Genomic DNA, 71,421 nt, shown 5'->3' with positions numbered 1-71,421 from the left:
TTTTAGTGGAAAATGTCTTGGCAATCCATCAATTAGTTGTTGAGAGACTTTGGTCTTAACTAAAAGGGTGGACCCAATGTCTGACATTGCCAGGCCGCTAGCATAGCTAAAAAATGTAGTAATATTTGTGTTACAAAACATGTCATTTTATAAGTGGGACAAGATCTTGTGAGGCTGTATTCTGTCTATTGAGCATGTTTCCATTGTCCAGTGTACTCACAGTCTATGTACCATATACCATATATAAATGTGAGATTCAATTAATGATAAAAATACAACTATAGTTAATGAGTGTGTACATAATAGATCATGTAGACGGAAAACATTAACCTGTCAGTTTACATCAAACACACAAATGTACTTTCTCTTGTCCCCTAGCATCTTCCAATGTCCATCCAGAGAACATTAAAAACATTGATTTTTGGTTTACCGCAAAGGTCTTCAACAAACTCAAACATGTACTGTATCAGACATATTCACTGCTTTATTTTCAGGTTATTTTTTGCTGGTGAAGCAACAGGCATCCAAGTTCCTCCGGGAAGTGTCAGTGATGCACTGTGAAAAACAAACTCTGTCCTTGAGTTCTTCACACCGTCCCTTCACCATCTGACAAGCGGTCAAGTCCATGTCAGCCTCATTTCCTTTCTTTCAACCTCCCCTGTGGATTGGTGATGTGTGATGGTGCTCAAAAGCAGTCCATTGACAAAAAAGAAGAAAAAAAAACTGCAGCAGTGGATGGCTTGGACGATGCCCTGTTCATGAGTGAGGCTATACACCAAGCAGCATACCCATAAAATCGGAACCGTTCTGTATTGTGATGGAAGCGCCTGCTGCATTATCCACAAAGATGGAGGTGTACTGCCCGACCTGCAGAAGAAAATACACAACATTGATGCAGGAAAGATTTGCACAAAAATATTTAAATGTTTGTGTGTTTCTTGGTGTCCTGCTCACCTGTAGCTCCAGCAGCCCCTGCACGCTGACAGTGAATATCTTGCTGTTACTTTCTAATCCAACAATCATCTCCAGTGAGCTGCAATCATATTTGAAAAGGACATTTCTGAATAAATACTGTGTTTTCAACAATTTGTGTTGAATATGCAAATCTGAAATCCTTGTGCAAAATGTCTGTTAGATATTGTTCGATGTTTTGAGAAATACGCTTATGTGCTATCTTACTAAGCGTTATATGAGAAGAATATTGATACCACTGTCATGTCTTCACGAAACAAGGGAAAACAGCTATCCTGGCTCAGTCTAAATCTGCGTACCAACACCTAACCTCACTAATTAACATGTTATAGCTCTAAACCAAAATGTAAAAACAACACTTTATCATATAGCCCTATGGGATCTTGTTACCACCCTAGCTGCTTCCTCCTGTTTCCAGTCTTTATGCTAAGCTAACCATCTCCTGGCTACTGTACCGGTTAGAAAGTTGTTTGTTTAAAAACAACAATTTGCCTTTTGTTACCTTTGGAGAGAGCCATGCTAGCTGTTTACTCCTGTTTCAAGTCTTTATGCTAAGCTAAGCTAACCAGGTACAGTTGGTAGCTTCATTCAAAGCATAAAAGCATGAAAGTGGTATCCATATTTTTTTATTTTCCTCTTAGCTAGAAAGAGAATAAGCTTATTTCCCATAATGTCAAGAGTTTTCTTTAACAACTCAGTGCGATCAGAGTCTGTACAGATGGTTGTAACATCACCGCAGGCTTTAACCACACTGAGAGCACTGGTTCCTGTTAAGTGGAAAATGCTGCATTTGTATGGCAAATCAATCATGTTTGTCTTCACTCCAACTGCCATCACAATGAACCTCATTTCACATTCTCTGCATTTTCATGTGTGGGAGGGCGAGACTGGCTGGGGCTTTGGCTAAAAAAGCCAAGGACTCTTTTGGGTTCGGTAACCCATCATAATAATATTATTTATACGTTCCCCTCATTGTACCAAGCTATGAGGGAGGCTGTGGAGCTCTGCGCAGGCCAGGGGAGACTTTAGGGAGCAATTCATTTCTGCAGTTTGCACTGACTTTATGTAAATAGAAATTTTGAAATATTGGCAAGAACTCAGAACCTTCCCCAACTGGATTTGTAATGTTTCACCATGTAGAAACACTATCAGATACTTCATTATCGGTCTCCCGCATCCCAAACAAGGGCATTTCACTGCTATGCTGCTGAATATAACAGTCTGTCTGAAGAGTCAAAGGTGAGTCTATAAAGATTAGTTAGGCGACAGGAACGAGGGCTCTAAGTGAGAGGACATTTCCTTTAGAAGACCTGCTCTGCTTTTATACAGGAAATGCCAAACCGGTTCCACACAGACTGAAACAGACAACACCTTTAACAGCTCATAAATTCTGTTGACAGTTTTAAAAGTTGGCAGCATTAAAATATCACTATTACACAGGGAGAGTAAACAATTTGTCAAAACAACAACGTACATTTGATTCAGGGGATGAGCTCTACAGCATATTTAGCAATGAGGGTGTGTACATGCGCACTAGTATGTTATGATCAGGTTTTTGGATTTTCCCGGTTTTCAGAGACGTGGTTAAGGCCTTTTCCCAGATTTGAGAGCCTGGATATGCAACCTGGAGTACTCTACTAGAGACCAGCATACTGTGGCATGTCAACACCGTATCCAGGTTTCTGAACATGCTTTGTTAGTAAACAGATGACATGTTGAGGAGACATAAATGCGCACAGATGATCAGAAACCTGATACAATTATATTCATGAATTACCAGGTTTACCATGTTCAATGTAAACATCAAATCTGGAATAAGATCGAAACCAGGGTAAGATTCAAAAGCTAGTGTGCATGTGAGTACTCAATCGTAATAACAACAACAAGAAAGAATACAGAGGAATAAAGAATACCTACGTGTATCTGTGGCAGAGTGATTCGATGCAGATCAGCACCCGGACATTGTCCCTGGCCTTGAGCTGGCTCTTGCTCCTCTTCACCTCATTGTGGTCTGTAAGGAGCCAAAATGTTCACAATCATATGAAGATATTGACTCACGCTTTGCTCACAAAAAATATATCCCCCTTGAAATGACCGCTGACTAAAATCCTACCCCTGAACAGGGATTGTCCAATCCCTGTGAATAGACAAAACAAGTTTGCCTAGCTTTGGATTTCTCCACATCCTGAAGCTATGAACATGAGGCTGAAATAAGACTTTATAAAGAGTTTAGATGGTGGTGTATTTTATTAACCTTTTGAAAGGCAAAAAACTCAAGAGCAAAAGTGTAAGGAATGGATTAAACTCTGCGTTTATCTGCTCTAACGTAAACTGCAAGTGCAAATCCAGCTAACTAGCTTGCTTTCTGCAGTAATAACCTCACTACTGCATTACTCAGTCAGGACTTTTCTGGGACTGTTTTAGAGTCTTAATTTCTTGCCATATGTAGTGCAATATTACATATAAGATAGTGACTGATTTACCAATGTGGACATTAGCAGAGAACTGGTAGATCCCAGTGATGGGAGCTGTGAATCTCCCCGTGGACTGGTCCATTCCTGACCCTCTGAGGAAGGCTCCTTTAGCTGGTGGCTGAAAGCACAGAAATTAATTCACATATTAGCGCAATAATGCTTTGGTCCCCTTTTTAACACCCCTCAGCTACAGAACAGTAGGCAGGTATTCAGTGTATTGCTCAAGGGCACTTCAGCTCCGACAATCCTAAAGGCCTGGTTCCACCGGCATTCAAAACTAAGACGTCAATTCATGTGAATTGATTCATTTCAATCAGTGATTTTTGTTTCTAGCCCTGCAAGATGTCACTATGTCACCAAGCTTATAACCACACATTTTTGTCAAGACGTGCAGAACATTTTTACTGTTCAACTATCTGGTGTGACCAGGGCCCAAAACACATTTTCACTTTAATCCTCTGCCTCCTTCAATATCTTTCTCTTTACTTCTGACTCCGCAAAAACATGTAAAATATCCTTTCTAAAGCTGTAGTTAACGCAGCTATTCAAACATAGTGCTGTGTTAGCATGTTAAATAGTTCGGCAAAGCTTAATCCTCCCTCTTCCAGCCTAGTCAGCCCATCCCAACAGGGCATAGTTCTTCCACTACAGCATGCTGTTTCAAACAGTGTCTATTTTTGTCCTCTCCACACTTTATTCCAAGTCAGAGACAGAGTGCCTTTTGTACGCGGCACAGAGAGTGATGTGTAGAATTGAAAAAGTAGATATTTTTGACCAAAGAGCCAGTCTGAGTTTCAGAGTGGCAGTGCATGCCTTGCCAGTTACCAGTGAGGGGATCATCCTCTCATAATTCCCCCACATGCAAACTAGGCGATGATTACCAAACACTCGCTCTTTCAAACACAGTTAAGACAGAGAAGCAAATGGGTCAGAAACAAAGCCTGTAACCATGCAGGGGAGGATTAGCCAAAACTTTTCTTTTTCAGCCATGCAGAGGGAGCGAGGCTGAACCAGTTCATAAACATTTACTTGGTTTCAAATAAACATACTGTCTGAAAGTTCTGGAGCTCCACCAGAGTCTTCTTGTCGACCACCACAGGTCCCTTGAGCTTGCAGTGGAAAGCCTCCTCTATTCGCCGGTAGGAGGTCATCCCCTCCAGGGTGAGGAGAGCCGTAGGTAGCTGGCTGGGGCTGGTTTGTCGGTCCAATGCTGCAGCTCTCCTCTCTGTAGCCTCTGACAGAATGAGTCAACATTGATTTTTAAACTATACATTCATGATAATGTGATGAAAAATACAATTGTGCAAATCCAAATGTTTACTGTAGCTGTAGGTCCTCTCTGCAAAATTAAGGAAAGAGGAGCTGAAATGTTTCTACCTTTAATCATGTCTTTGAAGTCCTGGAGAAGAACTTCCTGGGTCACTTCAGCTCCAGGAGAGCCAGGAGGTCCCTGGGGGCCAGGAGGACCTGGGGGACCAGGTGGGCCCGGCTAGTGGAGGACAGATGAACAAAACATTATCATGCATCAAACTTGATCTGAAAATCATTATGCAATTTTGTCTTATTTACCTATTACTGAAGTGCAAAAGAAGATACCAGTATAATTTATAATCAATCAAGTATTTCTAAAAACTGCAAGACACAGTCTAACTATTGGGTTTACCAGGGGTCGTTTGCGTTTGCGACACTTTCCAGGGAAGTTGCCAACCGGTCTTTTGACAAAGTCCATCCATGATCCCAATGGATCCACTCGCTGGTTGTCAGAAATCTGCAGCAGAAACAAGACAAAGACAAAAAAAAATTATGAAGAAATAGGCCAATATGAGTATTAACAGATACGGAATACAAAATATCAAGGAAAGCACATTCCATTCACAGTGGCAGTTCAAGCCACAGTTCAAGCCACCACACAGTTCTTGTTCAATAATTACAGCCTTTAAAAATGTGCCATTTACCAGATTTATTATATATTTTAATTCTAAATAATGTTGCCCAAATTAGGCCTGATGTAAAGGTTGGTACCTTCAAAACTAAATCCAACGAGTTATTATTTCTTCCTTTAAAACCACCATTGGAAAATCTTGCCCTTAGATACAATAAAGTGGTGCCAGACACCTAGGAAGGTCACACAGGGAAACCCTTCTTTCTGTCACTCTTTTTATTTAATTGCCCTCTAAGTTAAGCCACTATTCTTCTCCGAAAGCTCCACCTTATGCTTATTATTTTTACTCCAGATAATTCACTCAGGTGCCACGTCAGTTCTCGTTTGCCCAATGTGCTTGGACAAATGTAAACAAACCTTGATTTTTTTCAGCACATGAAAATTTCCATGAGCACTCCGGTGAAAAATGAGTCTGCCCTGTGTACATGTGATGTAGATTCTGTGGATTGCAGACCTCAATTACTGTATTTATAACATGTCAAAATGGCCAACGCTTTCTCCATCACCAACAGACATACTAGTATTTTCTTTTATTAATACTGCTTGTTTGAGTAATGTAATGATGGAAAATTGAATAAACGAGATAACAAATGTATATACAATGTATACAGCGGCGAGTAATGATTTAAGATTGTTAGTCTGTTTCCTAACGCTCGATCTTATCTGCAATAACTCATTTATAACAAATGACTGTATAGGAGACTGGGATATGTTACGGAGATAAGAAACACAGTCCAAGAAGACCTGTGGAAGCAGCATTTTTATGCACAGTGCTACAACTGGCGTGTTTTCTTTTCAGTAAAATGTGATGCTGAAAGAATTCCAGCTTGAATTTTACCCTAACCCTTCAACAAATGTCAAGTGTCTTGAGTTGAGATAGAAGAGGAGATAAAGACGCGCCATGGAGGTGAGCTGCCTGAAATGGAATTTGTTTAGGGTTGGCAGCGGGACACGGATCACTTATCTACAAAACCAACATGACCCTTTCTTCACTGTTAAAGACTTGCCTCTAGCTCAACCACAACAAAGTTACTCCTTGTTTGTCTTTTCAATATACTCTACCGTAGATTTTTTTGATATTTTGGATTTTCAGCAGCCTCTCCCTCCTTTTCTTTCTGTCTGTGACTTTTTCTTTCTGACAGCAGTCAAAATAAACAACCTAACAGGCGTTGCGCCGGCTGCATATTGGATCGTTCTGTGTTTTTGTTGTGATTTTGAGGTTTGGAAACAGATAAAAGCAAGACTGATTTTGTCAAGACAAGATCACTTTTACACTACTCAACACTGTTTCCATAAAACTGGGGGCCTGTAGGATAAACTGCTTTTTCCTCTGACATGTCAATTTTTCATATTCATTAAAATACCAGTTCTGAAAGCTTTATAGGAATAGTTTGATATTTTGAGAAATACCTAAACACGCACTAACTGATTTTTTTGGCAACTTGGACACAGCAGAAACAAGTCCGTATGGAAAACCTGTTATCAAGCAGTTACAGAGCACTATTATAATTCATTGAAGTCGTGTTTGTGTCCACCTGATGAATATTAGTCCAATATTTACTCTCTTTGGGCAGTTTTTGGTCTCCAACAGATCCTGATGGAAATATCTAGCTCTTTTGCTACCGTTTTAGATGAGAAGATCAATACCACCCTCATATTTGTCTGTTCAATATATAGCTAGCAGCTATTAGCTCAGAATAAAGACCGAAAACAGGGAGACGCAGCTGGAGACACAGCTAGGCTGGCTCTATCAAGAGGTAAGAAAATCTGCCTGTCAGCACCTCTATGTTATTTGACAAATCTGTACGAAAAATTAAGTGTAGTGTGGTTTAACAGGGGTAATGATTGGGACTATTTCTTGGCTAGGCGCAGTTACTTCCTGGAGTTCATGTCAACATCCAAGCCATAAATATGACTCGGAAAGCTTGGATATATCCGGTTTAGCACTTAATAACATGGAGGTGCCTCAAAGTCCATTGTTCACTGTAAACTCAAATATGACAGAGTTAAATTGTTAATGCACTTCATGTTTATTGCTCACACAACCAGCTCTGTAATCAAACAACCGTGTTGAGATGTCAGATGACATGAAAGCGGGCAATAACCTCCAGTAAAACGTTGTTTTTACACTTTGGTTTTTTTATGGATTAAACAAACAAGACAGAACATGTTAATTAGTGAGCTTTAGATGCACTTGTAGGTCTTTACCTTTGGACAGAGTCTGGTTAGCTGCTTCCCCCTGTTTCCAGTCTTTGTACTAAGCTAAGCTAACCTGCTGCTGGCTGTTTGTATCTTCTGAACAAACATGACATTTTTCAAAATGTTGACATATTCCTTTAACATACCAGTCCTGTAAGCTTGAACAAATATTAACATGTTGACAACTGGGGGCAGCAGTGGTGCTGTGGTTGTACTAGTATATTTCCACTGGGATTGATTGTAAAACTGTGAATCATCACCTCAGACAGCTCAGTATGATATAAAAGACACCCACCCAATTATGAGAGCCAATGGGCACCAATTCCAAGAGAAGTCAAAGCTCTAGTTCTTGTGTTTATATCAATGTCATAGATCATTGTCTTGCTTTTCCAGGGATATGAAACAGTGCAAGTATGCCCACACATGTGACTTATAATTACACATCTTAGATATCCCCAACATCATAATAAAAAAGACAGCATATCATTGCCAGGAAATCAGCCATACTCTGAGCTTGTTATCCTCTTTAACACACGCCATTGTAATTAGACCATTAAAACCTTGCCCTCAAGGATTGTCTGTGCTCAAGGAAGAAAGGCTATGACCAAGTTAATTATTACCTTCATTTCTGAGCTAAGAAAATAACAGCAAATCACTGTTTAAATAATCTTATCATCAGCTTAAGGTATGCTCAACTCTTTCCATTAAACAGATTGTGTATTTATTTTAAGCATGTGAACTGCCAGAGCGTAACATACACCATATATAGTGACAGCTGGGATGGCTCACAACTTGCCAAAAGAAAATCTGATTCATTGTATGCAGGTGAGTCTCTGTTGCAACTGAGAACATCAAAGATTCCAAACATGCAGACTTGAAAACCGTATCGCTTGATGACACAGAACAATCTGTCAGAAACGTTCAATCTCTCACTCGCTTGTATTGACTGTGGCGTAAAGTAAACTACGGATTCCCTCGCACAGCTCTGTATCAGCACGTACAACTGGTGAACAAAGTGGGGAGGGAGCAGATCCAGGTACAAGTCTGAGAGCTGATGAAGAACACCAGGGCTCTGGCTTTGATCACCGCTGATGTGTGAGTGCCTCAAAGTGGCCTCGTCTGTCAGCGGGTGTGAGCGCACGCCTTTCCAGCACAGACTGAGGGAATGTGTCAGGTATTCTGTCGAAAGGTGAGAAACTTTAAATCTTCTCGACAGTGTTTATCCTCGTTGATGGGGCTCCAAATCATGACACATTACTGAGGCTTCAGATCTTTAGAATGGGACGCAATGTGTCCAGGGTTTAGAAGAAGTACCAACATAACAATGTAAAGGTACTCCATTACAAGTAAAAGCCAGGAATTTATCCTTTGACATGAATTACAGAGACGTATTATCAGCAAAATGTACTTGAAGTGGCAACAGACAAGATTTTTGCTTTACCTTATTATGAAGTCAATGTTGAAGCCACAATGTAATGGCTATAAAATAATGACACCATTAGCATTCAGATTGGTTCCCTATTTGCCTCGTTTTGTAATGTAATTCTGTCTGCCACTGGGTACAAAATGAAGGCTTGATTTACGGCGAGTGCGTCAACCATTGTGCAACCACAATGAAGAGACGATAGCGCTTTTGTTTTAGCTATCAGTAGCTATCAGTAGCTATCCGCAGTTACCAAAGACTATCAATGTAAGTTGAAATGGCTGACACATAAAAGAGTGGTATCTATGTCCCCGCTATTCCTTTAACTTCTGTGTATACCGTTCGGTAGTTTAGTCCAGTGGCTCCCAACCTGGGAGTCTCGTCCCTTCAAAGGGTCACAAGATAAATCTGAGGCGTCATGAGATGATTAACGGGGTAGGGGGAAAGAAAAAACAAAGTTCTGCAACACAAATGTGGATGCATTTTTGTACTTCCTTCTAATTTTTGCATTGTTGTGAAATGTTGTATGATTTTAACTCTTTGGGTCAAGAACACTTTGATATAACAATAGTTTAGAGGAGAAATACCTCTTTGGTATGACTGCTAACAGCTCATAGACATTTGAAACATGATAAGGGACCCAACTACGCATTTTTTAACTTTTACAATGCATATTATTTTATAGGCTTATTATGTATTTTATGTTAAATTAAAAGTGGCTAACTGTCAAATTAACATAGGTGAGTAAGAAGTACTATATTATAGCAGTAAATAGAAATTCAAAAACCTCAAAATTGGACTAAACTACAGTCTTTGAGTTATTTATTTATTTTCTACCCATGGCACACATTAAAAGTGAGCAGAGGGTTTTTTTTGTTAACACCCATCACAGCAAGTTTGGAGTTTCTTGGATCAATTAGTGAATCAGTTGTACTCGTTGATCATTCACGGAGGCCCTGTGAGATTTTATTACCATGGAAAGAATATTTTAGCTTTTCTTTTTATGTGCACAGCTCTAAGTGTGTTTGTCATGTCGTTTGGGGAAAATTAGGTTGAATTTATTTGAAGCAATAAAATGGAAAATATTTCCCTGGGGCAGCATGCCACCAAAAACACAAACACAACTGTTAAAACATGTCTCTGGAGCTGCAACCAGATCCTGAAACTCTACTCCATCACAGGCAGCTCCTGAATTCTTCCACATAAACAGTTGAACTTATTTTCTTTTACGTGTTATCTGTTTTTCTACCTGTTAGCAAACTCTAGACGACATGAAACTTTTTGCTGATAAAAACTGTTGCACAGGCAGCTTTCAAAGTTGGACAGGATGATGGAGAGCCTTCTTTAATCCCTTGTTTTCACATCACTGTACTGCTCCCTGTGCAGTCATCCATGCATGGGTGGACGGGCCCAACGCTGGGCCGATCCCGCCTCAGGAGGCAGGGATCCCCAGGCTGTGTGGGACGAGGGGATCCTGGTTACCTGCGTGCATCCCAGTCGTCATGCATCCACCCCCGTGTTCTCCACCGCTGCACTTCACAGAAACAGATTGCCTTGAGGATTTATCGCCGAAGAGCTAAATACAGTTAGGCATGCAATGTTGACTCTGTTCTATTCTCACCGTGTTATTACTCAATTGGCAAGCACCGTGTGCAAAACACAATTACTCTATCACACTATGAGCATGCTGTTATTAGTTCAACAAATGCTGAAGGAACACTATTTGGAAGTGTAGATAAAATATAGTTACTATACAAAAATATAGTTTAACATGCTTCTTATAAGACGGCCTGATTTTTACGTCACTGTTGTCCCAACAGAGGTGTGTATACATTTATGATGTGTGAGCGAAAGTGAATAAATTTGTGTTTATACTGAAGAGATCACCCTGAGACAATCTTTGCTTCCTCTTGATATAAAAAACAAAAAAACAATATAAGCTGAAAGACTTTGAACGCTGTGTGACATCTGTTTTGTGTACGAATTATAGCTTTGAAACTGGAGTGAGTGCTCATTTTCCCTGTGGTAGGTAAAATGAGCTGATTAAAAGCACTAGTGATCCAGATCCATCTCAGGTACACAGGTTTGCCCCGTGGCTTGACTGGGTGGGCAGAACATTTCAGGTGAGAAGTCATTAGATCCTCCTCCTTTTATACGATTCCTTTGTGGCTCTGCATTATGTTACATAAGTGCACACTGTAAATGGTGCATTTTTTTCTTTTATTACTTTTATTATGCAACCAATTTGCCCTCTGTAGTGTTACGTTACATCTTACAAGTAGTTGGAGAAACATAATAGGTGGTGACACAAGCAGGTTAACTGAAACACTGTTGTACATGCGCATTTTAACAAGAACATATGACAGATGCCAAACGACTAGGACATTTATGTAGGGAGGAATAGTTCAACATTTTGGGAAATTTAATTATTCGCCTTCTTGACAATTTCATTGTCAGAAGATCAGTACGAAGATCAGTACCACACTCATGTTTGTATGGTAGATATGAAGCTAGCTAGCAGCAGACATTTAGCTCAGCATAGCATCAAAACTGAAAACAAACAGCTAGCCTGGTGTCAGAAGGTCACAAAATGTGTCTACCAGAACCACTTAATTAAGCTCCGTACAAAAACAAAGTGTAAAAATAACACAACACTCTGTTACCCTTTGACAGAGATAGGTTAGCAGTTTCCCATTTTCCAGTGTTTATGCTAAGCCAAGCATCTCCCAAATAGCTTCATATCATGCACAGATAAGAAAGTTGTATCACTTGTTCTCTGCAAGAAACCAGGTAAGTGTATTTCCCAAAATGTCAAACTACTTGTTTAATAGTACAGGGAAATGGTTAAAGCTAAATATTTGACATTTAATCTCTCTTATGCAGCATAATTGTGATTTTCTTTACACAACTGCCCATTGTAATGTCCATCTTATGCATTTGCAGGGTAATCTGAAACACCAACCTCCTTTGTAGCTCTGATGTAGTTGGCTCTATTAGTTGTTGTTTTTTTTACTTGAAGCCATAGTTGACCAATGTACTGTTAAGGGTCGCAATAGTTCTGAAATCATGTTTCAGAAACACGACCAGCACGTGATAACAATCAGGCAAGATTAGAAGGATTTCTATGAATCTGACTTCAATCTGAAGCTATTATAAATGAAACAAAATCCAAATAAAAGTCGCTCTATGTCAGTGTGGTGAGAATATAACACTGTGGCTTATTTCAGATGACAAAAAGTTGATCATTTGTTTATTTTTCCCTCTCTCTCTCAGGTGACTTCACTAGGTAATTTGAATGTTGAATGACCTTTTTAGTCCAACATGTTAAAGGAGAGTTCACGATCTTACAGCAAAGGCTATAGGTAGCGTATGAGAGGTGTGAGTTTCCTGTGGGACCTGGTCTTGTCTCGTATGCGTAGGTTGATCCAAAAGGTCCCACACACTGCTGCATTAATCATCACTGGGGATGAGAGAGAGGAAACAAAAACCCTCGCCTCGGGCTAAACCCAGCCATTACTCAACACGCCAGGCGTGATGTTTGACTTGACTCCCTCAATTACAGCCATCACAGATCCCTCACTGTTCTCAACAAAGACAGATTCCTCTCATCTTTGGAGAGGAGAGCAACGGGGCTTACATACATGCACCTTTGACATATTGCTCTAAAACTGTACAAGCGTGATGGTTCACAGAGATCACGGTTGTTTGAAATGTACTTCACTTATCATCTCATTAAAAAAATTCCACTCACAGCACAACTCCACACCTCACTATTGTGATCACTTTCAAATGGAAAATCTCCTGAGGAATGCAGTGTACGACCGCACGCTGCCAGCAGCCCACACACGGGAATGGTCAGATAGAAAGCAAATGCCATCATAAGAACTATTTGCAATGTTTCCACAGGGCACAAGGGAAAACATGTAAATGTGGAGTGTAAATGTTTGGCTTGTTTGAGAACACAGATTCCTTGCCAAGACAGCTCCAATGGACGTGTTGTTTTCTCTGGGAGCTAACAGATGTGTAATAGGATAAACTTACAAACTACGCAAGGAAAGTAAGTTTACCGCTTTTCATGGTGTGTGGTACCCTTTTTCTTCTTCTTCTTTTTCTTGAACAGAAACCTGGTTTGGGTGGCAACAACAAATGTGACTTTGAATACAACCACTTCCACAGATGTCAAGCCTGACGCTCAGGTTCTCATCAGAGGTGACAATGTTTGGCAAAGACACTATCTGGCATAACACTGCGTCTTAAGAGTGATTATGTCATTACCCTCTGATTGTGGGAGATGAGATGAAAAGAATGTTAGAGAGGGAGGCACAGAGGGCTAATCCTCACCGAGGTGTTCTCTTTCAGGACCCTTTCGATGGGGCTTTGTGAGGGGCTTACACGGCATGCTGCCCCAGATTTTGGGGCCGCACCGCCCCTATCGGATGTCCCAGACACAGCGGAGTCAGACTCGACCTGTGAATGACAGAATCAATGGGCTGGGAACAACACGCCAAAAAGGTCTTTAAATATCTGTCCACCTAACTTTCCCAGGAGTTACATCATGGCAGCGGGCCTGTTAGGGACCTCAGGGGAAATAGTGTTTGTAAAGACACCCGTCTCCCTGTGGGACGGGACAGAGGAGTGAAACCCCAGTGGGGTGCAATCTTCAGCAGGCTTGTGGGTTGACACAAGGTCATCCTTCATAGCCTCTGCTTTTACAGGGCAAACCAAGTCAAATAAACATCACCAGGCCACAACCACCTACAATGTGTTCTTAAAGATACAAAGGAGACCTCACTGCTTGGTTTCAAGGGGGGAGGCGGCGAAGGTTACGGTTAGGATTCCAGAGACTTGCGGCTGGTAGGAGCTGAAGACTGGTATATGGGGCAGTGAGAGTTAAACGAGAATGCCAACGTAATGGGTGGGCTGAAAGCAAAACAAATAGCCTGTTGGAAACTCTCGCAAATATGCAACACCAGCAATAAACCAATAAATAACAAGAGTCAAGGGCCAACGGTTGCTCCTGAAAATTGAATTGTACCACTGTTACGCAGTTTTGCTGTATATACGGTTCTGATGTAAACAACATTGGTCTTCAGTTACAGATGATTTTTTTCCTTGTGTAAAATTCTCTTTGGCTAACAGCAATTCCAAAGCAATTTCCTGCTGCAGCAACGGCATTTAAATGATCTTATCTCACCTTATTGCATCTTATCTTGTCTCGTTCTGCCTGATACATGAAAACTTAACACATCCTGATTAGTTCACAAAGGCTGGGAAATTGGTGGCAGACACCCGCAGCGTGCACTAATTGATGCATTGATCAGCCTTCGGATGTCCACATTCCTGGCATACCTCCGGAAGTCATCCATTTAGTGTTTCACACATTTTGGTCCGTCTCACTGTCTGAAGCTTGACCTACAGGGCACACCTGTCTCGCCCTAGCTTTTACCTTTGCCACAATTTATTTGCCTTGCATATTGCCTGTACTGACAAGAAATCTGCACATATCTGCAGATTGATTTCAAACTTTGATGCATTATCATAAGGAAATAGCTCATGTATAACAAGTTAAAATATCAAAAAAGTCACTTTGACATTTCATTTTTACATTTAGAGAGTTTTACCTTGACGCTTTCGCCGACCTCTTCACTGTTGGAAAAAGTAGCATTGTAGGTCTCTGTGTGTTGTGGGTTGGCCTCCTTTGGCTTCTTTCTCTCCTTCTTGGCGTCCACCCCATCCAGGAGGACACATTGAGTCCAAAACACTGCAGCCACCACGGCCAGAGGCCCAGCCCCACACCACATCTTCACACTAGTTTTCAATTCAGCACCAGAGTCCCTGCAGAAACAGCCTGGATCTTCTGTGGAGGACTCAGCCGTGAATGATTAGACAGAAACTGAGGATGCCCACAAGGCTCACAGACACAAAGTCCCAACGGGGGGAAGGAGACTGGAGGAATGCAGCTTCAGGGACTCCCTGTCCAAGAGACTGTCAGACTGACTGCTGCCGCCGTTGCTCCCCTCTTGATGAGCTCTCAGCCAGCACAACGTTGCAGGGGCACTGTTAACTCTAGCCAGAAAGCTAGGAGGCTTACTCAACTATGAAATGTGTCAAGCAGAAAGGTCCAAGGGAATGACAGATCGGCGCAGATCTGACAGCAAATAAACCCATTAGTGAGATTTTTCACGCTTTCTGCTCTGTTGGTGGGTGAGGTGTAGAGGGGAGGGGGGGGGTGGGGGGTACAGGGGGCAAAAGAAGAGGCAGTGAGGAGGGGCGTCCAAAGCTGAGGGTGGGCTGTGGGGGCTAGGGATGGATAGCAATATTCTCTTTCCCACCCCCCGCTCTCTCTCTCTCTCTCCTGCTGTTTCTCACACTGAGCAGTGGATCCAGTCTCCAGCAAAGTTGTGTGGTTGCTGGAAAAGCTGCAAGATCCACAGAAGTTGGGCTTTCATCAGAAGATGCAGTTCAGTGTTCAATGTGTCTGTCCGCAAACCACGCACCCCCGCAAAGGATGCAGAGTGACCTAAGCCCAAGAGGAGGTGGATGAAGTCCAGTTTTGATCTTTGCCTAGTCGTCTTCTTTTATCCTCACTGATATCATAAAACCTTTACAGGTTTGCTCTTCTGCTTCTGTCTGACACAACTCATGTGCTCCCTGCTATCTCTCCCGACAAGTCAACAAGTCCAAGGCCACATGCAACTTTCACGTAAGAGAGCAGTGATTTGTTGTGTGGTAGGTCCCTTTTTTGCCGTTGCACTCCCTTCTCCCTCTGGTCTCAGTTGCTGCTTTGCTCTGACTGAGCTCACAGGACGGCTCACAGTCAAGTTTTATCATCACCCTTTCTCCCTCCCGCTTCTCTTTCTCCCCCCTCTCCCTGTCTCTCTCACACTGTTTTTCTCTGTTTCTCTCCCTTGCTACTATTGGCAACCTTACTAGCTTATCCAGCTCTGTTTTATCTCATAGATGAAGTGTTCAAGCTCAAGAGGTTCTTTGGCAGACGAGTTCTGCGTGTGTGATGTGTATCAAGTTGTGCATCTCTCTAAGTGTGTTTGTCGTTTTGGCTCAATATTAGACTACTCTACCAAAGCCCTTTGTTTACATCCAAGCAAGAAATAGAAATGTGCTTTTTTTGTGACCTCAAGACATTATCTTGTTTAATCTGCTGCCTGAAAATCTGCCAAAGTACCCTGACTGTGCCATGTACAACAGTGCATACATGTTTGTTTCATTCTGTTTTGATGTTCAGAGAGAAGTCTCACTTTTCTGAAGGCAATCAATCAGCTCATTGTCGAAAAAGGAATTCAGCCCTCCCATAGTCTTATTAGAACAAATAACATGTTAGCTGCAACATATTCTTTTAACTTCACAACTTGCATGTGTTTAGAACGCTTTTGCCTCTACTTGATCATTTTACATTTTAACACAGTGCCACCCAGAGGCAGCAGCCTGCAGTGCAAACACCTAACCAGTTATTTTCCAGTATGGCTTCATACTGGTGCCGTCCCACATCCGGTATCCGCTGGTACGTCTGTCTGAAGACGTAGCAGGTAGCAGCCAACCGCGTCAAGCTCATCACGGGCAAACGGAACATGTGGTAGGTTTGCCTTAAAAGTAAAAGAGAGGAATTTAGATTGCGTGTGTGAGAATAAAACAAACAAAAAACAGTTTAGGATATTTTTCAAACATTACGACTATCGTATGTTTGCTTTTATATTTCATGGGTCTTTTTTTGCACCTTAGTTTGTCCCTGGTGAGTGTTTTATACCATTACAAATTAAATTCTATTTTTGCTACTTTAGCCAATGACATGTATCTATTTCTTTTCAGCTAATTCACCTTTTTATTCATTGATTATATTCCACTATGTATCCATTTTTTTACATCGATTAGCGCTACCTGTTATTTGAACTATTATCCATCACTTTTATCTAATAATTTAAAACAATTCTCCATTTGTTTTTTGCAGTTTCACCATTTTATCCATTATTTACTTTTAAGTAAATATTTTTATATATTTTTATATATATATATATATATATTTTTGTTTTTCTGTTACCACCTGGAAACTGTAGAAGCTACTCTCCAAAACTAAAACTTCTCGACAACGCACAGATTTTACTTTGAAAGCGCTGCCCGGAAGTTATCCTTGTAAATGTGGTTAGCATAGCAAAATAAAATTGATAGCAACGTTAGCAACTAGTCAGTGACCAGACCAACTGACAGCTTAATTGAATTAACTGGAACATTAGAGACAGATAACTATTACAGCCCGACCTGCAGACCTTCAGTGGAGTTAGACAGAGTCGTCCCACATTTTGGAGTCGGGGTGTTTTGGGAGGCCACGTGTACAGGAAGTGGAGTCTGACAGCTGACTGACTGGAAGCCACTGCAGGTCTGTTTGACTAGGAAGTGAAGCTAACGTTAGTCAGCTGGTAACACACAGTCATCTCTCAGTATCCAACGTCTTTTGAACTAACCGCACAGTCTCGCTTTTAAGTCATCGTGCTTGACAGGTTGGTCGCATCGTCTCTTTGTATACCACGTACCGTTAACTTTAATAATGATTTATTAACATTAGCTTGCTTGTGTTAGCCACTTAGCTAACACAGTCAACTGCGTTCTACGGTTTAAAACTATTTTAAATGACGTGACGAGCCTAAATTCACGAGCAAACGGTTATTTACGTTAAGGGCCCGTTATATAACTTTATTATAATTGTTTATTATGTTGTGATTCCGTGCTGGTGAATAATATTTAAGTGGACAATGTGAATATTAACGTGAAGGTTTACGGGTTGACCACTAAATCATCGTAACTTGTGTTGCGTATCATCTCAGGTTGATATAACGCTTTAACGTCTGTAGGTTAATTATTAAACTGTGATTTATTTATGTTTCTTAGTTGCCTTTCAATAGCTAGTGTGTATTTATGCTATTTACGTTGCTGTTGGCTGCCTACATTAGTGTATTCCTTGATTTTCTTTTTAAGTATTTGTTGGCTGGTTTGATCTCCATGAGTCCTCCACTCAGAGATCTATAAACAAATACTGTGTACGTGAACTGGAATATCCAGTGGGCGTGATGCATTCGCGGAAGTGTTATTCTCGGAATTCAACTTGTGCTTGATGATCAAAATAATTTTTGTCTTCGCTAACTTCGCTTGATGTTACTTTTACCCTTTTTATAGGCAATCATGGCTGTTTTGAGGAAGCTGTGGAGCACAAACCTCCTGGCAGCGTCTCTGCTTTTCTACATCCTGCTCAACGCCATGGATGTGCACGCACGGCCGGCCAACATATCGACCGCAAAAGATAAGTCTGCAGCCAGCAAGGACGAGAACGAGATTCTCCCCGCGGACCACCTGAACGGGATGAAGATGGAGCTGGACGGCCACCTCAATAAGGACTTCCACCAGGAGGTTTTCCTGGGGAAAGATATCGAGGAGTTTGAGGAGGACTCTGAGCCAAGGAGGAACAGGAAGAAGCTGATTGACATCTTCACCAAGTAAGACATGCTCGTCATCTTTTATTTACATCTCAAGTCAGGAGCTACAGCAATGTTGAACTGGTTGCTTGAGCCTAGCTGCTGATTAGGGATCAGGTTCTTCAGGATTGACCAGCTATAAGTCCGTGTCTAGAGACTAGCAAAGAGAGGCGGAAACCTTCAGAAAAAGAACCCACATTCTGTGATGACTACACTTACCACTGAGAAGCTGAAGTATTGCAAAACACACAGAATGAGAGTGAGAGTATTGTGGAAACCCCAATATTACTACACATCCTGTTTCTTAAAATCCAGATCAGGAAAAACAAGCTTTCACTTAAGAACGCACATGAGGCAAAACATCAGAATACCTGCATTGAAAGTGAAAATGCACTGAAGTTATGCAATATGTCTCTGCATAGTTTAGCTTTCCAAGGCAAGCTGCCATTGTTACAGCAGAGAAGGACGGCGAAGGAAAAGGGCCGCTCCATATTTTGATATTATCCTTCACCATGACTTCACACAGCCCCCCCCCCCCCCCCCCTCCTCCTCCTCCTCCTCCTGCTTCCCTTATTTTATGTTAAATGGTAAAGACATGCCGTCGTTAAAAAGGTGTTAGTGCTTGGCCAGTTTAAACAAAAGCACCCGATTGGACACGAGCCAAACGGGTGATATGGCTCGTTACAGATGGTAGTAGTTTAATCACTGTAAATGTTAAATAAGCTAAATTAGCAACTTTTCTTACATTTTTATTCTATCCTCACAGAGTTGATTTCAACAAGGACAAGAGTGTTAGCGCAAAGGAGATGCAGCGCTGGATAATGGAGAAGACGGAGGAGCACTATCAGGAGGCCATGGTGGAGAACAAGAACAGTTTCCATGCTGTTGACCCCGACGGTGACGGTGAGAGAGAGAGAGAGAGAGACGCATTCACTTATAATGCAAAGAATGCTGACCTTTTTCAACCCGTTCAGGCTTGTGGCTTGTGGCGGCCATGTTGCAACAGTGTGTCGTAAACTAAGGAACAAACCCAAATCCTCAATTCATGCTTTGTCCACAGGTCATGTGACGTGGGATGAATACAGAGTCAAATATTTGGCCAGCAAAGGTTTCAATGAGAAGGAAATTGCTGCGAAAATAAAGAATAACGAGGATCTGAAACTGGATGAGGAAAGTAAGTGTAGAACAATATGGAATATGTTGTAATCTGTTTTTTTTTTTTTTTTTATTTTTAAGAATATATCCCAGAATATGTGCCGCAATTTGAAAGTTTGTCATCGTTGCAGCTCAGGAGGTTCTGGAAAGCTTGAAGGACCGCTGGTTTCAGGCCGACAACCCTCCATCTGACCAGCTGCTGAATGAGCAGGAGTTCCTGTCTTTCCTTCACCCGGAGCACAGCAAAGGAATGCTCAAATACATGGTCAAGGAGATTGTGCGCGACTTGGGTACATTTTGCTTCCCCAATACCTGAGTCATGAGCATCATTGTCGAACATTTGTCAATTATTTTTTTAAGACAACCTTGACATGTTGTACCTTTTTTAGGTTGATATGGAGAACTTGTTAGCAAACTGCAGCTTATTTACACATCAATATCGAAAAGGCATATTAGCTCAGTTTTTTATCATAGTTGGCTCATTTCTCAGGGGAAAATCTGCCTCTTAAGCTGCTAAATTCTCCACTCTGTAGACGTGCTAGTCTCAAACTTCAGTCTGTCTGAAGCATGTTGCTGAGTAGGTAATGCTCAGTGGGCTTTTAGAGCTTTTTTGCTAAAAATAGCTGCTGCTGTAAATGATGCTGATGAGAGCGGAATTGAGAGAGAGAGAGTGAATTGAAACGGCTGTAAAGGCTGTAAAACCAAAACAGTTATTTTGTCAATTGATAATGTAAAAATATTGTTTATAGCAGCTTTATTATAAGATATTTCAGATGGCACTTATGTGTTTCATTGTGAAATGTTTGTCTTCTGGGGAAATCTTTTTCTCAACCTCATGAGGTTTGGAGCCAATGTCTGTAAATGTAACTCTGGGTAACCCTGTTAAGCTCTCGCTCCTAAGTTATCTCATCTGTTTGTGTAATAAATAGAACAGTGGATCTGTTTTTGTGAATATGCATTGTTCTGTGATGGGGCGCATTAAGAACATGTGTTTTACAGATGCAGGGTTAAATGTTGTCGCTTTGCATGTAGACCAGGATGGCGATAAGAAATTGACGCTGTCGGAGTTCATCTCTCTACCCGTGGGCACCGTGGAGAACCAGCAGGCTCAGGACATCGATGACGACTGGGTTCTAGAGAGGAGGAAGGAGTTTGAAGACGTCATCGATTCCAACCGTGATGGCATTATAACCATGGAGGAACTGGAGGTGAGTCTTGTTTGTAAAGTATAAGCCAACCCTTTTCATAAATGCAAATAATCATTTTTTGAATGAGCTATTCAATTTAAATTTGATCACCGCTGACTTTCTTTTCTTCTTGTGTGGCATACAGGAGTACATGGACCCGATGAACGAGCACAACGCTCTGAACGAGGCCAAGCAGATGATCGCCGTCGCCGATGAAAACCAGAACCACAGTTTGGAGCTGGACGAGATTCTCAAGTACAGCCAATACTTCACGGGCAGCAAGCTCATGGATTACGCCCGAAATGTTCACGAGGAGTTCTGAGGGACACACTTTCCCTCTCGGCAAAGCGGGGCGACTTCCCACATCTGCTTCAGGGACAAGCTAGACGAGGGGGGGGGGGGCGCCAAGTTCTAGTGGTGGAGGTTCTAGTGTGCAATTCTGTGTTTAAAAGTCTCAACGGCCTCTTTCACTGCTGACTCCAATTAAAGCATCCTTCCTTCCTTCAGCGCTGGACCGTCTGCCCGCCATCAGAGTTATTAACATGGTCTGCCTTTTGTGTGCCGTTGGACTTTTTAAATGTTGGGCTCCAAATGTTTCTGTGTGATATTGTGAAATGTGTGTATATGAGGAATTTTAACCCTGACTAGATATTGTCGTTAGTGGTGAGAGAGACTGTGCAGCTAGGCGATCTCTCTTTTTAGCTGGCGGTTCTGTATACAGTGTAAATATTCATTGTGCCATACCGATGCCTCTGGCAAGAGAGAAAAGATATATAATGCTGCGACAAGGAAAAGCCCTTTTATAGAGATATTATATGGTGGCGCACACCAAAATTAGCCTAAATTGATTTAGTCATTAGTGGCGTACAATCCCACTAGTTTCTGTTAGAGATAGTATCCGTCCTACTTACAACAGGGTAAAAACAATAAAGTAGAAGCGTATCTTTTAAACACTGCCTCAATAACGGACAGTGATACATCTTGACACAAACTTCCATTAATAATTTATTGTCACTGTATTATATGAGACATTTTGACTTCTTGAAGGAAAAGTACAGGTGTCAACATAATTAGATTCACGTGTGTGTCGGGTCAGAATGTCTCCTGTATGTAAAGGCCTATTGTTTGGATCTTGACTAAACGCAATCTAATGATGTGGATAAAGAGCAATTAATTTATTTGACCTGTATGATTTGGATCAGCTGCATCTTTAAACATGTCTAGTTTTTGCTTCGTTGCTGTAAGAGGGTGGTCTTCGTTTGTGTGATGGCTCACTCTTCATTATATTTACCTGTAAGCTAAATTTGGAACGCTTTTGTTTCATCCTTTCATTTTCACTTGTTTGCAAATGCATGGACAGACGATGGCGTTACATTCCCTACATTTGTGGACTGTTTGAATCCTGCTACAGGCGTGGATCGTAAGATAAGATTTACGATAACAATGTGACACAGCTTTATCAAATGTACTGCAAATGTACTGGTAATAAATATTTCTTATCAAGTAAATGGCACCTGGGTTTCTTTAGTGTTCTAGTTATTTTCAGGGATGCAAATAACGATTACTTCTATTACAGATTAATCACAAAATATAAAGGATTTGGGAAAAATGACCGCCACAATTCTGTTTTGTCCGTACAAATAGATATTTCGTTTATTATCATATTGGTGAAAAAAGTGCTCTGGACATATATTAGATTGTGCTTTTGTTGATTTTATTTGAAATGATACTTCAATGAGTATTAAACTAAATTGTGCAACAGTTGATTTAGAAGCTGCAATCTCAAGTTGATCGACAAAAAATTAATTGGCAAATATACAATAGATTAATTTCCAAGCAAAACTGCCAAATATTATCTGCAACCAGCTAATGTTTGACATTGGCTTCTCAAAATGTGAGTACTTTCTGTATTATATCATTAAACACTGGATATCTTAGGGTTTTGGGCTGATGGGGGAAATAAACAAGTTATTTGTAGACATCACCGTGTTTGTTGTTTTCTGCCGTTCTTTAGACCTAAGGATTCATCAATGATAAAAACGACGTTAGGTACGGCCCCGAATCTGAATCAACTCTGAAACAATGATCCTGAATTCAGCATTTAATTTGGACGTTTGTGTAATTTGAGAAGATTCTTCCGTTTCAAGCATCAATGAGTCCAAAATTGTGTTTTGAGAGGATTTTTATTGCGCATATACGGTTTAAGGTTCATTGTGTGTTCTATGCGGCACTTCACATCACAGCAGGCTTGTAAGAAACCCACCGTATCAGCAAACCAATTGATTTGTATAGAAGCGGTTACATACTGAACATCAATTCATATTTTTATAAATGATCTTTTGTCAGATTTGATTATTCACAATTCAAATGCATAACTGTGAATTTTACAATTGCATTCTAAATGGCTTTGACATGATAGTGTGATACCCAATCAGATTGTTATGTGCACGCTTTTACTTCACAGACATCACGTCACAAGACAAGAGCTTTTACACTTTCCCAAAATCATTTGTGTGTTTGTCGTACAAATTTGACACAACATTGATAATCCATCATCTGCGAGCGACACTTCAAATCAGCGCAGCTGCAGTTTTTTTTTTTTTTACAAACCTCTCCTGAATGCTACTCCAAGTCAGACACATGCAACCGTAAGAATAAAAAACACGACGGTCCCCTCTAAATACCACCCTACTCTACGCTGAACTGTACTGCATCAATGGACATACGCAAAACATGTAAATATAATAGGTCAATGGCCAGCACGAAAACAGAGCGAACATGGGAAACAGTTGAAGAACACAAGGACACATTATTATACACAGCAGAACTTACTTTCTTTTTTTTTTTTTAAACAGATAACATACACACACACACACACACATAGTAGATTCATAAATTAAACATACAACATCTCACTTATCACAATGTGCTGACGTATTAAAGTTTAAAATGACAAAATAAATTGACTTAAGTAAGGCGATTGTGTATATGTAAATGCAACTTTTACACAATTAGTTCATAATTCTGACAACGATGATAATAATAACAACAATAATAATAATAATAATAGAGATCAGCATAACAGTTAGTCAAGTTCCAGTTTCTCCTCAATACTAATTTTTCAAATACAATAAAATAAAAAATAAATAAAAATCAACTTAACGTTGCAGTCTGTAAGTAGTAGAATTTTCAGCTTTATGTTGGTCCCTTCAACTTGGGGAGCATGTATGAAAAAGGCTGAGATTCCGACGCGTTTCATCTGATGTGGATGTAAACGCGCTTAAATTAAAGCTGAAAGTCCGCACTTTAAACCCCATACTGTTCAAAATGTGCTGTACTGGAGCACAGAACCAACACTACAATAAATGTGTCACTTTGTAGACACTTACAGACTGCTCTGTTTGTCGCTGTATGCGACACAAAGAAACTCCAAAGTTGGAATGGATATTTAAAAAAAGATTGAAATATAAATACATTCCATGATTATTTTATGCAAAATAATCACTGAAAGTTGTAAAAATAAGCACAGCAAAGGAAAGTTAAAAGTCTAATCACAGCCGCCCGTGATGAGCTTGTGCTCGTCTCTAGTCTCGGTCTTCATTTGGTCGACATCCAGCGCTTTAGTCTTTACAGGTAGGGATACTGGTTGAGTTTTCGTTGGTAAGTAGCAGCGTGGTGGAAAGGCTGCCCTCCCAGCTGCTGCTGCTGCTGCTGTTGGTGGTTGCCGTACTGTCCCGGAGCAGACCCTCCCAGGGCCAAGCTGCCGTTCTTTTGGAGCAGCGCCAGGGAAGAGTAAGCTCCGCTCGTCCCGCTATGGCGGGATGAGCCACCTTGCATCTGGTCCACGGCTTGGGACACAGAGGCCAGGGCGGCAGATGCCGGGTAGGCGTACAAGTTTGGGGTTGAGCTGAAGAGGGTGTTCTCGTGAAGCCGGTAGGATGAGTGGGACGAGACGGGAGGAGGGTATGTGGGCTGCCGCCTTAGGGAACTACTGCTTCCTGTTTGATCGTGGGATGACGACAACACAGACTGCTGTACCTGAAACAACAGAGAGGGTCATACATACCCACACGCAGAGTGGGCAGTCGTTGAGAGTAATAGTAAACAGAATCAACAGTGATGTGACAGGCTGAGCAGTAATGTATATACATAATGAGAACAGATTGTAGGCAGAACCAGACTCTTTCTGGGTTTAACTTGTAGCGCAGACATAAGCAACATTTGATGCCGTTACCTGACTCAGATTGAGAGGCTGAGACCTGCTGGATGCGGCCCGTTGATGGCGATCAGCGTTGGAATCTCCTGCCCGACTGGACTGCTGAGTCGATCCTTTCTTGGATTTTCCAGAGCCACTTGTAGCTTGATCTGCGAGTGCAAAACCAGACAGAATATTGTGAGCACTAAGAAGAAAATGGATCAGTTCAACCTGTCAATCTTAAAGCCTTTACACACCGGTGGCATATTGTTTTCTTTCTTCGAGTGATTCATTTGCATTTCGATATAATTGTTACAAACTATTGTTGTTGTCACGAGTATTTTGCCTTTGGTGTTGTTTATTTGTCACACCCCCACTGTGCAAAGGCCTTAAGAGCTGCGCTGATAATTTAGTGCATGGATCCACATCTAGTTATTTAAAACAAAATGAATGTATATGAAGACTAGAGGATCTCTGCCCCTGGAGGACCTGGAGCTGCCGGGGCTTTGTGGGTTGTGCTCTCCCCCGGCTGGCTCTTCACAGAGGGCATGATGATGGCCAAAGACTTGGTGGGCTGTGAGGTCGTCTTGGGGCTCAGGGGGCTGCTGTTGGAGGAGTCGGAGTCATGGGAGTCGTGCACGGTCACACAGCTGATCACGTTGGTCCTCTGGCTTGTTCCAGAGCTACAGGAGAGAAGAAGAGAGGCAGTAAAATAAACAAAAACAAAAAGCTATCTCTGTGAAAATTCAAATTGAGCTCACCAGGCGGCAGGGAACTTCCTGTCATCGTCATCTTCTGAGTCGCTGTGGATGGTGATGATGCTGACAGCAGGGCTCGGTGTGTCCGAGATGACGATGGGCTGAGACTGGTTGCCAGCAAAAGCAGAAGTGTTGTGGACCACAGTGGTGGCCGACGACACAAGCCTGGAGGGGAAGAAGATGCTCCATCACGCTCTTATTGCAAATGCTGAATCTATTTGAACATTTTAGGCAGCAGAGGTAACCTGCCACCTATTTCTGTTGCTTTTAATTTTCTTTACAGCTTGTGCTTGCCTAAAATAGCCCTTACTTTTAATATCAAATAATCATACATTCTTCTATCCTTATTAAATAAAGTAGACACTGCTGGAGCACATAAAAGGATCACATTACGTTACATTAATTCGGCAGAGGCCAAGGTTCTGTTATTCTGTTATTCTGTTATTCTATATTTTTGTTATTGTCAAAAAATATCATGCAAAGACCAAAACCAACAATGTGTTAGTCCGTCCCTCAATACATTCCAACATCCCAATTGTTAGTAGATCAATTCAATGTTAGTTTTGGTGTAGCCATGGGAAAGACATTTTTCAGGTAGGTTAAAGCTTCAATGGAAATCGCTGGAGCCCTACTGTCTTCGAACAAGTGGTCAGGAGAAGCCAGGGATCACCGCAATTTATAGAAGACCCACCTCCCCCCCCTGAGATTCTGAGAGGATACCTGGCTTTGCTCTCTGCATGTCGAGCCTTTGACCTCTTTCCCTGTTGGGATCTGGAGTGAGCGGCCCCCGAGTTGTGGCCTTGGGAGGCAGCGTGACGGCCAACACCAGAGTCCTGCTGGCTGAGGCCGTCGTATTGGCTTCCATGACGACCCCTGTGAAAAGGAGGGACACGCTTGCACTTACATTTTAAACTTTCCATTTCATCGTAATAATAGACTGACCTGTGAAGCTATGACACAGAGTCCTGTCAGACTTAACTCACCTCCAGCCAGAAGCTTGTTGACTGTCGGGTATCGGGGCTCCCATGGATGACTCAGGCACCACGGCCTGCCCAGGGTTGTGGATGGCCATGCCTGGCATCTGCTGCCATGTGGAAGGGATGAGAATCTGCTGTGTGCCTGCTGGCCAGCCCTGCTGTATGCAAACACATACATACACTTAAATCATAAAATATTGCATTTCAAAAACCTTAAACCTCAGCAGTGACACATTAAGAAGAGAACAAAGTGCAGTGTCTTGGAGAGTCAACACTGAAATAAAATGCATGATGAGCACATGCAGTTTGTAGACAAACACCAGCATTCCCATCTCTGTCCCGCACCAGGACATCCAGCAGACCCTAACACCACCATCTCAATCATGTTTCCAGACTTATTCCATTTACATTACATTTCTTTCCAAAAAGAAATATTGTCAGAAGATTCTAAAGCTTTAAAAACACAGCAGTGTGCATTGCTGTCTGTCGGTGTGTCTTTCTTTAATCTTCCACTAGGAGGCACAAAAGTTCAGCCAAAATTAACTTGGCAATAATCTGTTAAAGGGACAGTGTGTAGGATTTGGTGGCATCTGGCGGTGTGGTTGTAGATTGCAACCAATTTAATACCCCTCCACTCACTCCTCCCTTTCCAAGACTGCGGTAACGTGAGCCGCCGAGTGCAAAACCGTGGTAACGGCGTTCTCCTGATGGAAACCCTGCAGCCAACTGGCAACAGGACCGAGCCTAAAGAGGCTCCCGCCACTGAGGCATACAGGTCGCCTATCAGCTGGGCGGCGAGGGAGGCCTGGGAGGAGGTGTTATGACATTTAAACAGACTGAGACAACACATTTGAAGCTGTTCAATTTTGTATCGAATCCTAAAAAAAGAGGGAGTCCTGGCTTTGGATCAAGAGTTTTCAGTTACACACCAGAACAGGAATACTGGTCTTCGTAATCATTGTGAGAGGCTTTAAAGGTGGTTGCCAGGTTGGCACAAGCAACTAGCTTTTGGCTGAAAATATGGGTGCCTTTTTTAATCCCCTTATATTTTGAGTAATTAAGATACTATGTAGTTAAACGTATTGCTTGTCTAGCCCAGTGTAATAAATGTACATTCCACCACTGACATGGTCAATACTGGAATCAGATTCAATAAAACTCCAGCGAAGCCCAACCCTAGTGGTCATGAAGTGGTTCCTACCTGAGCCAGCATGCCGGGCTGGATGTGAAGAGGCTGGGACGACTGGTTCTGAGGAACTAAGGGTACAGAGTTGTCCATCCTCACTGGATAACCAGAGGGCTTATTGGATGTCTGAAGACCTGCAAGGAAAAGATGGAGGATGAGAAAACATAGAATAAAAGAAATTTAGGATTATGAAGTTGGCTGCAAAAAAAAGCTAAATATCCATAAAAGGTTTATTTCCTTTAGTGGCTGGTTGGTCAAATCATTAGTCAATAAGATTTATTTTCATTGAAGCACGATGACACTAACATCGGGCTTTCTTACCCTGGATGGTGGGAGGGCAAACTATGAGTGTTTGCTGGAAGGGCTCAGTCTGGGCGCAGAGCTGCGCGGGTCTGGTCTGCAGCGGTACCCCCTGCTGGGTTAGGCCAGGGATGTTTATGGTGGCCTGCTGGTAGAGGCCAGGCTGGTAGTTCAGCAACGGGACGTTACTGCTGAGGGACAGGGACTGGCCTCCCGTTGAGGCCATCTGCAAGATAATGTATCACAACATGCAGAAAACATGGTAGCATGGTGCAGTACTAGAGAAACAAGAAGCATTAATGGTACAATTTCAGAAATTTTAAGTAAAAATGGAAATGCTTGCCTTTGGAAACTCACACTGTCACAAGAAGAAACGGATAAATCAGATTTTATGCGTAGAAATGAGCACATTTACACAGTAGATAAATGAGGTCATCACTTTACAAAGCTACTGACATAAACTGCAACACGTGACAAGTGGATCAGCAAGAATAACTTAATGAAGACCACGATGAGGCAGATCTGAGATATTCTCACCTGGTTGTGCTGGTTTAGTTGGCTACTGAAGGTGACAGTGAGGTTGGTGGCTGCACTTGGGGTATTGTTGCTGGCAAACATGTTTTTGCCATTCTCAAAGGCGGAGCATCTGCGTTTGCATATATCTATATTTTGAAAGCAGGACTTCACACTGTAAAATTTAAAAAATCATTAAAAAAAAGGAACAAAGATGGAATCCTGAAAACTAACTGTGATGCTAAACCGCAGCCACCACAATCATTACTGTCTCAGTCCTGAACTCACTGTGAGCTGTGAGGGAAGTGCAGCAGGTGTGTCATGGTGACAAAGGGGTGGTTCAGCGTCTTAATGGGCGTGATCCGTTTGTCTGCGTCTAGCGTCAGCATCTTCTTCAGCAGGTCTATGAACTCCCGCCGGTCAGCCTTCTCTGCCAAGATGTCCGTCCCCTCCAGGTTTGTCATGTTCACCTGCAGAACGACAGGAAGTCTGGGTTTGTCAAACTGCATCCTGGTACACCCAACGACATCACATCAAAATGTATCCAACAGTAAAAGTGCACACTGACACGCCCATGAATTATTTGCCTATACACACAGTTGTCCCACCTTGTAGCCCTTTAAATGACCAGATCTACCAACAATATTACTGTAAACTGCAGGAGCTTATCTGAAATGAAACGGCTCCGTCCTCACCTGCATCATATCATCCAGACAGTTGAAGATGTATTTCCTCGCCTCCTTTGACTTGATGCCCATCTCTGCCTCGTGCTCTGCAGGTGTCTGCAGAAAAATAATTACAGCAAAGCCTCAGTATACATACGACCGCATGTTAGGGCCGCTGCAGATAAAAAAGAAATAAGAGATGCAGTGATTGAGATTTCCTTGGCCCATCTATTTTTTCGATTTGTTAAACGTCTGACCTGCCGATTCAGATTGTTTTTGTAAAGACTATAATTGACAGCAAAGCTCCAGGCCTTTTTCACCACCGTCTTAAAAGATCATTTGAATCATCCCAAAGTCAGAAATTCTAAATGTTATCTTTTTACTTTGTTATTGTCATCGAAACACTTGATTAGGATTTAAACTATTGTATTTTTTTTTTTTTCAAATACTTGCTTTGAATCTTGGCCGATCTGCTGAAAAACTGCCAGTTTCAGTAGCCAATCGATCTATGCAGGGTCATATTTAGAGAATAAAATTAACGTGAATTTGACAATAAAATTTGTGAGTTTTTGACAATAAAAAGGAACCACATTGCTTCACTTTGCAAGGTTCATCAACCTCATCACACCACAGATGTCGCCGTTAACCGTGTAATATGCCTAGAATGGAAAACCTAATCTAATTATATTTTGCAATCAATAATATATATATATATACATATACACACACACACATATAATGATTTGTATTGGCCCTAATTTGTCAACGTACTACAGACTGTATATATGCTTGATGATAGAAACGTCCATCTCTGTGGAGTCACGTACTTTGAGTCTCCAGAGCGGGTAGCTCGAGTCGGGGCCTCTGTTGAAAAAGCGGCTGGTCTTGGTTCCGGCACTCAGCAGGTACTCTGCAGGAAGGCCCTGGGTCTGGGAAATGTAACGGATCTGAGAGAGACAATTGAAAATAAAAAAAGTCAGTTGATGTCCTGAGACAGCATGTGACCTATACTTGTGCTCAGTAGCAGTTTATACAGTTATCATCATGAGAGCCGATTGTGTCAGCCACAATGATGATATATGATTGACACTTTAGAGTAGATATATTTGTGAGCGTGCTGTCGCTGACCTGATCATACTCTGAGGCACCAGGATAAAGGGGCCATCCCAGAAACAGCTCAGCAATGACACATCCCAACGACCACATGTCGATCGCCTCACAGAAAGGAAGGCCCAGAATGATCTCCGGAGCTCTGCAAGCACATCATAACATACAAACGACAGGATCACAACAAGCCGTTTACATATTCAAAGCTCTTACTTTACAGTTGAGGCGGACGTACTCACCTGTAGTATCGTGACTGCAGGTAGGTGGAGCAAACCGCTTTGGACACGTGGCTGGCGGAGCCAAAATCAATGACTTTCACTCTGTACGGCTGCCTCAAAGGGTCTACTAACATGATGTTTTCAGGCTTCAGGTCGGCGTGGATCAAACCCAGGCTCTTGAGCTTCATCAGTGCCGTGGCGACCTGTTGCAGGATCGGCCGTAGGCACTTGAGCAGCAGCGGACTGAACTTGCTGTGCTTCAGGAAGTCGTAAAGGTTCTGCTCCAGCATCTCAAACACAAGGCACGTGTGGTTCTTGTGCTGGAAACACTCGTATGAGCGGACAAAGTTGAACTCATCGGCATTCTCTGTGCTCAGCCTGCTTAGGATACTCACCTACAGGGAGGAAGATGAAGATATTGTGTTCATTAACTGATAAATAATGAAGAAAACACCACTAACTTCTATTTAGAATAAGAATTTTCCTGGTAGAATTATCTGTTTTGGAACTGCAGCTCTCATAATGCTGCGGGCGATGCCAGCAAAAAGCAGCAGAAGCAAATTTATCTTGATTACAAGTCTCTTTGTAAATCTCCCTCATATTAACATCCAAGTGGTAAGTACAACTGGGAAACACATACATCCAATATGGATGTTCATGAAAACAAAACAAAACATGGACGCCTCAAATCCAGCAAAAAACATGTAATTAAACCCAAATTCAATGGACATGATGTTGAATTGTCGATACACAGATCAACTATATAATCATGCAACTGTCTTGATGACGTGGACGCTCGCAAATATTTCCCATCTCCACCACCCAACACATATGACGTGAACTGTTAGCTGTGGGCCGGACCATGAGCCCAATTACTTTTTTAGCCTTTATTTGTTTACATTTTGGAAATTTTCCCCATTAAAAGTCATGCTGTGTTAGCAGTTCCTTTTTGCAGTGTACTTGTGGATGTTCTGACAACCACTACTGGATAAATCTGATTTGAAATTTGAAACTTGATAATTATCAGACTTGATAAAGATCCGAATTTAAAAGGGGCGCCTATTTTTCTGTGATTTTCAGAGCAGATTTATGGCTGCGGAGGGTAAAAGAGTGAGATCAGCTTTCTGTCTGTCCACCTTGGCGTTTTTATTCCTCTCAAAACAACATACTCACTTCAATTTGACCTTGCCGAGCATAAGAAGGATGGTTCTTCAAGATCTTAATGGCCACTATCTCATTTGTTCCCCGCTTCCAGCATTTTGCCACCTGGCCAAAGGTGCCGCGTCCCAGGAACTCGAGCACCTCGTAGCTGTTGGACATTGAGCACAGAATCTCATGCTGGACCAGCTGGTAGTCTCCCTCGCTGTGGGAGTTGCTACTCTTTGTGGTAGAAGTGGAATGTGCTATGGACTGAGCTGTGGCGGTTCCCCCTCCTCCACCACCAGTGCGGTTTGAGACCACGGGGGCCGAGAGCTCCTCCAGGATCTGGACGCTGTCGCTGCTGTCCACCTCCTCGCTCTTCCGCTTCAAGCTGTACTGCTTGTGGTAGAGGTCGCACGGCTGGGAGGAGGACTCTGCATCCTTGACACGACGGCTGGAGGAGGAAGATGAGGAAGAGGAAGGTCCGCGAACGTTGCCCGTGCTGTCTGCCGCCCGCACCACCGTCTGCTCCCTGGAGCCGGCTGTCGGTGGGTGCACCTGGTTGGAGTTGTACACTGGGTTGAAGTTGGAGCCAGAAGCAGAGGGTGCAGCTCCCTGGGTGGGGCTCTGCTGGTAGTAAGCATTGTCTCCCAGCTGGTTGGACACGTCCCAGGCGGTGTTCTCAACTTTGAGCCTCTTTGAACGAGAGCAGGCACTGGAGGACACGGAGGGAGAGGAGAACACCTGGACCTGCGACGCCATGTCTGCAGATTAAAGATCAGCCGCAACCATCACCATGACATCTAAAAAAACAAACAGACAAGACGTTGACATGGGTGGACTTAAGAGTATGTCCTTTACTGAAGATGATGCAAACAAGAGATGAGATGGATCTAGACCTGCAACAATTAAGTTGATTAATCGAGTTGTCAATCGACAGAAAATCAATCAGTAGTTCTAAGAAAGAAAAGTAGTTCTATTCTAATTCGCTTGTTTTGAATATTTATTCATACATTTTCTCTCTGTGTAGCATGGAGGGGGCTGCAACTACATTACATTGTGCAATCCTGTATTACATAGTAACAATTCGATTATTATTCTTTTGAGGTAAAAACTATTTGAAATAATACATTTGGTGTCCTAATTAAACTGATTATGTTTAAAATAGCCATTTTGGAAGAAAACACATAGCTATAACAGCTATTTCTAACCTTTCGAAGAGTAGAATATTGTGGAGCCAGATTCACTAATTAAGTAATTGATTAATCAATTAACTAGTGTCTCAGCTCTAGACTAATGACCCTTATCTCTCGAGCCGAAAAACACACCATTGTGTCGGTTCATTGATACGTGTCCTTCCACCTTGTCTACCTGCTATGTGGCCCCACCTTGATCACACATTAGGGTCAAGGTTTTTGCTTTTGGCCCCTGTCCCTTCAAGTGTCCCTGAACGCCACAGGTAACTGCAGCCTGGCATGGTAGTACCGACGCTTTGCCGATTCACCAGTGACAATACCTGTATTTGATGAGTGAACACACCGACGCCGATCTGACATCTAAGGCCTCATCATCACCATCATCATGTCCTCACCGGGCTCTGTGTGCTGCTGCAGCGGATCAGCTGGAGCCGTTGGCCGCCTGCTGCAGCAGGATGGACGAGGGCTGAGCTAACAAGCGAGCTATCCGAGTCACATCTGACTCGAAGTCGCAAGTCACATCGCGTGTCAAGCGAGCGAAATGTGCACCGTGTCACTGGAAATGTCAGATAGCATCATAGTGAGCACTTTCGCCTCTACAGGGCTCCATCTTCACCACGGTCTGTCCGCTCGCCGCCGAGACGACGTAACGGCGAGACGACACGGACGTCGACGGACGCGGTGATAGAGCCAAAGATCGTCTATTATTCACTCCATGTTTCGCTCATCACTTAAACACTGGAGCACCGTTTAGATCTATTTTAAGAAAAGGGGAATCAGTTGAATTGCAGCTGAATCAGTAGATGAGGCTGTTGTGGAATCAAGTTGCTACATTTGTTACAAGTACGTGCAATTTGTAGGTACTTTGGGGTAATTTAACAAGTAGGATATTTCCATTCCATTCCATTGTAGTATCAGTTATTAATCCTGCATCTATTCTATCTCGGGGCTTTACAGAGCGAACAAAAACCGAACGTAGCGTGATTTCTACATGGTTTATGATGCATGGTTATGATGGTATACAAATGCAATGTTTATTTTAAAACACTAGTTGGTCATATATGACCAACTAGTGTTTTACATCTCGTGCAGGAAGACAGGGTTTTTTTGACTCACTTGATCTGATCTTTTAACACTGGTGGGCGCTGTTGTTTAAGCTACATGGAGATGTGATGTAGATATGAGGCAAAACTTAACAGAGAACTCTTACTGCATGTGTGAAAACACAGACAATGTTTTATTTTTTCATCCATCTTTCATCTGCATCCCTGTTCATTCAGATATATTAGCATTTTGTTGCCTCTACAGCATGTATACAGTAACATAAGCACTGCATTTCATAGTGGTACTGCAAAGTACATTTAAACAAAACATTATGAAGACTAGACCAGCATAGTCGATGCACAAAAAACGAAAATAACTGAAATAAACTGCTCATCATGAGAAATAACACTCTGATTTCAAGGTTGTGGATGATGATGAGTAACAATGATATGACACTCCATACAGCATAGCTGAATTCAAGTTTAGGTATGAAATATAATGGGAATAAATGCATGCATTACATACACACACACGTGCACAGAAGAGTGTATTTATATATAATAATAAAAAACTCCTTCAAATGAATCAGACATGTTGATCAGATAATGAAACCGATGCAGCAAACAAATTACTTATACCAAAAAACAAACGAACAAAGAAAATAAACAACACAAGTGCTTGGCATTTTATCCAAAAGGTTTCATTCAACACTGTATAAAAGCAATGCTATATTTATTTCAAAAAAAAACATTTAAGAGGACAAGACCAGCAAATCCTCATTTCAAAATAAAAGGTTGATCTAAAAACAGCACAAGACTCTTGCAGATATAATGCAGCTATTGTAAAAAAAAGAATGATAATGAATAACAGCATACAAAATTGCAATAGTTTCTTCAATTAAATGCACTTTAGCGGTGGATTTTTTCTGTGGAATAAAACAGAAAACTTATTATTTTGAAATATGATCCTTTTCTATCAGGTAGGTTTAATTGTGATGTTGAACTGCAACCCCAAATGTGACTATATATATATATATATATATATATATGGAAAGTGGCTGTTGCACTTTTCAAGTACACAATCTTGCTCCTCTTCAGACACTTCTTGGCGGACTACCTGAAAGAGTGTCGGAAATGCACACTCCTTCGTTTCAGCTTCTCCGGGTTGTGGGATGCCATGTGGGAAAATTCTCGGAATATGTCAAGGTATGTGGCGTCTCCTGATGAAGAAAAAAAAAAAAGGAAAAATATTAATGCCACTTGAGCAAAACATCCTTTTATATAAAAGTTATGAATACAAGCAACAGAAAGCAGAGGAGTTAAGAAAAAGCCCCATGCATGAAAGGAAGGGTAAAAAAAAAAAGGGCAGAGGCACCATGAAGCTTTCCTCTTTCAACTTTCCAAATTCTGAGCCTTTACTTTTCTAGTGGCCATGGTAACCTGGCATAACAAAAGCAGTTGAACTCTTTTGTGTCCCATGAGAGCTTCCAGGCTTGGCTAATTTAAAAAAAAAAGGGGGAATGAACATTCCTTGCTTTCCCTGTTTCTGTGATGTGCGAGTGTGAGAAAGAGAAGGAGAGAGCACTGAGTAAAAGCCTTATAATGGATAGATATGGCTTCTAACACTTTATTTTAACTTTGTATAAAACCTTATAATGTAGTTGAAAGTAAGAGTATTTTAAAAGTATTTAACGTATTTGCCAACAACTATAATGTCTCCTGTGAATCATGTGTAACAGGCGAAAGATTCTATTTTGTAATATTAATATGAATCTGAAAATGAACTAGTAACTAAACTTCTCCCCAAAAAATGTAGTGGAATAAAAAAAGTACATTTGCCTCTGAAATGTAGTGGAGTTGAAGTATAAATATAATGCACTTAATGGAAATACTCAAATTCTAGAAACTCAAAATTGTACAAAAGTACAGTACTTGAGTAAATGTATCAAGTGACTTTCCACCAAGTAGGCTACATTTATTGTATTGTACTTACTCTGAGTTTTGAAGTACCTGTCTTTTACTTGAGTATTTCCATTCCATGCTTCTTCTATTTCAGAGGCAAATACTGTAGTTTTTAATCCACTGCATTTCTCTCTCAAAGTAAAAAATGAGTAACGATTAATCTGCCATTTAGTTTTCAGATTAATTGTCTTGTAATGTCTGAAAAAATGTGAAAAAATATGATAGGTGGAGTTATTACAGTTAATAAAATGTTCTTATAACTACTAACAACAACATTGTGTGTTACAAACCATGTATTAATATCTGTATACTGCTTGTAAATGCTTAAAAACCCATATGTTAATCTCTCTCCATGCATATACAGTCATTCATATTCTAGTTTAGGTAATACAGGTTATCATGTCATGCTTTGAAAATGAGGTATTTGATCCATTATTTGTGCACCAGCAGTGCGCGATATTAAAAGTTTGTTAATGCTGTTAGATGTGGTGAAAGGCTGTCAAAGCAAAGAAGAAAGAAGCAAAGGGAGAGGTTAGCTTTTAGTCACATCTTTAATTTATTTACATTTCAGAAGACACTGGGAGGAGTTATTGAACGAAAAAAAGGGAGTCAAAATCAAACATAGGTAGCAGTTAGTGTTAATATGCACAGGTATATTCAGAGGCACAGTATTAAAAGAAATTGTACAGTTAACAGTCAGAGAAAAAATGTCATGTTAGAAGCAAGCAGTTAAAGTGTTAATAGTTTTTAGTTTATACACACAACAGTCAACAGACACATCGTACTGTACAACACATAATCCTTCAATGGCTTGATGCAAATCATTGTTTGGTCAGTGATGACATCATCTCGTAAAATCTGCTTCCTGTTTCTGTAAACTACCACAATAAGTACTGCACACAATAAGAAAAGGCTGCTTTTTCAAAGTGCTTTGAATCTATCACCGAGGAGCAAGAAGGGGGAGTGAGCTGCTCTTTCTGTTATCTTATCTTATGTCAGTTATCTAAAGCACACGCCATTTTCACTAACCAGCAGCCTTCACTTTGTTCTACATCATTAGAGTACAGCATTAAAGGTATTGTGCATTTATAGCACAACCCAACCTGCTGTACTAATGGGTGAAGCAAACAATATCACGGTGACTCTGATCAAACCCAGCTGAACGGTCAGAAATGCGCTGTGTTGCACCTGTAACCACACCCATCAGTGATGTCACAGGGACCTGGAGTGCACTTGAACATCACTGCAGCAGGGTTAGAAGTTATACCAATTGAAGTCAGCAAGAACTAGATTTTCAGGGGGTGTTTTTGGTAAAATGGTAAAAAGAAAAAAACCAAACTCTTGCTGGCACTCTGAAAAACTGTCTGTGGTCTTTGGTTTAAACTAAACCCCAACAGTCCATAGCATCTGTCAAAGACAAGCAACATCTTTGGGAAAAATATTTTTCTTTCGGCTAATTTTGCCTCAGATAACGTGAAAAACGCAGCGGTCAGTCTCATACGGGGCCGCTCAACGCTATAACCAACAGTTTCTGGATCACTGCCATTTACTGTGAGCTACCAAGAGAGTCAAACATAAAGTACTCATCAGACCTGACGTCATTTTAGGGCATAAATGGGATCATTAAATACAGCTTTGGGCAGCGGCCAGGCAGCCATTTTCATTGTCATCAAGCTTTTTGCACGAAGCAGCCAATGGAAGACAGTGGGAGATGGGTGTTCAGTCTGTTATTTCTGTCATGGATGTCATTTCATGCACTGTTGTCATGTTTTCTCAGTATATAACATGGATATCAACGTTATTCAACAATAATAAATGTCAAATATTCACATACACTGGGCACAGAAGAAACAAAAAGAAACAGGGCTGAAGAAGACCTGGCAACAGCCACCCATGCACTATAAACAAAGAACAAATCTAATATCGGCCACGTCGTCATACATTAGAATACCATAAATAAACATTTTAACATACAAATACTGTATGTACAGTAATACATGTTGGGTTATTGTGATTTATCAAAAAATGTCCATCTTCTACTGCAGTTTTTACTGCAGAATTACTCCAAGAGATTATATAACATGAGACTTTGGAGAACTGGCTCTCTTTCTCATAATGAGAATATAATACTGGCGCTATGTGTGTGTGAGTGCTCGGCAAATAAAATCTAACAATATATATCAAGCTTAAAAAAATATCATCTGCATTGTTGTTAAACATAATACAAAAAATACAGATTATCTGTACTGAAATAATCATTGCACTATTGCTCTGGACGGTTCTTGATAATTAAAAACAAAAGCATTAAAACTTGTGTTGAAAAAGAAAAATCAAAAAGAAGGGAAGGTACTGCGACATAAGAGCAAAAACTAAATTTAAATCACTGTTGGTAAGAAAAAGTGCATAATTTAGCTTTTAATTAAACATACGTCTTCTGTGATCATTTACTCTCAGTCACAGTTATCGCAGCTTCACAGTTTCCCCTTTACGACTCTCACAATGACAACACAAGAGCTCCACCGCCGTTAAATCTGACGTGCACGGACAACAGATCCTCAGGTTATTAGAAAAGAGCAGTCGGCTCAAATGTAATTGACCATGAACAGGAAAGTTGAATTGGCTGCACCACCCTGTACAAGACAATTTGGCATTATTCACCCGAGTCATCTGTGCTACGAATACTGTGGAGAGTTACCAAGTAGGACGAGCCGCTGGTTCCAGAAGTAATAATCCCTATTCTGTATTCCCATCTCAAAGTATTCTTTACGCAATATCTCCCTTAAGGTTAGTAATGGTGCTCTGAGAGGCATGTTAGGAAAACCAAATTGTGGTGACCCATTTTTATTCTAAATTGTTTTCTATCCAGTGTTTGAGTTAAGAATGGGTGGAAAAAAAGGTTTTGCCACAAAAATGTTTCTGAGTTCCCTTCATTTTTTTGTTTTCACAGGTGATATTTTGTTGTTGTTGTTGTCACTATCTTTCTTTTTACATTTTTTGTTGTCGTTACTAATCATAATTCTGGCCGCAAGTGGCTGAAGTGCACCTCAACCCCATATTCTCAATAGGACTCAAAGTATTCATGTTTTTTTTACCAGGTGAGTAACATGAAAGCTTTTGGTTCTATTACATTTTTTCACCTGCCAAAAGTTTTTTCCCCACCCGTTGTCACAGAAGAAGAAAAAAAGTAACTAATTAAAGCTGAATTAAAGCTCAGTGATTGGATGTTTCTTTCTGAAATGCACTTTGGGACTCGTAGTAAACGTCGACCCACAACGTTTTTTATTTACACAGGCTTGTATCTTCAACTTTTAATTCAGTTGTTAATCTTCTGTACTGATGATTTAACAAGGAGAGTTTCATGCCGATCCAAGCTGTAGAAAAGGTAAAATAACATCGACTATGGGGAAAAATGAAGGGGACTTTTACTTCCGGAACAGTGCCCGAAAATAACGCTTTTCAAATTATCACGACGATAACAACTCAGTCTCACGATGAACTTAAATGTAGAATTGTTAGGACAAATGAGCTGTGGCTGGTCTTTGGTTCAGAGCACCCTGTACCCTCGAAAACCTCCAAATAAAAGGGCAACGTTGTTCCTAAATACTCTGCTGGTGCCTTTATAGGGGGTCTGTTGATTGCTTCACAATAGTGCTGCTGGATAATCTGTGAAATAAAAGAGTGGCTAACCCTTCACTGGCAGTGACTCCTCAACTGTGCTGTGATTGGACTGACTAAGCTCATCATCAGTGGGTAAAATCTGACATCATTAAAGGAGGTTAATACTGAGTTATTGTGTGATCCTGAGTGAGTAGCTGACTGCTTTAGTCTCAAGTCAGCAGACTGTGCTGGGGAGATTCATTATTCTGATCTAGAGAAGAAGTTATTCCGGTGGTGAGAAAACAAGTGGAGGAAAGCAGTTTGAAGCCCTCCCACTCGTCTCTATCGGTCAGTCATATGTCTACTGGCACCCCCTGCACTGGTTTTATACTGTATTTTAAACTTCTAGCACTCTGCTATATTGAGACAGATAAACTCCTGAATGCATCTCTTATACTGTTGCTCAGTGGGGCTGCTGGTTGGGTATTGACCTGGCTGTCCAAAGGGTCCCTCCGACTCCCGCATCTCCTCATTCATCCTGGCCAGACGCAGCCTTTGGGAAAGAAGGAAAGGGGGTTTAAAATTCATCAAAGATGGAGAGATGATAAAATAATGTATGGAAAGTATGTACATTAAATGAACATACAGTGTGACTATATCTGCATTGGCTTGCTGTACAGCTATACTCAAAGGGTCCTGGCCGTCCTCATCCCCGTCGTTCTGTGTAGCTCCCCGTTTCAGGAATAAACACACCTGCCTGAAAACACCAGAGAAACAAAGATCAATCACAGCAAACGCATATCCAATCAGATTCATTTTCAAAGGTCTGTGCGTCATACTTCTGGCTCACTGACAAAGAAGAGGCAGCTGCAGAAATTGGGCCTCATGCAAGAAAAATGTATTCTCATTCTAAATCTCTCAAACTTTTTTTTTTTGTGCGGTCGGGTGCACAAAACTCATTTAACTTCACAAACTGGTCCGTAAATCGCTGCATTCAACCTGATGAATGTCAGCTGTTAAAGAAATGAGTATCGATGAATAGAAGAAGTACAAAATGAATAATCAGAGGTATATAAATAGCCATAGAAGTAAGAGAATTACAAATAGAAAAGAGCAACTAAAGTCATGGTTACAAAGCAGAGTGTGATTAGTAGCAGCAAAGCAGCAAGTTAACTTGGTATATGTAAACTACGCAAATTTAAATTCCAAATTAATTTAGATTAAAGGCATTGTAATTAAGCAAAGCAAGAATTTCCCCCTGGTGACGTGAGGCAGACTATCTGTTCATGACTCGTGCGACAGGTCTGGACCACTTGTGTATTTCGGTCATAACGAAGAGAAGATTTTAAGTACGAGAACATTAGTGAATGCCACAACTTCGTACGAGTGGTTCTTTGCATGAAGTCCATTGTGCCTTCAACAAAGCACGTTTTATGGAAATAGAAACTATGCGAGAGGTGGTTACAGCTACTTTCTGCCTCGTGACTCACCCCGTGTGTCCCAGATATGTGGCATGATGCAGGGGGCCCCTCCCTCTCACATCCCTTTGGTTGACGTCAGCAGCGTTCTGGAGCAGAAACTCGCAGGCGATCAACGAACCCTAAATTAAAAACAACATGACAATTGATTTTGGCAGAAAAGGTTAATTAAGAAATAGATATCCTCACATTCCCAGCTGCAGTTCACGTACAGTTGATTGTGTGAAACAATTTAAATCTATTTGATTTATTCCACTTCGTAGCCCTTCATTTCAAACATAGAACTTGCCTATAATATGTTGTCTATGTGAGTGAGGATCTGTGGCAGATTACGACTGACTCTCTCCAACCACAGCATGAACAAAAGTTTCAACCAACAGTAGCATTTCTCATGTGTTTCATGTCGCTGAAACAGATGCAGAAACACTGATTTTCTGCTTGCTGCTCTCTGACAGTTTTGAAAGTATTATTAGGCGTTGGAAATGAATGTCTTTAGCATCCATACAGATGAGGAGCCAAAGACTAAATACAGTCCTCATTGGCAATCAGCCCAGAAAACGCAACATATATACATTTGTCATTCATGAAAGAGTCAATCAGATGATGCTTCCTGCGTGACTCATTTCATGGTACCGCTCACTTCGACTGACTCACCCCGATCACGGCCTGTATGAGGGGCGTCTTTCCTTCGTCCTCATCGTTGACCAAATTGACATCTGCCCCGTGGGCTAGTGCTTCAGCCATGACAGGCAGGTTGCGGGATTTCGAGGCCTTGCAGAGCAGCGCTCCGGGATGAAGGTCCCTCATGTCCTCCGGGTCTGATGTCTCCGGCTCGACTTCCAGCTCGGCTTCACCGCTCGAGTCCTCCGACACCTCGCACTCTGAGGACAGTGTAAAGAGACCGGGAACTTGAGTCATGTGACATTTATTTCCCACTGTGCTGTACATAACACCCAAGGGACCATCTGTTACTCGTTCCTCCACTGGACTTACCCTCTGTGACGCTGTCCACCACAGAACCAAACACCAGGATGTCCGTGCTGCCATCTGTGCTGCCTCCTAACCCGCTGTCACTGCTTAGGCCTGCCGGACCGGGAGATGCCAGAGCATGGACACATTAGTTACCGCTGTCTCTTTCTGGCTGATGAGTATTGTTTAAAAAGGCACAGAATACTGCAAAACACAGACTTGACCCAAGCAATCTTAGAGACTATAATGATAATCTTGAGTGTTTTGGAGTTGCCTGTGAACAGTGAATACATTGCCAGTTTGTTTTTTGGGGAAAAGTCAAAATAGTGAGCCGCTTACTTCGAGGTCCAGATCCTGTGTCAAAGTAGGAGAAGAGAGAGTCCAGCTCATCAGGACAAAACAGGGAGTCTCGTCTGAACTTAGCAGCTGCTGTGAGACAAACACAGGTGACTGGTGAGAACACCAAAGAGAAGGTATTTTGACTAATATATTGGAGCACAGTTGTTGGACCATTATTAACACATAGCCCTAGTTTGTGCCTCTCATTTATCAACATTACATTCAAGTCAGTCGTAGTGTAGCTTTAGATTCAGTAAGTTACACCGTGGGTTGTTACATTTTGGTAAATTGGCTTAGAAGTATGCTAAATTAGCTATTAGCAGTCCCTGTTTAGAACGTACTCATGCATGTACAGACATCTCACACTGGATCACTTTGATACTGAACAAAAGTTAAAAAAGTGATAATTCTTAGGCAAGTGGTGCAGTTACAAGTATCGCCTTTCTTTGCAGATTTATGGACGTTTACTCATGATGGACTTCAGGGATAATGATCGATATCCATCACGTCTGTGTGTTCAGATTTGACCACATCATGTCTAAAAGAAGGAGGATTATGTGGCAAACAAGCATTTGATAGCCTCCCTGAGCTGTGTGACACCGCCTCTGCTGGCCGTCAAAAAACTGGCCAAATAAGCATATTAAACTACAATAACTAACTTCCTGTTGTTGTGAGAACATCTGCATGCATCTGACTCTTTCAACTTATCTTTGCTCTATTTAAAGTCTTTCCATCCCTAAATCCCATGCAACTAACAGTTGTAAAACTTCTGATCTATACCAATAAAGCTGACATTACATTTTTTTTATTTGGCTCGTGTTATAGAAATTGAGCAAGGAGATACAGCATTTCTGGCTAGAAAACTCAGGTGCTTAGGGCTGTGAGTAAGGCTTAGAGTTTAAATGAACCACATCACTAGAAAGCTCCATCCCATGAGTCTAGACAGCGATCCACTGAAGTACCTGAGGAGAGGGTGGACGGGGAGATGGTTCCGGGCTCTTGCCGGTACCTTCGTCGTGTTTTAGGTACCATGGTGGCACTGTTGTGTCTCCGACACTTCTTCACGCTCCAACGCCGCTCCGACTTCCTCTGTCCATTGATGAGTATCTCTGTGGAGCCCAGCTTCTTCAGGAATTTCTTCTCCACGTACTTTGCCTTAATCCAAGCCTCCTTCTCCTGCCTGCGATAGACCACATAACATACGAGAGACTTGTAGTGCTTAAAAGTAACAGATTTAATTTGATTTAGCCATATTTAATGAATTCCTACCTTGAACTGGACGGTAATGGTTTCTTCAGACCTTGTTCTTGGTATGAGCCTTCATAGATGTGGTTAATGACGCTGTTTCCAAGCTCGCACATTAACTACAAAGCAAAGACAAAGAGACATGACATCAATGGTTTCCACCGAGACTGGACATTTTGGGAAATATCCTTATTCACCTTTCTCTTTTTTGCTGAGAGTTAGATTTTTTGCTTCCAGTCTGTATGCTAAGCTAAGCTAACTGTAGCTTTATAACCAAATACGGGCACAGCTGAAACGAACTGTACCTTTAATAATTCTGGTTCCCATGAGTCCAGTGTGAGCGAGCGAACCTTCGAACAGTGAACTCCGAGACTCCTGCAAGGACAACAAAAATAAATATTAAAAATAAAACATTTTCTGTAGTCAAACAATTCAGAGGTGAGAGGGAAATAATTGTACTTTGTTGTAACGATAAGGCAACAGATGGCGGCCAGCACAAAGAAGACAAGAGTAGCTGATATTCTTTGAACAGGAGAGAAGATTTCCAAATGAATCATACTCTATGGTGTGTTGTATGGTGACCTGCTGGTCTGAATAGCTGCAATGATCTAACATCATTAGAGGGAAATGAGAGGAGCTCCTAATGTCATGCAAATCACCAAGTTCCACTGATGCAACTGTCTGGTTCCCAGGCAACAGTGGCACACTAGAAAATAACAAAAACCACCGAAACTGTGTTTCTCCTCTTTGTCGCCCTGCATTGTCACACATACGTCACACAAATGAGTGTGACGTAAGCGAACATGAGATCTGGTTGAGGATGTTCAGCAGGATCTGATGCTGAATTAAACTATTCAGTGGCTTGTTCACTGTGTGTGTGTGTCTCAACTCTGCAGTTCGTCTTTATCTTCTCACTTCACTTCCCTCAGTGAAAACTCTCAATCAAAGCCTGATCCAATAAGCAGTGTTCCGCACTTTAATCCCCTCAGCAGTGTATGTGTGTGTGTGTGTGTGTGTGTGTGTGTGTGTGTGTGTGTGTGTGTGTGTGTGTGTGTGTGTGTGTGTGTGTGTGGCAGAACGTGCATGGAGACTTTAACAGCACAATGTAAGGCCAAAGTAACAGACAGTTGGCACCACTTCCTGCCTTCGGTGCCAGTACCCACACAGAAACATTGGCAGTGGTGGAAGATGTATTCAGATATTTTATTTAAAGTCCCCCTACATGCTGGTCTTTGCTTCTTTTTTTTTTTTTTTTTTTACTTAACTTTAATGTTTTTGCTTCACTGATGCATGTTCGACACTAGAAGACGTTTTTTGGAAACAATAGCAGAAAATTCATGGAACCAGCTCACTTTGATTAAAACAGGCTGATATTTCATCGCCACGATCGCAGACTTAAGCACTCAAATTACAAATTAGAAACTGAAATTGCATGGTGAAAATAAAGGTTATTTTAGGTTTGCAGTTTGTAAAATGTTAATCGACAAAGTTACTCCAGTAATCAGATAAACGTGGTGGAGTACAAGTATAAAGCAGCAGAAAATGGAAACACTCACGTGAGGTACAAGAACCTCAAAACTGTGTTTACGTGCAGTTTAGCTAATTTTAGGCTCATTTGCCAAAATCCAGATTGCTCTTGCATTATTTTTTACAGTAATCTGAAAGATACAAATGTTTTTTCTAGACTCTACCTGTGGATGCCAGAGCACTCGATACACAGCAGGATGCCCAGGTTGATTGAGGCCCAGCGAGGGTCGGCCTGGCCACAGTCACAGCACTGCTCGTTCCCCGGCAGACACTGGATCCGCTGCAGGATGGTCTCCCCTCGTGCGATGCGCTCCCGCGGCTCGCTGGCCGAATCGATACTGCTGGTGGATGGAGAGGCCGTTCTGTCCAGATGCTAAACATAAACACGTCATAAAACATTAGGATCACAAAGATGTGTTCAGATAACTTAACATCACCAGTTTCACACTGTTACAATAATCTATTACAAATAAAAGTCCTGCATAATCCATATAACCGCAAATTCTGTCATTTTTACACGTTTTGTATGGATTAGATACAACATGTCAATTAGTCAGCTTTCAACATGTTCAATACATGTTCATTTATGTATTTTACTTTCCACCACTGCAACAATGCAATAAAATGTCATAAACAGGCTTTAAAACACATTTCTACATGCTTTATGACCCAGACCTGTGCCTTACCTCTATATAGTACGTGTCTGGGCTTTCTCTGTAGGCCGACGCAATGCTAGCTTGAACTGCCTGAATCCACGCTTGTCTTAGCTTCTCAGACTCAGCCTGAAGCATACAGCTCCTGTAAAACAGACAAATCAAAGTAGTGGTATAAACCATAATGTACCATCTGTACAGATCTGCATAATCTAGTGTGAAATGCTAAACAAACAATGGATGGATGTATACCTGCTTCTGCATATTCATAGATTTCACATATATTCATCTTTTTAGAACGACAATAAAACGACTACAACAATAACTAACTATATAGAACTGTGCTTATACAGCATAACCCAAAAAGAAGTGCTGCGATGAACAAAAAGAACAGATCAGATCAGATTGAATGTTATTTAGCATGCATACATTTGCTAATCAGTGCTAAATACAAACTACAGAGTCTGATGGAAATGTCATTAGTTGTGCAGGTATTTGAAGAAACCTTTGACCTGATGAAGGTACTAGATGAAACATGAAAGGATCAATGCAGATATTAGAAAGTCGCCCTCTGAGGAAAATGAATTTCTGTTTTTATGTTAATCCATCTAATAGTTAAGTCTTACTTGGAAGGGGACACGACCTCGAAGCAGAACCTCCTCTCGATGTCCTCACACGGTTTAACAGAGCACAGTCGGAGGTCTTCCACCACCACCGTCAGGGAATCCTGCAAAAACACAAAGAACTTATCTTTTCTCTGCTTATAATAAAAAACAAAACCTAAACACTACACAAACATAAACCTTTAGCTCCTCCTGGCAATTGAAAGTCTCAGAGTGTGTGACCATTAGATATTTACAACCAAGCAACACTGCGTGCTTCAGATTAAGTACTCGGATATCAGCAGAAATGTCTTGACACGGCATCAGGTGACTGCTGATGAAATTCAGAGAAGACCCCCATAACGTTAAAAAACATTCAAGCCGTCCTTCCATTAAAGTTGCACTTAACCTCTTAAAGCCCACTTTACCCCGGGGAAAGCCGACAGCTTCAATATATATGGACTTGCCTTGAGCTTCTTCTGATAGACCAGCTGACTGTTCTGTATGGAGAACCACCGTCTAGAGAGCGACAGGGAGGAAGATAAATAAATCAGCATAGATGGATATCCTTCCAATCTTTAAGGGAGCAAAGGTGAATCAATGGGTTTAGCTGTTGGCAACACAACATCATGACCATGTGAGAATTGATTGCATCGCTTCACATCACAGCACCACGAACCTCCCGAACCTGCCAGTGAATGAGAAACTGAGGAAAATACTGATACTATACATTCTTATATATACTATATTACATTGCATTATATAGCTTGTATCAATAATATAACAATAATACTACAATATTGCGGTAATACTGTAAAATGTAAAATTCTAAACAAATGGTAACCTCTTCCATTTCTACTATATTTAAAAAAAAATATTACTGTATAGTATATACTGTATATATTTCACTGAGTTATGACTCGAAAAAACGAGACACAGATAAACAAATCATCTACCAAATTTCTCAATTTATATTTTTTATTTATTTCATTCAATAAAGTCTTATATTTTTGTATTAGGACAATGCTACATAGTTTTTTGTGAGTTGTTCATACTCTGTAACCTATTAAAACTGCTGTGATACTGTAAGTGTTCTTCTATCAATGTCCTGTGTATACTACAGTGATTACATTGCAGTATATTAAGATTTATTTTTTACCTGTTCCAAGTCTTAAAGGCATTGCTGGCCCTCTTGAACAAGTAGCCCTCCATCACCACACCGTTAGGAGAATCCACATTGAACTCCACCTTAGAGTCGTCATACGAAAAGTCCTGAAAGAGAAGAGAAAGAGAGACATAAGACCCCTAAGTTAACCCTGGCTGTCATAGAAAAGGTTGACACACCAGCTTATCGTTGGCAGGATGCTATTCAAACCTTTTAATTGTCAAACAGGAAACAAATCCCTTTTATGCAGTGAGGAGGTTGCACGCGTGCTGTTCCTGGAATACCAGTAGCATTGAATGTGACTGTACTGTACATACAGTCCATTAAACAACCAAATCATGCACTGTGCGATCATGTAGAAACCGTCACGTGTTAGTCCACGTATGCATGGGAGATGCATGTCATTTTCCTGCGTGGCACACTGTGGCATTTGCTAACTCAACAGATGCTAGTGTGACGCAACTTATTACATAAACGGAGTATGATTCATGGGAAATTAGCCTCCAACCTTTTCTTGACTTACAACATGACAGATAGCACTTTAATGCAAGCTAATAGACTGCTCTAATACAGGTATTAGAGCAGTCATTCCTATGACAATATGTCTAATTAGCTATATCTTAGAGGTGATATAATATAATAATATGCAGTAGGGACAGAACATTAAGTTATCCAAAGTTCTATTGAAACATCACATGCATGCAGCCCTGAGAAAATGCAGAGATATATCAGACATAATAAAAGAAGTACCCGAGAATATTTGGAAGTCTCTGCTGGAGTGACCCAAATAAAAACAGAATTTCATTTACTCTCCTGTTTCATAACAGTGTGTGTGTGTGTGTGTGTGTACACGCAGCAGCACACCATTAACTGCTTATTTAATGTTTGAATGACAGAATGACTCGTTGCTCTCCACTATAATCATCATTTTAAATTGTGTACATGTGGAAAAAAAAGGGTTGAATTTCAGCACACATGAGAGACAATGTTGTAGTCTTGTTCCTTCGTCAATAATCAAAATGAAAATGTGTAACAGGACGTACGCTGAATATACTTAAGTCAAAGTTTGTAACAACCAATTAAAAAGGGGGACCAAATCTAAAAACACCACTTCAATAATCAATAAAAACATCTTTAAAATGAGACAAACACATCAGAAACCACTGAATACAAATGAAAGAAGATAAAGATTTTTTTTTTAACTATAAGATTAGATGGGTAATGCCAAATAAGAGATTTCTTTCAACAACAAAAATGGATAGAAAAAGTGGCAAAGGGTGGCAAAAAAAAGAGTCTAAATATCACAACCCAGCCGTGAATATCTTCATAACGAAGAGAACAATAAATCAATATCTGTTATAGAAATATGAAGTACAATAATCTAATACTGCACAAAATATGCAGGAATTCAACCTTTTTGTCTACATGACTGCATTTCCCTGTGCACCTATCCACCAGTGTGCATTAGATAACACTTCATTTAAAATGTACACATGCGTCATTGAGCATTACACCTGGGACCTCCAAACATTTTCAGATTTTAATGAGAGCGACTGGCCTGAGGGAAAGTTGCTTGGGAGTAAGTTGCGGTAGCAGTACAACTACTCGCAGTTACAGCAGTACAACTACACCTAGAATAAAGTTGAATATTACGATAACCAAATGAGAGTAATAAACAGCCAATTTAATGCAAACCAACCCACCAAACTGCGGTCCCACCGGCAAAAGATCTTCATTTTGAAACGTTTAGCGCGTTCCAACAACATTGAAAAGCACGAAAAAGGCGTATAAGTATATAAAAATAGGCTCCAAAAAACCAGATGTCTCAGAGTAGAAGCATGTCTGCCATCACTCTCTCACAGCGGAGGTCAACGAATCTTGTCGCTGCAGTGCGGTGCGTAATTCCAACACTGACATGTGTGCCCTCCACTAGAGCCACCTGCCTTCTTCCGCCCTGTGAGCCTCGAGGATTAGGACAAATTACCATACAGCTGCCAATGTGTCCGTGGCAGGGTGCTGAGGAAGAATAGTGGACTACACTACGTGGTACTGTAGTCTATGTGGCAGGCTGCCCAGACCACCAAACAAACACCACTCAGGGCTTGATTTACCATCCCCTGTCTACTCACAAGTGCAACGCGAGTTTCAAATCTGTCGGTATAGTCAATGCAGCTTACCTTCAGCTGTCAGATGCCTCTCTTCTCTGAATACAACATCACAAACATGCGGGGCAACACTCAAACAAGATGCGCACTGGGTGGTACTCTGCAATCTCTCAAGCCCACGACAAAGACCATCTATTTTTAATGATGCAACGTCACACAGACAGAAAATGAACATGTGAACAGCGGTGAATTATTGAGCAGGCTGGGAAACAGCGATTTCCAAAATGTTTGGAAGCAAGTAAGCAAGTTGTTGTGTGTGTGGAGCAGCGGAAACGCTGGATGACGCAGACAACATGTCCCGATGCTTCATCCGCCTGCAATAGAGTACTTAGGTCGACCTACAGGCTATTGCTGCAGAGCGCCAACGGTGAACCCAGTTGGTAGCACCGATCGCTCAGTCTGCTGCGATGTGTTTGTTTATCGTCTGCAGGATCCTTCTGTGTCTCATTATCACAGCAAGCTCTCTCTACAAGACACGGCTTTGCGCTTTCGTGCCGAACATACCTGCCCGACATCTGCTGAGCAGTCTTCAACTAATCCTCAACAGACCCGGTTGACATTGCTATACAATTACAAAAAGCCGCAAGCAGTTCATTTCAAGTATTAGACATTGATCATAAGAGGCAACAAACAGTCCAGAGTCTTCTGTGATTGATTCAACAACAAACAGCCCAAACTGTGGAGATCAGAGAGCCTCAAGTTAACGCTTCACCTCCTCAACTCCTTGAGCACGCCAGCGTCCAGGCTGTAGCGGGCTCACTTACTGTATAGAGCTGGAGTGAAGGTACTGATCTCATATGAAATCGGTACCAACCATGTCATGGCCAAAGGCTAAATATGCTCAGATCTGTTAGGATACATTTTGTTGAGGGAAGAAACCGGCATGGCCAATTTCACAGGTGTCCCTCTCACCTCATATTATGTGAATCAAATGGGAGACTCGTGGGTTCTATGGGAACCCACGAGTCTCCCCTTTACAGACATGCCCACTTTATGATAATCCCATGCAGTCTGAATGTGTTATTACCGCCTATTCTAAATATGGTGTATGCATACTGGTGTCCCTAAACCGTCTTGGAATTGCATAAATTAGATATGACTGGAAAGCTAAGACTCTTGTGGATCCAGTGAGCCCAATTGTAGAGTTCAAATTCAAGTGTGATGATGTCATTCCCCAATGTAGCCATTTCACACAGTGAGGCAATTTGTTTAAACATCACTGTATAAAATGACATCTAACACACATGACATCTAATATAATCAAAGCCTTATGAAACTTTCCAACCACCCAATCGCTGAAAAATGCTACTCTTGCAGAAATCTTCAAATAATGTATTGGGTAGTATTTTGGAGGGATTTTGATTTTTCTCAGTTCTCAAGTATGGAAATTATTATAACTATTACAGACAAACCCATTAATCAAGAAAATAATATGCCGATTAATTGATAATGAAAATATTTATTAGTTGCAGCCCTAAATCTTTTTAAACTCTTTTTATATATACTTACATTTTGTATACATTTAATTGTGTACTGTACGTGCCTTCTACTATATATCTCCTGGATGTTTACATCTGTGTTAAGATGTAGAGTGTTGCTGTCCATCATAAAAACTACCATCCCAACAAACATATTAAATCATGTTTTTACTACAACATCTATCTGGAGTTTCAAGCAGTAGAAATTAATCAAATGGGAGGGGGGGGGGGGGGGGGCATCTAGCATTGTGCTGGTGATGTAAAGGTAGGAATATAGAATAGCAGGAGGAGTCGACTGCTTTGAACAGGACTTCTCCATTAAATCGGAGGTTAAAAATGAATGGCGCTGGCATTTCGATGTGTTCTGCTGCACTGTGCACAGATCCAGCAGCAGTGACAGCTGGAGCACTTTAACTCCCTTTCTGCTCTCCTGGTTTCTTGCCTGTACTGAGTGAAGACTGCCCCCTCTGCCCTGTGTAAGTTTACACAAGGCTTATTGCACATGCTCGATGTGATGGAGAAGAAAAGAAACAAGAGAAAAAATCTTTCAAGGAAGTAGAGAAGAATAACCACGCTGTAGGCCACGCTGTTCTAAAAGCAGCGGTGAATAAAGAACAACAAATGCAATGACATGTCACAATTTTGTGCATGAATAAATCTAAAATCGGTCCTGTAATATTTCAGATTCAGACAGTGAACATATAGAGTAACAACAACAATTACATTGTCATCTATTTCAGGAGACTGCAATTATCCCTATTCAATAGGCAGAGGGCGAAGAAGTACTCGGATCAAGAAAAGTAGCAATACCACAGTGTAGAAATACTCTGTAAAAGGAAAAGTCCTACAATCAAAATCTTCTTTAAGTAAAAGCACAAAAGTATTAGTATCAAAATATACCTAAAAGTACTTATAAGCAGTAGTCTCACACATACACTACTGGATTATAATTATTGATGCATTAATGCGTTTCTCACTATTTTAATGGATCATTTTAAGAACTTGATATACTACCAGGTGGCTTAATCCATAATAATATATCAGAATTCATTAGTTGATCTATATTTTGTATTAATTATCTAAACCTCCGAAGTAACTAATGTTGTAAAATAAATGGAGTGGAGTAGAAATACAGAGTAGCATAAAATGAAAGTACTCAAGTAAAGTACAACTACCTGAATATTGTAAAAGTACAATGCTTGAGTATTAGTTACTCTCTACCAGTGGCAATAGGCGATGTAACAGACGTTGCTCAAACAAAGACCTGTGTTTCTAATTGTTCTTCTATAAATGATTCAGGATTTACTTCAGCTTGCCCTCGAGGGCTTTTAAAGTCAGACTACATCTTGAAGAATACTTCAAAGGGTTTTGTAAATGTCCTGCGCTAACACCGTGGGCTCTGCTGCACCGTCCCGTCCCCCAACACGCTAAACCAGAGATGAAATTCAGACGAGAAAACAAATGTAGGAGTACTCACCTGCATGAGGGTCTGAGAGGAGATGGTGGCAATGAAAACATACGAGCAGAAGAAGAGAAGAATACAGCGTTAGAACCACCAGGCTAGTTTAGGTGGAGATAATACAATAATCTCACCGCTTCAATGCACCTCTGATTACCCTCCTTACTGGTCTACCAGCAATGAAGCTGCCCACAATAAAAAGAAATCACCCACCACCACCACAATATATTCTTACCATTCAGATTAGAATGTAGCTTCAACTCCCTGACCTTGTATATTTACAACCACAGTACACGTCCCTTGGTGATGGATGGTGCATGATGCTCAGTGTCTAACAGCTCTGGCAAAAACAGATCAATAACGAGCCCCACATGTGACCCGGCCCTTCCCCGTGGCTCTATCCACGGCACAGACCGCAGAGCCTGGAGGGAGAGTGCTGACCGGAGCTGTCTGACAGATGGTCACTGATCCTGGGGTACACAGGAGCCAGACACTGGCCCGCTGGAAATGAGGCTTTCTGAATTATTAACTAACAAGATATCAGACAGGGAGTGCACCCTACATGTATTTACTCGCGCACCAAGAGATAATATACCCATAGAGCCTATTTTAATCCATCCAATAGTTTAGATATTTCACTAAAAACTAAAAAAAATTGGGGAAAAAAAATGAAGTCATGGTAGTGCACAAAAAAATAGGAGGATCCCCAAAGTCAGAGGGATTCATTTAAACCATGCGGTCAGCACTTTACTGGACTAACAGCACAGTGAGGCTCCTGCTCATCAGACAAACAGAAGATAATGTGCTGACCATCTACAGCAGACAACAGTGGGATTAATATCTCTTAAAAGCACTTAATTCCACCTGATTTTAATGCTTAAATCAATGCCTGGACTTTGTTAGGGGGATTAATCAAACACTTCCCAGCTGCCCAGGTCTAATCCCTCCCCAGTCACAACAGATGCACTGGGCCAAGTGGCAGACTGGATCTTGGAGGTGAGATGTAAGCCCATTAACGGCCTGTTAGATTCGCAGTTAACGGCTCAGCATCAACCTGCCAAGAAGTAGCGTCAGGTAAAAAAAAAAGAAACCTGCAAACTGAACAAAAAAAGTAGAGTTGTGCTGACAATAGTCCTATGCCTGAAACCTTTGTCTCACTTTTTGCACATGCCTACTCTACTTTTCATCCTATGAGCAAGAGAATGCTGAAGCCATATCAGGGTCTCAGCAGGAGTCTCTAAATTAAATTTAAACCTTTTAAACACCTTTTTTAACACCATATAGAATGCAATCTAACGCCTGTCAAATCGGACAAATTATGAAAGTATGATGGAAAACCAAATGGGAAAATATGCTCTGGAATTAATTATTTTATTCAGTAATTCACAAAAGTATGTAAGAGTAATTCCTAATGATGTAATTAATTAAATAAACACAACACGCACTGGGATTAGCGGCAGAAAATAGATGGATTTAGGAATAAAAAAATAATATTTTAGTAAAACTGACACTTCCTAGTTACTGCAGCTAGCTGTAGGGACGGTGGTTGCTACAGATCTGATGTTGCACAATACGCTCTCGCAACAATCTCACTTTTAGTTAATAGGTGTATAACAACTCTTGACAGCACGCAGTAGGATACAAATACATGTTATAACTAACATCACAGCCTGCAGCGTTTTTTAAACCAATGCTCTTGAAGATCTCAGATACCCTGCAATCTTTTGGTATAATTCTTTACAATTCTTAATTGACTGATCTAAAAAGAAAAAAAAAAGCAGGAACTCACCCTCTGCTGTATGGTTGCATGTTTATGCTCCATTTCCCTCTTCTCCATGGCTGAATCAATCACCAGCTGATCCAGCTGAAAGTCACAGATACAAAAAAAGAAAAACAACTTCAGTGTTTCTGAAAGGACATCCAGCCAAATGTACATCCTGTGAAACTCTCCATTTCGAGGTGATACTGATATATAGTACAGTACAGTGACTACTACTGATATATAGTAGTAGTAAAGGCAGCGCCAGAGAGGTAACGGGTGATTCAGAGAAGCTGACTGCAACAGTTTCCACTTGCAAACACAGGCTTAGCCTCCAATAACATGTTAGGTCAGTGTTTGGTAATGAAGCATCGATTCTCCTGCAGCGGACAACCTGCTGTGACAAACAAGTTAGTCCACAATAACATGTTTGTGCACCAATAAAATATCGGTTTGAACTCTAATGGATCCTTTTTATTGAATGCGAAGAGGACACTTTATATTCGGTACAACACACCTAAAGTCAGATCAAAACTCCTACGCATCAATCAACGAGCGGAAAAACGCAAATGATACATTACGCAACTGCGTCTCGTCGATCGTTCAAAGGAGGATCAAACCGGTTCAGATGGAGACAGAGCGCATGGGGACGTGACAGAGCTCAGCTGAGTGCTGATGAAGATGCTTCGCTCACCTCAGTAGCCAGTTTCTTCATGTACGGGTTGATCTCATCCAGCAGGTTGTAGCCCTGCTGGAACAGCGAGTACTGGGCGTGCATGAATGACAGCATCTGGGTGGGACAGAGGCAGTTTTTTTTTTTTACATTATGAAGTGCTACAACACTGCAGATTACTCTTTTTTTTTTGTGGAGCATATTGTAAAGATGCAGGTGTTTGTGTGTGTTGACTCACAGCATCTAGGATGTCAAATTTCTTCTTCGCCTGCAGGACATTGATCTGCAAAAAAAAAAAAAAAGACAGACATGCATTTCTAAATGTAAATAATAGATCAGACTGTCTGTTGTAGTCTGAGTATTGATTATTGTTTGATGTATATCCACAACAATACAGGCTCATGAGATAACTCCCTCTAGTGGACAATATTTGTCCTTTCCCAACACCAAGCTTAATTTGAGTTAACTCTGACAAAGACAAAGTACTGTAGTTAAAGTACTGTACACATTTGAGGTACTTGTACTTAACTACTTAACTTGAGACAACTTTAGCTCTTTTGCAAATCAAGATTTCTGAACACAAAACATTCACAGAGCTTATAAAATATAATGTCTTCTAATAATGTTGAGGTTTGGACTGTTGGTTAGACGTAAACATTGTGAAGGTGTCACTTTGAACTCTGGGTAAATGTGACAGCTTTTCTCACCTTTTTTTCAGAATGTCTACAAACCAAACAACAAATCAATTAATGGAGAAAATAACATTAAGACATTATGTTGATTTCTGAACGGCCTGCTGAGCTATCGTTAACATGACGGAGCCGTCAACTCAAGTAGAGACAACATCACTACTACTTTGTGAGACTAATTTAATGTTTCTATAAAATATGAAAGGGAGAGAACGAATGGACAAGCAATCACATTTTCATTATTAAGCGGCAACAATATTTTTTGTTCCTGCGAACAAAAGCCGACGCATGGTTTACTGTTGACCTCTTATAACAGTCACAGTGTGATGTCAGTACTTTTACTCAAGCAGAAGATCTGAATACTTCCTTCACAATTGCAAACCACCATAATGTCCCAGTACGAGTGAACAGTGGAAAAAAACACACTGCCATAAACAAACAGTCCGTCTGGCATTTCATGAGTTAAAGCCTTTGCGTGTACATCTTAAACAACGCAACCCTAAATAACATTTTGTGCTACATTTAAGAGGTCACGTATACATATAGCACATCTCCCTACAGCTTTGACCTTCTCTGCCTTGAGACACTCTCAATCAAGACTCAAAAGGGTAACGTGTCTGAGAGCAGTGAGAGAAAGCTGCCAGCAGACAGAATGAAGAACAGAAAAGAGGGCACGGCCATCACACTGAATCAGCCTCTTTGTTCCCCCCGCGGGCGGTCATGGGTAGGAGGTTACAACTTGTAGGCTAAATAAACTGCATGCTGCATATGAACAGATGAACAGAGAGGAGAATGTGTCACACAGGAAGACGGACGGACGCAGACATCACTGCAGGGCTACGTCACGGCCATTCCCCCGATTGTACAGGCAGGATAAGTACTGTAAACAAATTCATTATAAGGATATGAAAATATTTGATCATCCAACTGTTTTACAGTAATGTTCGCCCCTCCTCCCGATACTCCCATCGCAGACCTTTCACCTGACGGACACGATTTTCCACGTACCTCACACTATTTTGAAACAGGTATCAACACTTTCAGAGGAGGTGGAACAACACATCGTATGAACTAGTTCTGTTTGAGCGTAACCCAATCTTGGCTCATAGTCCTCAGACTAATCCAGGGGTTTTACATTCACTACTCAGGCATTAAGCGTGTTGTCACCACATTTGTTTCCGCAGTGCTGGATAAAAGCTTGGCTTTTGTTGATCAGGTGTTATTTCTATCTCATGATCCAATATTGAAGCCCGCTACTTTGGTGACTGGACAGCTGACGCAAAACTAAGGAGTTGAAGTTCGGGATCGTCGTATTCTCAAACAAGGATTCACAGAGACGTTGTCTAACCTGTAGTACGTAGTCCAGAGCGAGGTGACGGAAACACTTGCGAGTGATGCTGAGAGTGCCGCCGGCCTCTTCCACCTCGTGAGGCTTGTTCTTCGGCGCCTGAGCATTCTTCACCTGAGCTATTTCCATATCCTCACGCACCCTGTCAAAGTGCTTCTTGGTCTCCTTGAACTTCCGCACATCCCTAAAAGACACAGTTAGGAAGTGAGACGTCAGTAACTGTACACTGGATCACAAAGCAAACTACTGTTCAGCTCAGAAGAATTTAGGATTTTGGGATATTTAGCACCACCACAAAGTCAATATGAGGTCACAGGTAGCCGTGAGGTTACACTGCATTGTTTATGATCCGTCTGTGACAACAGATCCTGGCTGGCAAGGGTTGTACTCTGTTTAATATTTAAAAAAGACCAAAAAGGCTTTCGGGGGTAACAAGGGTACATCTGCTCTTTAAAGGTTCAGGACCTTCTGTTTTTTTTATAACTGTGTTGAATATTTTAAACATCTGAAAGTTCTGCGGGGGATACCCGACTGAAGCGCCGTAAATTGTAAGTTTACTCACTCTTTCACAAAGTTGTGCAACTGCTGCTTCACAGACCGCTGAGCTTGATCAAACAGGATCTGAAACAGATGAAAAGAAGGGATTAACATCATTAAGATTAACGTCTTAATGATTTTGAAACACATGAAGATTTTTGTATAACCCTTAGGAGAAATGGTTTTCATTCATATCTAAGCTGGAGCTCAAACAATTAGTCCATTACTCAGTTTTGAGTTATCTTTTGATCATAGATTTATTAGTTTTAATACATTTTTCAAGGATAATGCCAAATATTATGTCATCTTCCCAAATATAAGGAGATTGTATTTCTTTAGTTTCCGACTTTAGCTTTTCCACAATTCTATAGAAAAAAATGATTGAGATTAATGAAGAATGCTGATTGCAGTGGAGTATTCTTACATTAATGTTTTGGTACTTTAAGTTCTTCAGTAAAGGATCTGAATACTTCTTCCACCACTGACCCAACAGTAATATCAAAATAACACCGGTCAAAAGAAGTCATTGATACTATCTTAAGTTAACACAGTAGTGATTATTAATGTGACAAATAAAGAAGTTTCCTTAACTATTGTTTGAATATTACAATACAGCACAACAAAAAGAAAAAAGAAAGCATGTTTTGTGCACAAGCTAAAGCATTTTGCCATTTCTCATTCAAACTGATACAACTTTTGGAGGGAAAACATTGTATTTCTAACCAACAGAGGGCGACAAAGCACAATGCTTTTTCCGCATGATGCACGCAAACGATGCAAATCAGCCTTTTAATGCCTGTTGGAATGGCGGCGGAATCCCACTCTGACTCAAACTACACCCGCTGCTACACAATAACACTCTCGCCTTCTTTTCCTTGTTTTACATTAAAAAAGGTCCCTCCTCCTCTTTTTCGCCCTCTGAGCACATCCTCTGTGATCGCTGCTGCCATGCTGCTGCTGCTGCTGCTGCTGCTGCTAAATAGGTCACTCGGACAGAGAGCGAGGGAGGAAGTGAGTGAGAGTGAGGAGAGGCTTTTGGTACAATGTGACACTGCAGAGTCTGCATCCAAAGCAGACTCAAAGCAAACCCAAATTGTCAGAGCCCGTGTGCTAAAACTGAGCAGCTAGATTGGTTAAGGGGTTTGCATCCTCATCCTGCCTGAATAATTGGATATACAACTGTGGGTGCGGATTAGAAGATTTGCAAGGATCCCATAAAACTAAGCTTATGGGTGTTTTAACTCGGGGATTACAAGCACTGATTATGAGTGAGACACTTCTCTATAGTTGCCACTGTAGGCGTTGTACAGAGGGAGCCACAAACCGGCATTACAAATAAGTGGAGATGACTTCGAGTTGACCAGGCTTCAAAATAAAAATGTGGCTGAGATGGAAGTGGTCATCGTATTCCTGTCACCAACTCTAAAAGAGACGTTAAGGCTTCAGTTTACTGCTCTATAAACTCTCTGGGCCCAAATAAGTGTGAGAGTGGAACAACAAAGCAGCCCTCCCATCCTGTTTGTTGCTTCATCACATGGGAAACCATCCACTTTTACTGTATGTGAATAACCAGCAAAGGAATTGCTCAAATGCTGCACCAGACGCCGTCTTCTCCAACACACCAATAACACACTAACAGGTGAGCCAACCTTTGTAGTCAAGTAAATAAAGTGCTTTTAATGGCTTCTTGCAAAAGCGTCACGTTCAAAGGCTGTTTGGCTGCAACGGGTTTGATTATGCACGCGTGGTCAATCTGTTCTCCTGAATGCAGTTTAAAAAGCGCAAGTGCAGTCTTGTGCCATCGAGGTCTCCCACGAACACGCAAGGACTTCAAACAGAACCATCAGGGCCAGCGGTGTGCAGAGGCCATAAACACTCGGGTGTAAGATTAGGTTGGGCACCGTGCAGACAGGAGTGAGGTGTATGGAGGCTCAATGTAAACCACAATATTTAAAAGTAGTCAAGTCAACAAGCACACAGAGATTGTGTGTGTGTGTGTGTGTGTGTGTGTGTGTGTGTGTGTGTGTGTGAGAGAGAGAGTGGTGGCAGGAAAACTGCTGTGAGACTTCCTGGCTCTGGGGGTAGTGCAGCCTGTAGCATTCCTGAGCGGCTTTAGTGGCAAGTTGACACCCTACTTTCATTGGCCAAGATGCCAGAGGTTGTCTCTGATGTTTACTCCCCCGACTGCAGGATGAACAATATACCACCTAAAGGTACCGTACACAATTTGCCTGAAGGAATATTGTTGGTTTGATGGCCCAGTCATTTGTGAAATATCTTTTTTATATTATATATTATGTACTGGACATCCGTGGTCCCCAGAGGTTTGTTCTAAATGACTTTGGTGAGCCTTAACCTACCATCAATAGTTGCGTCATATACAAGTCTAAAACTGAGTGAAAACTTTTTTTGAGTGGTACCCTGTTTTGTTTGTATAATATTCACGTAGAAAGGACAAACACGCATACGCACAAGCACACAATGAGGAGACACACGCTCCCGTCTGTGGTTTACAAGTGAAATACATAAGGATGAGCAGAACGAGAAGGAGAAATACATATTTCTATTAGCTATAATGACCCATGAGTCACGGTCTACATGATAGGCGGGTTAGCTAGTTGATGAGATCAATATTATGTTGTCAATAAGCTCCGACTGTGACTATAGACTTTCAGTCGTGTTAAAATGATGAAGAAGAGAAACCTTTTTGTTTGGATTCAAAATCTGACTATCATAAGATCTTATTATCATATTTAACAGACAGGTCAACACATGCAATATGTGGTCGGACAAAGAAAACACTGTCAAACATGTTGTACCTAAGTAAGTAAGTTAGGAATATCTGGCACATCTTCGGCCTGTTATCAGAGCTGAGGAATGAGACGGCTACAAACACCCTCACAATGGACTACTGTACCAGTTTGCCTCTCATTCCACAGGCATGTCGGGACACAGACTGATCTAATGAAGGCAGTCAAGCAATAATCTTTAGCCAAATCAGTTGATCCGCGTACAGGAGTACACAACTGTCAAATCAGCTAGAAAATGTCAAAGTGTGGGGGATAAAAATGTTGTTTTGAAACTTTATATCCAGACAGTTTGATTGATCATACCTGAACAACCCTGCTTCATTCGGTCAGCCAGTCTTCTGCTGTGGCACGTTTGGTTAAAGAGCGTAAAAACATTTCTACTCTGCTTATTTTAAATCAAAGCAGAGAGTAAGCTGAAGTATACACTCAATGGCCATTTTATCGGTTGAATTTACAATCCTGGCAGCAACAGTTCTGAAAAGTGAAGCCAATGCACAAGTGCCTTAAGCGTACGTTCTTTCTAATATAAAATGCCCCTACTTCTCATTTGATCTATTACTTCAGTTACCATTGTAAACATGGGTTTATGGTCTCGGTAGCTAGTTTTCAAGTAGAACAATAGACCATAAAGCAGGGTATGCTTTTGGGCATGGCGACCTTGTGATTGACAGGTTTTGTAAAAATAGAATCCATGGTACCAAGTGTAAACATAGCAGTTGTAGTCTGTAAGGAATGAGAAGGATTGCAGCTGCAGACAGAAACAGCTTCCTGCTATGTCTTTCTTTGTTTTCCAGTTTCCAAATATAACTGAGACACTAGCGTTGGCATCTCACATGGGAATACACTCATTCAGTATGCACAGCCTCCTGCAATGTAAGTGAAAATGTACTTGAAAATAATATGTAATTATAACCTAGATTCCTCCATCCATCCACGCCTTCTCTCTACCTACTGCACATATAATCCTATCTATAATCCTATAGCAGCTCAGATGTTAAGTCTCTCTTTGCATCTCCGTGTCAGGCTCCTCTCATTGCTAATGGATGTTTGGAGAGTCGAACATAAGTCAATCATTTATTGAGTATTCATATGGAGGTTCATGCTTGAATTAAACAGAGACTGTTCAAATCTTGGCCTGATTCTGGTGATGCTTCTGGTGAGGGAAAAGACGCACCGACTCGGAGCTAAAGTTAAAAAAAAAGGAGCAATACTTGGCTTCACCTTCATACAAACAGAGTGTGTTTGTTCTGTTGTGTGGTGCTAAACTGGCAAGAGAGAGCTGAGCAATAAGGAAATGGAGGGAAACGAGGGCCAAGACTCTTTCATACCTTTCTTGGATCTGCGCGTTTGCTTGTCTGAGCTCACGTCCTTGTACACGTTCACTTTATGCGTTTATTTTATGCGTCTTAAAAGGCATCCGAGGATGGCTGCAACAAGGGCAGTTGGCACTCAGCGGTCCCATTTGTACGGTGCCATTTCATATTGCATATGTAGTGGCAGCTGCATGACAGAAGCATGCACGCAGAGGGACATCCATCACAAGTAGCAGACATAACCATCATCATATCTTATTCATGGGAGCCCTGCTGGAGTCCCTCGGCTACAGGAGCGCCACGCAGTTCAAAGCGAAGGGTGTCTTTCCTGATTAAAATAGGAACGTGTGAAAGATGTCAACATAAAATGTTAATAAGAGTCTTTAATATCAGTGGGTCACGAGGCTACGTTAAGGTCACATCGTTGGAAATATTATCATTTCCGTGAAATCTTTCGTCTCAGGGGAATCTTTCTTTATCGCTTCAGTCTCACACTACTCTTACAACACACAGCCCTCCAGCTCCGCTTTGACATCAAACTAACAAAGAAAACCATTGAGAGACAATCATATTAATGTCCAGGCAGACTCTCGGCGCAAATGGACAGGAGAGCGGGAGAGGTGGGGGGGGGGGGGGGGGTAGCCAGCTGGTCTCAGGCCAAACCCTCGCTCTCGCATGGTCTCTAAAGTGTAACACACTGAACCAGACCAACAGAGGATACGTCAGTCTGACAGAAACACTGACGGAGGCTCTGAAGTCTGCATCTGACTGAGAAGAAGTATGTGGTCCTGAAACTGCCAATAATTGTACAGGTGAATGTATGCTCCATTGCCAGTTTATTAGGTACACTTAGCTAAAACAAGCTAAGTGTCTAACAAGGCTCTAGTTTGTGTTGCTGTTGAATTGTATGTTGTTGAAGTGTTTCCAATATTAAGTTTATTCTCATTGATGATATAATAAGATCCTTCAAGATGCTACCAGACAGGAACCAAGATCCATAGAATTCACAAAAAGTACAGCAAGCAAGTAGATTATTTGTATCTAAAAAAAAAAAAAGTTTAATAAAAGCAAAATGCACAAAGAAAATCTGTGCTCCCGCTACTTATGTGTAAATTCTGCATATTTTTAAACCTGCATTAATTGATATGGTTGATGAGAATAATGAGAGGTTGATTCTGTACTTATATTTGCACTGTATATCTTTTTGTTCATATTGTATATATATTAGAGTATTTTTATATTCTATACACCTTACTGCTTTTTGCACTTCTGGTTAGATGCTTAACTGCATTTCATTGTCTCAGTACTTGTGCAATGATAATAAAATCAAATCAAATCTCCGTCACTGTAAATAACAACGCCAACGATTTAGTGCAACGATTTAGTGCAACGATTTAGTGCAACGATTTGGCAAAAGCCCAATTAGCAACAGAGAAACATCGTTATTGTCCTCTTATGCACACTCCTGTTTGTCAGCGATCTGTCTTTTGGCTCTGGAGCAGTAGAGCATGCCAGAGTTTTCCTTTTCATCGCTGTGATTACAACCTCCACTTCACTGGCTCGCCCAGTATTGGTCCCCCCCCCACAAGCCCCGCCATATGTAACCCATTCAAGGTCACACCGGGTTCCTACTGAGCAGCGACTGAAGCTACTCTACTTCTGGCTGAGCAACCCGGGGCCCATTAACCCTTCAGTTGTAAAGCCGGTCCCCACTCTCTCTCTACCAATACGCTGGAGGTGAATGAGGTGGAGGGAGTGGCTGATTTGCGATGACACATCTTTGTTGGGGCTCCAGAAAGGAATGTGATCCCCTCACACACACGCACACGCTTTGCACTTCACAGCGTCGACAACCACGCAACGGGTTCAAGCTAATGGACTTCAAAGGGCCTTGGAGGTTGGAGGGGCGGGGGCGTTGGGGGTGCAAGGGGTCTGTTATATTAGAGGCGGGGAGGGGAAACGACGCAGCAGTAAAGCAGAAACGCTGTTCATGTGAGGGGGAAGGTGTAAATGAATGAAAATACAGCAACAAAACTGGGAATAAGAAAAATATTAAAAGAAAAACGTAAGTAATGAAGTGTGAAAGAAGAACGTGGGATCGGTTCAAACACAGCTCAGATTGAGCCTCTGTGTCGTTCTAATAGGAACACGGGACCCTCGTGAGGCCTTAACTGCCAGTTAATGTTGGATGACATACAGTCCACTTTATGTGGAGCATATGGGGACAGTCTGGAGAGCAGGCTGACTTACCATGTGGTAGTTGATGATTTCCTGGAGGCTTTCACCACACTTTTCCAGGCACTCCTGCAAAGGACGTAAAGCACATAATAGCATCATAATATACTGTATAAAAGAAATGGGGTCAGAACAGCTGATGTATTTGCATCTGAGAGTAAAAGAAGCAAAAACTGTCAAAAGCTGAAACCAAAATCTAAATGGCAGTATATGAAAAGAACTGTAATGCTAGATTTGAGCTGGTTAATGTCACTTGAGTTTAACTGGAGGATTTATTCTCTTGAACTTTAAACAGGACAAGAAACTGTAATTGCAGGTCTGCTTCAGTTTCTTTCTCTCTTTTTTCTTACAATGGAAACTATAAATACGAACAAGACTTTAATAAGAAACTCTCAATTAGTCTTACGGTTGAAGCCAAGAAGGCTTTTAATAGTACTTAACGTCAGCAGCAATGAAACAGTCCAAGACGCTGGTGCTGCGAGCCGAGCCAGAAGTAAGTTTCCAGACCGCATCTGACGCTCACTTACTAATCTGTTAGTAATCGAGTTTACTCGCACACATTCAGAGCTGTAAGGCTAACACCCAGAGAGCAGGAAAGTCCCAATCCCCAGGAGACAATTACTCGAACAGTCAGAAAAACTATGACAAATAAAACCACAATAAAAAGGCTAGAATGTTTCAAACAGCGCTGCTAGATGAAAGGACTCGCACTCATCAGAACCTCACCGAGATCGTCTCATCCTTCTTGCACTGCTGAGACAAATCCCGGATGCCGTTGACGAAGAGCTTGTTGGCGCTGACGTACGCCTTCCCTGCTTCAATCATCCCACTGCATAGCTTCACCAGCTGTGGAGTACAGACACACATTTGGCGGTGGGATAAATGAAGGTATAACACTTTCACCTCATATCAGCATTAGCTGGGCCGTTATCACTGAGGACATGTTTGCTGCGTAGTTTCTGGGAATTTGTTCTTTTTTAGGATCATCCGTTTCCATCTGGTTGGTTATCTTTGGGTTTTTTCAGCCCCTTTTATTCTCCAGCAAAGTCCCACTTCCTCCCAGCTGCTAACCAGACACAAGACTGAGCCATTCTTTCAATTAGTTTAAAGGATGCTTGTTTGCTTCCTTGAGTTAGATGACGAGGTCGAAACCCTGTTTTCACAGACTTTACTTGGGCAGGCCAATCAGGACATCAATGGCTGCCAACGTATATTTGGCGACACGTTTGTATTTTTTATCCGTCAGAGAGAAAGAGTCCTTCCATGATCTATTAACTAGTGGACACTCTCTCCTCGCTCCACCCCTCCTCCTCTTGTTCGATCTGCTTTCACAGAACTGTCTACTGACAATCGCACATGCTCTGCAAAGAAACACAAGAGAAGAAGACGGCCGGCCGAATTCCTGAACAGAATCAATCCAGAGTTCATGAATGATTTACGTGAACACCTCTGCACAAATGTGTCTGATAGATTCAAGTTAACTCTGATAAATGAGTCCATCTATGTTCTTAACACAACACGGTCAATCTCTAAAGGTAACACAAGATATCACGTTTTGTTCAATTGATGCACAAACTAAATTGTAAAAACTATAAGTTGCAGTATTGTGAGGAGTTAGGGGCTGAAACTGTCACACAGCAAGGTGAGAATGAGTCGTATTGATCTCCTTATCTAACTTTCATCAAGAAAGTGAATGAGTGTATTTCCCAAAATGTCAACCTCTTCCCTTAATCCCCATTTAGCGATAGCGACGCCTTGAGCTAAATGCTAATATCGTATTTTTTTTATTAATGATATGTCTTACTTTGTTCTGTATTACTGTCTTTTTGTCAACTTTTAATTGCACCAATAAACAATTAAATTAGATAGAATGTGGCATTTAGTGTGTAATGTAGTTAAAAGCACCTTGAAATATGGATTCCTGAACAGTTTCCCCCCCTTTATGGTCTAATGTTAAACTCTGCCAAAGGATTAGATCAGAGGATCTCATTAAGCTCTTCCACAGTCCTCCTGAGTTAAGAACAGCAGTCCATAGTTGTTTGCAGCCCTTCCATGGTGTTGAATTGAACTGGTTTTAATCCTACAGCAAATGGGAGATGTGGATCTTTCATGTACAGCTGAGTGGAAATGCACAGGACTGTGGTGGAGGTTTCCAACACTGACGACAGTAGAGAGGAGAACAGACTAATCCTGGCTCTCACAGACACATAATTCAATGTCAAAGGGAGCAGATGGACCAGTGACACAAGCATGACAGGAAAAACATCTGGCTGCCTCATCAACCGGCGTGAGTGCCACGTCATGGTTCAGCGAACCTCAGCTGAGCGACATTACGCTTTCCATTATGCCGTCAGTGGCGTCTAGCAATGTTCGTGTGGGATTAGGCTCTGCAGAGTATCGTAATGGTGGTGACGAGCAGCTGAGTGTAATGGGCAAACTGTGTTTAAAGTCTGTTGCAACAAGATATGCTGTGACAGAATATGGAGAAATAACAAACCAACATTCCTCCTTTTTAGTCATTTTTCATCCAATATAGTAATATAGGCCTGGGATCAGTGCGTGAAATACCCTCTGAAAACAAAAACCATTAATGTGCCAAAGTCTGTTTCCCAGAACTGGAAAATAACCCACCAATATTTCCAAAACAATTCAAGGCTCGTTAATTTAATACCTGCAAACCGAACATACCAAATATGTCCAGAGTTGGCTGCTGGCACGACTAACTTAGGCAAAAGCCTGGAACGCGAGGGAACTGTAAGCGTGCTCAATGGCCTTGGGAAAAAATAAATAGTAAGAAATAAACAACGCTAATGCAGATTATGGAGGCAAAGAAAACGTTTCCAGGAATTAATGTTCACTTGTGTTTCCACCTGCGTAGACCAACTTGTTGGCAGAGACAGACACTCGGTACTCTTCAAATTCTTGAGTGAATTTATGCACATCTGGTACAACATACCTTTATTAATTACTGAATCTAAAACTGAGATGGTTATTGACATTGTTTTGTGCACCGGTGGGTTTTCCCCAAACATTCTAAGATGAAACAGAAGAGAGGCAGACGATAACAAATATTCAAACCCCATTATTTTTACATTCATTTGTGTGAAGTGATACGAGGACAGTTTAAGTATTTCTTTATTATTTCTGCAGCATAAATGAAGATTGATATGTTGCATACGGACTTTAAGACTTAAATAAGCAACAAATGTACCAACAACATGAGTTAGCATGGCTGAATATAAACGATACTGTGGTTGTGTTGACTTTAAGTGATAGCCTGAACAACATGTTAGAATATGTTACCCTATCGCATAGAAGCATTATTTATAGTATAATTTTGTTTATGTATATAACACTTTTTAAAAGAGAAGTAACAAAGTGCTTTGTAGGAAGAAGGAAATAGGAAAATAAAAGGCGTGAAATAAGGAGAAAGCAAAGAAAACAAATGAGTTTTTTTAGATGATCTTAAAAACGTGCTCTGATTTAATGACCATGTCTATAATACATTATATAATCTGCTTATAGAACTGTATAATTACAGCTATATTATGATACTTGATGTTATGATTATTGCTATAAAGCATTACAAATATGTATAAGTGCTTATAACTTAAGTAATTATAAAGCATTCATTATTAATAAATAAAAAGTATGTTTATAATCCATTATACACATGAGCGTCATAGCTTAAGACCAGGTGGACAAGGAGATAAAGGGCACTGGCAGTCAAATGTCTTACCTTATCTAGTTTCGCCTCAATCTCCACAACCTCCGTCTCCACTTCATCAATATTTGCCCTGAAAAAGAAAAACAAGAGAAGCTATTAAAGCATGTGTGGAAATGTGTTACTGCACGACTGAAAGAAAAATCGCATTAAGGTCATTTATCTTATTTGGAAAACAGTCGTTGAACAATCTGCGGTGCCAAACCCAGACATGTTTCGAGCAGCAAGAGGCGAGAGTTTTGGGGAGCTTTAAGTGAGCGAGACGGCGTCCTGGGAGCAGTTCAGCTCTGTCAAAACAAAGTGACAGACGAGGTCTCGACACGTGAGAGCGAACATGGCTGTCTGGCACATCCCGAACCCCCGATCCACCGACTTTCACTGTCAACACCACCGCCGCTAATACCACACCCAACCACAGAGAGGTGTGATTTACACCCAGAGGCTCACAGCTGCATGACGTGGCCCCTAAACGCACCGCTCCCCAGCTTCTCCACATGCTGGTGTCAATAAGAGAGTACAATGAACAGATCTGTATCGCCTTGATAACCTGCTGCTCATCCTGCTAGTATCTGCTTCCTGCTGCACAGCGAGGCATCGTAGGTCAGCCTTAGTCATAAAGTCACAGCTCTGCATACCTCAACCAAATATACGGACAGTCCACCACTTTGGCCCACACCTAAATATCCACAACAACAGACATTCATGTGCCCCAGAGGATGCATCTTAATGAATTTGGTGATCCTCTTGACTTTTCATATAATGCCACCATAAAGGTTGACATCCATCTGTTGGATGGATTGCCTTGGGATTTGGTAAATAACTTGTTGGTGCCCAGAGGATAAACTGTAATCGCTTTGGAGATCCTCCGAGTTTGGTTTATGACATGCAAATCGAATGACTTCCCATCTGCCTCAGATGTACATATTTAGTGCCAATTAGAAAATGTCAGCTAGTTTGGTCTTGTTTTCATTGGTTACATTTTTGTCTCTTTTTGTAATTAGTCACTTTGTCCATCTTTTACATTATTCTTTGTTTTTTGTCCGTTGACAAAGACATAATACATATTCGTCACAGTTCTCGTTTTCAATGGTTACTTTTTATTTGGATTCGTTTTTCGTTGACGACATTAACATCTGACAAGAGCTTTTGAAGAAATATACTGGCAGCAGGGATAGTTTGGGTGTTTTGAAGTTGTATGAGGTACTACAGCAAAATGTATTTTAGTCACCTTAAAATAGGCTCACCTAATAAAATCAATATCCGTTTTAAGTGTACGCTACATTTAGAATATTTTCCCCGCTTTATCTTGCCGTCAAACAGCCTTTTCCGACGGGTAACTGAACCGAATGTGAAACTGATCTATGCTTTCCTCAAAGTGATATTGATCTTTTTAGGAGGATCTTACTTTTAGGTGGCTGAAATAAGTTTTGCTTAATTAAGACTAGTTTCCCATTAGATATCAATGAAAAAAACGAAGCACACACACACACACACACACACACACACACACACACACACACACACACACACACACACACACACACACACACACACACACACACACACACACACACACACACACACACACACACACACACACACACACACACACACACACACAGTGATGAGAGTATCTGTGGCATATATCGGCCACAGCTGGCAGGATATAAAACTTGCATCTCTGTCTCATCTCTTTCTCGCTGGCCTTGGGTGGATTAGCCTGCTTGGCCGAGGCTGCAGAGAGCTCAGGGGACGGGGGATGGCACGTGCTCTCATACTCCCCTCCACCCCCGCAGCTTCTACTCTCACCATCTCCTTTTAGAAGGATCTGAGGAAGTGAAGGGGGGGGGGAGAAATACTCCGGAGAGGATACATCTGTCAAAAGCTCCAGCTCATGCAAACATACATTACTAAAATAATCAATACCATATTATTCCACATGTGGACGTGTGTTGTTGTAACCTCAACTGATCTGCTGCTAGACAGCCTTCAGCCAACCACACCCTGGGATAATGTTGCAGTGAGCAAAGCTGTTTTCATTGCTGATGTCATTTTTGAAAACTGCCCTTTCTATGTGATACTGCGGAGCTTAGCAAGCTCTCGCCTTTCAGGAGGCTCGTTCTCCTCACGCCTTTCAGCAGCAGCCATGCTGATCTTAAAATGTTATTTTAATATTTTATTTTCAAGTGTCTACAGACACCCAACAGTTTATGAATGACCTACTTAAATTTGCCAAAAGCAGACACAGCGACATCTGCAGCACTTTTGACACGACGAAGGTTTCTTCCATCTTTTGTAAAACTTGCTGTTAAAATATTTATTTAATGGACTACAATTGTGGCTTTGTACGTTTTAACGTCCAGATCTTCCTGCTCTCAATTCATACCACCGTCTTATAAATATCAGACATGCTTTAAATGGTTATTCAAGGTTTTTGTGGACTATTGGATTCACAATATCCTTTTATGGGACGATACAAAAGTTTAACAGGGTGAGAAAAAGGTGAGGTTATGTATTATTTTGCTATTTTATTCATTTTCTTGCTTGGGTTAAAACTGCTTGTTAGTCTTGTGGTGCGCACTTTGATGGAACTGTAGCGCTTTCCAGAGGCCGGTGAGAAGTGTCCTTTAAGATGCAGGTTGCCTTCCGCAGGCAACGGGATCTACTCTGCGTTGCTCATGAATGCAACTGAACAAGTGGCTCAACGCAGCGACAGCCCAGCTAACTGTTCCAGATGTGTGGAACACCCCCCCTCCCCTCCAGGCTGTAACCCCCCCACTGCCCTGTCTCGCTGCACATGCCTCCCATAATGGATGCACACGGTTTCCCCCGGGCCCGTAGCCACAGCAACCATCTCCTAAGTGGGCCGGAGAGGTCCCCGATGTGCTTGTGAGTTGACCCTTATTCACACCACGGGGGGGAGCAGGGAAGCCAAGTAGATAATAACCTCACTACTGTGACAAGAGAGGACCATCCTCGCACCATTAAAACCTCATCAGGAGACTATTCAACAGCACTAAAGCAACAACTCAATACTTTTATGTCAAGGAAGATTGAGGTTACATGCCCCTGTTTGTGTGCAGAATTAAGCTGGTGACATGGAACAGTGCAGTTAAGCAGCGGCGTTAAAAACATCATTAACACTGGGATCGTGCTGAGCAAGCTGCAGGTGTGGTGGTTTCTACATACTGACGGTGCAGTCTGAGTCGCAGAGCACCTCCATTTCTCTTCAATTCATGAACCACCGCACGTCTCAACTAGTTTCACATGATGCTTAAGGTTAAAGTATTTTGATATGTTTGAATAAAATAACATTTTGTCCATGCTGGTGTGAACTGTGACTTTCCTCTGAAATAAACATCTCGTCTGAGACGATGTTTCTATTATTCCAGTAAGCAGTGGCAGGAAAAACTATACCGATCCTATTGCTAAAAGTAGCAATAGCACTTTGTAAAAATACTATATTACAGGTAAAAGTCCTGCCGTGAAAATGTAACCCAAGTCATGTACATCATCAAAATGTAAAATATGAATCTATCAAGTAACCAGTAACTAAAGCTGTCAA

General features: G+C 41.4%; 4 protein-coding genes across 5 annotated transcripts in view; 1 reads left to right on the top strand and 3 right to left on the bottom strand.

The window, feature by feature from the left end:
- c1qtnf12 (C1q and TNF related 12) overlaps positions 1-15,802 on the bottom strand; it is a 15,842-nt gene extending 40 nt beyond the window's left edge. The window contains exons 1-8 of the mRNA XM_076091652.1: positions 14,632-15,802; positions 5,110-5,214; positions 4,824-4,935; positions 4,496-4,680; positions 3,456-3,564; positions 2,890-2,983; positions 955-1,033; positions 1-867 (exon numbers count right to left, since the gene is read on the bottom strand). The exon at positions 1-867 is cut by the window's left edge and continues 40 nt beyond it. Of these exons, the coding sequence (XP_075947767.1) occupies positions 769-867; positions 955-1,033; positions 2,890-2,983; positions 3,456-3,564; positions 4,496-4,680; positions 4,824-4,935; positions 5,110-5,214; positions 14,632-14,811 (963 nt within the window). The 5' untranslated portion in view covers positions 14,812-15,802 and the 3' untranslated portion in view covers positions 1-768. The remainder of the gene's footprint in view (positions 868-954; positions 1,034-2,889; positions 2,984-3,455; positions 3,565-4,495; positions 4,681-4,823; positions 4,936-5,109; positions 5,215-14,631) is intronic.
- Positions 15,803-17,188: 1,386 nt separating this feature from the next.
- sdf4 (stromal cell derived factor 4) lies at positions 17,189-22,339 on the top strand. 2 transcript variants are annotated; one of them, XM_076098030.1, is made up of 7 exons: positions 17,189-17,399; positions 18,194-18,510; positions 19,256-19,392; positions 19,550-19,663; positions 19,776-19,934; positions 20,677-20,852; positions 20,977-22,339. In XM_076098030.1, exons 2-7 carry the CDS (start codon positions 18,200-18,202, stop codon positions 21,151-21,153), a joined length of 1,074 nt encoding a protein of 357 aa, XP_075954145.1. In that variant the 5' UTR covers positions 17,189-17,399; positions 18,194-18,199; the 3' UTR covers positions 21,154-22,339. The 2 variants fall into 2 exon arrangements, with proteins under 2 accessions (XP_075954145.1, XP_075954136.1); XM_076098021.1 differs by having other exon boundaries at positions 17,381-17,520.
- Positions 22,340-24,458: 2,119 nt separating this feature from the next.
- On the bottom strand, positions 24,459-32,785 carry hipk1a (homeodomain interacting protein kinase 1a). Its single transcript, XM_076091641.1, has 15 exons — positions 31,924-32,785; positions 30,772-31,145; positions 30,554-30,677; positions 30,253-30,372; positions 29,456-29,542; positions 29,049-29,230; positions 28,785-28,935; positions 28,269-28,473; positions 27,963-28,081; positions 26,768-26,919; positions 26,505-26,657; positions 25,788-25,949; positions 25,516-25,709; positions 25,066-25,196; positions 24,459-24,869 (listed from the first exon to the last, which is right to left on the bottom strand). Exons 1-15 carry the CDS (start codon positions 32,650-32,652, stop codon positions 24,459-24,461), a joined length of 3,294 nt encoding a protein of 1,097 aa, XP_075947756.1. The 5' UTR covers positions 32,653-32,785.
- A 993-nt stretch (positions 32,786-33,778) lies between these two features.
- LOC142960649 (arf-GAP with coiled-coil, ANK repeat and PH domain-containing protein 3-like) lies at positions 33,779-70,004 on the bottom strand. Its single transcript, XM_076102589.1, has 25 exons — positions 69,961-70,004; positions 67,872-67,929; positions 64,859-64,978; positions 64,148-64,201; positions 57,800-57,858; positions 57,238-57,421; positions 55,439-55,483; positions 55,222-55,317; positions 54,558-54,632; positions 52,787-52,798; positions 47,661-47,773; positions 46,969-47,020; positions 46,526-46,626; positions 45,933-46,044; positions 45,411-45,619; positions 44,025-44,094; positions 43,744-43,838; positions 43,437-43,654; positions 42,475-42,564; positions 42,160-42,249; positions 41,821-42,047; positions 41,179-41,288; positions 40,335-40,445; positions 40,180-40,241; positions 33,779-35,349 (listed from the first exon to the last, which is right to left on the bottom strand). Exons 1-25 carry the CDS (start codon positions 70,002-70,004, stop codon positions 35,243-35,245), a joined length of 2,514 nt encoding a protein of 837 aa, XP_075958704.1. The 3' UTR covers positions 33,779-35,242.
- Positions 70,005-71,421: the final 1,417 nt, after the last annotated feature.

This window comes from Anarhichas minor, unplaced genomic scaffold, assembly GCF_050575085.1.
Source record: "Anarhichas minor isolate MPS153535 unplaced genomic scaffold, ASM5057508v1 ptg000003l, whole genome shotgun sequence".
NCBI lineage: Eukaryota > Metazoa > Chordata > Actinopteri > Perciformes > Anarhichadidae > Anarhichas > Anarhichas minor.
Note: the sequence above shows the minus strand (reverse complement) of the source record. Positions and strands in the feature narration are given on the sequence as shown.

Excerpts from the sequence above, each read along its gene's own strand:
- sdf4 (XM_076098030.1), top strand. The coding sequence starts at position 18,200 with ATGGCTGTTTTGAGGAAGCTGTGGAGCACAAACCTCCTGGCAGCGTCT. Across the intron at positions 19,664-19,775 it reads TCTGAAACTGGATGAGGAAA|CTCAGGAGGTTCTGGAAAGC; the intron begins GTAAGTGTAGAA and ends TCATCGTTGCAG. Across the intron at positions 19,935-20,676 it reads GGAGATTGTGCGCGACTTGG|ACCAGGATGGCGATAAGAAA; the intron begins GTACATTTTGCT and ends CTTTGCATGTAG.
- hipk1a (XM_076091641.1), bottom strand. The coding sequence starts at position 32,652 with ATGGCGTCGCAGGTCCAGGTGTTCTCCTCTCCCTCCGTGTCCTCCAGT. Across the intron at positions 30,373-30,553 it reads GTGCCTCAGAGTATGATCAG|ATCCGTTACATTTCCCAGAC; the intron begins GTCAGCGACAGC and ends TGTCTCTCTCAG. Across the intron at positions 28,936-29,048 it reads CACTTCCCTCACAGCTCACA|TGTGAAGTCCTGCTTTCAAA; the intron begins GTGAGTTCAGGA and ends TAAATTTTACAG.
- LOC142960649 (XM_076102589.1), bottom strand. The coding sequence starts at position 70,004 with ATGGCTGCTGCTGAAAGGCGTGAGGAGAACGAGCCTCCTGAAAG. Across the intron at positions 64,979-67,871 it reads TTGAGGCGAAACTAGATAAG|CTGGTGAAGCTATGCAGTGG; the intron begins GTAAGACATTTG and ends TGTACTCCACAG. Across the intron at positions 45,620-45,932 it reads CAGACACGTACTATATAGAG|CATCTGGACAGAACGGCCTC; the intron begins GTAAGGCACAGG and ends GTTTATGTTTAG.